The sequence below is a fragment of the Quercus suber genome, unplaced genomic scaffold (genome assembly GCF_002906115.3).
Source record: "Quercus suber isolate HL8 unplaced genomic scaffold, Cork oak 2.0 scaffold_357, whole genome shotgun sequence".
Taxonomy (NCBI): Eukaryota; Viridiplantae; Streptophyta; class Magnoliopsida; order Fagales; family Fagaceae; genus Quercus; species Quercus suber.
In genome coordinates, this window is record NW_027069809.1 from 491,416 (window position 1) to 561,145 (window position 69,730).

Here is a 69,730-nt window from a genome sequence, read left to right on the forward strand (position 1 = left end):
GTGCACTGTCTGGTCTTGAGGGCGCCCAGAACCAGGCCAAGGAGCATACGAGGCGCCTGGGCGAGGTGGAGGAGTAATTGCAAACCGCGAGGGATCTGATCGCTGATCTGCGGGCTAAGGTGGCAACGGCCGAGGGGGCCTAGAGGGAGGCCGAATTGGCCAGAGACCAGGCTCGGTGGGCTAAAGACGAGGTGGACCATGGCAGGGAGATGGCCCTGACTGCCAAGGAGGAGGCTGAGACCGCAGCCTACGCTGATGGGGTGGCTGCGGTAGAGGCCCTCTATAAAGCTCAAGTCCCGAGGGTATGTAGGCGATACTACTCCCAAGTCTAGGCTGAGGCCCTCAAACAAGCTGGGGTGGAGGCCACGTCCGACTTATGGAAGGCAGAGAGCGTGTATTACCCCCCCTACTATCCGCGAGGCCGCCCCTGATGGCGCTAAGGCTGGGGAAATTGTTGAAGAGGTGAGGGCCGCTGAACTGGGGGAGCATTCGAGCGAGGAGGTGCCTCAAGAGATAGTGGAGATCCCTTCCGATGATCCAACCCCCACCACCGAGGAAGCAGCTGTTCTCGCCGTACCTTTGCAGGCCGTTCCCTCAGGCCAGGGCTTGGAGGGGTCAAGGGTTGCCTCTGTCTAGCCTGAACAAAAGGAGTAGACTCCCCGGCGTCTCAGCTCGTCCTACTCTCACATTGTTTTATTTTATTTTGTTGTGCTTCTCCTCTATGTACTGTAGCTCTTGCCATGCAACTTTTACGGACTCATTATTGTAATGCGAATTTAGTTTCCCTTTCTATTTATTTCGATTGCTTACTTGCGTACACGCTGCCTGCTTTTCCTCTTTTTCTTTGATCGGCACGATTTTAGCCTGAATTGTATGTCGGCCAATTACGCCAGTAATGATGATAAGGAGAGAGAACGTATGCATGGGCAGCCCTCTTACGTCTTAAGGGCTAGGCGGGGCTTGGTCCTTTCCTAACTCGGGATATTTTGTAGTTAAGTCTCCCTGTAGGCCTGAGTCCGAGGACCATGCAATGTCCCTGTTCTGTCTAGCGCCCAGGTATAGTTGTATGATTAGTTTCCCTATAGACTTGAGTCCGAAGATCGTGCAATGCCTTGGTTCTATCTAGTATCCAGACATAGTGGAACGGTTAGTTTGCCCATAGGCTTGAGTTTGAGGACCATGCAGTGCCTTGGTTCTGTCTAACGCTTCCATTTCTCTGTAAGTATCTAGTTTCCTCATAGGTTTGAGTCCGAGGACCATGCAATACCTTGGTTCTGTCTAGTACCCAGGTATAGCTGAGCGGTTAGTTTCCCCATAGGCTTGAGTCCGAGGACCATGCAATGCCTTGGTTCTGTCTAACGCTTTCATTTCTCTGTAAGTATCTAGTTTCCCCATAGGTTTGAGTCCGAGGACCCAAGGATGACCCTGTCCTCGGGCGTCCGAGACCTCGGAAGAACACAGGACCACCCTACCAAAATGAGTCCGAGGACCATGCAATGCCTTGGTTCTGTCTAACGCTTTCATTTCTCTGTAAGTATCTAGTTTCCCCATAGGTTTGAGTCCGAGGACCATGCAATACCTTGGTTCTGTCTAGTACCTAGGTGTAGCTGAGCGGTTAGTTTCCCCATAGGCTTGAGTCCGAGGACCATGCAATGCCTTGGTTCTGTCTAACGCTTTCATTTCTCTGTAAGTATCTAGTTTCTCCATAGATTTGAGTCCGAGGACCATGCAATACCTTGGTTCTGTCTAGTACCCAGGTGTAGCTGAGCGATTAGTTTCCCTATAGGCTTGAGTCCGAGGACCATGCAATGCCTTGGTTCTGTCTAACGCTTTCATTTCTCTGTACGTATCTAGTTTCTCCATAGATTTGAGTCCGAGGACCATGCAATACCTTGGTTCTGTCTAGTACCCAAGTGTAGCTGAGCGGTTAGTTTCCCATAGGCTTGAGTCCGAGGACCATGCAATGCCTTGGTTCTGTCTAACGCTTTCATTTCTCTGTAAGTACCTAGTTTCCCTATAGGTTTGAGTCCAAGGACCATGCAATACCTTGGTTCTGTCTAGTACCCAGGTGTAGCTGAGTGGTTAGTTTCCCCATAGGCTTGAGTCCGAGGACCATGCAATGCCTTTGTTCTGTCTAACGCTTTCATTTCTCTGTAAGTATCTAGTTTCCCCATAGATTTGAGTCCGAGGACCATGCAATACCTTGGTTCTGTCTAGTATCCAGGTATAGCTGAGCGGTTAGTTTCTCCATAGGCCTGAGTCTGAGGACCATGCAGTGCCTTGGTTCTGTCTAATGCTTCTATTTCTCTGTATGAAGGGGTTTGTCCTCGGACTGCCTTATTGGAGACGATTCCTCCTTGGGTCGGACTATGATGTCACACGTGGCGTTGATCTCGCCTCCAGCTCGAGTCTCCATCTTTTTCCTTTACGAGGCGTCCCTTGGTCGTTCGCGCTTCGCGCTTGACGTTTCGGTGCGCGAGACGCGCCTTCATTAATGTCCTCGTGAATGAACATAAATCCAGCGGTCTACGATCCCTTTGGAATTTGGTAGCTTCGTGATTAGCACTGCTGATAATTCTCTTTTCGAATTCTGTGTGGATTAATTCTCACCAACCTTCATCCTTTATATAAGGCTTTCCGGGGGGATGGTTTCTCCATACTCCATGAACTTCCCAACACAAACAGAAACACGCCCTTTCAGCTCCCCAAACCCCTTTAATAACCCTGCCAGAATTGTGACCGGAGTTGGCAGATATGGGGCGGCTTTGGGCGGGTGTGAGGACATCCGTGCCAAGGGCCGTTGTAACCGCAGCCTCCACTGGGCTTCCGGCGCGGCAGAGTCTAGGCGTAACACTGACAGTGCCGTACGCGGTGGCCAGGAGGGATGTCGCTGAAGTACCTAATGTCTCTCCCCGGAGCGCAACCCTGACGGAGGAGACGCGCGAACTCATGTCATGGCTGGTGCCCGAGTGTTGCCGTCTCCAACGGCCAACGCTCGTGAGGATTGGAGAGAATCAAGGGAACATCACGAGGGAGGGTGTCCCGGTGCTCCTGCATCTGCTCCTCGCTTTGTTCAAGCTCCGCCGCACCGAGAAAGGAGTTGTTGGTGGCCTTGAAGCAAGCCAGCCTCAGCCCCCTTGCCTCACCCTATTGTCAAGCTCTCCCGTTCTTTTGATGCCAATAAGAGCACGGGTTGACACTTCCCTCTAGCTAGTTTTAGGACGGGTCCACCTGGGCCTCTGATTTTAGAACTAGCTTGTAGGAGTAGTTTTAAAACACGCCTGCCTGAGCTTCTGATTGTACATTGTAACCTGTTGTTTAACAAAGTAATGTGCAGTTTCTTTCCGTTTCTGTTGAATCTTCTGTTTCGAACTTTTATCTTTCTGCAATGTTTGTTTAGTAGTTCCCCTTTTTTTTTTTTTTTTTGAACCACCACCAATCTTCCGTAGAATGATTACTTAGAACAATCGCCTGTTGCGTCGGCCAGCGCACTAATCCTTCCCACAGATGACGCCAATTGTAGGGTCAGTTTTTGTAGCCCAAGCCCAAAGGATATGGGTTAAAGGCCCAACGAACCCAGAACAATGAATTTGTAGAGAGTGGATCGAAGGTTTAGGCGCTTGCCGGCGTACATGAAGCATGAACTACTTTCCTTTTATTGAAAAATACTAAGAACAATTTACAACTGGGGGATGCTCCTCGGCCCATGGCCGAGGAGATTTTTTCTTCCTCCCAAAAACTCCCCTCTCCCCTTTACACTTTGCTCCCCTTTCTTATATATCCCTCTCTTCCTCCTCCTGTTGATCATCTATTGGCCTCCCTTCTGACCGTCTGTCCCATCAGAGGTCATATCCGTACTCAGATGGCTCACCCTGATCGATGTTGCCCTGTCAAGGGGTTACATCCCCATTAATGCGGCCAGAAGGGTTAGGTGAGCGTATTCAATGCCGAGGTGATAGTTCGCCCAAGGCTTGCCCCTTCTTCGTACTTCTGTTGCCCACGCGTGGCACTGGACCCTCTCCTCCTCGGATATTCCAAGAGTCCTTTGGTAGGGTGGTCCTCGTGTTCTTCCGAGGTCTCGGACGCCCGAGGACAGGGTCATCCTTGGACCCATCATGCATCCTCGGCGTGGGCCATTTGGGCCTGGCTTGGAGTGGGCCAAGGCTACCCGATTTTCTGGCCCCACAATAATAATAATAATGTGAAGTCCAATTATCTCTAATTCAATGGGTATTAGTTAAAAAAAAAAAAGAAAAAAAAAAAGAGGGTATTAGTCATCTCTAACACATAACATAAAGTCCTACTTAAACCATGAACAATATACACATTCTTTGAGATTTGGATGAAATTTTAGAGACATATCTCTATTTTAGAAAATGACACTCCTCTTCTAAAGGTTTGTGATCCATATATAGCACAAATAGTGACTGAAAAATTTCCCCCTTCTTTCTCTCCTTTTTTTATTTCAGAATCAAATGCTTATTCAAAGTAAACTTTAGGTAATGATTATATAACAGTCTTTAAGGGCATACTGCTATTTTTGAAAATAAAAGCTAAGTTTTTAACATTTTCTCAAATGTTAAGATTTGTCATGTAATACCCATTGAATTAAACAGGAGATCACCTCCCAAAAAAAAAAAAAAAAAAGGTGAAGTCCAATTATCTATAATTCAATGGGTATTAGTCATCTCTAACACATAACATAAAGTCCTACTTAAACCATGAACAATATACACATTCTTTGATATTTGGATGAAATTTAAGAGATTTATCTCTATTTTAGAAAATGACACTCCTCTCCTAAAGGTTTGTGATCCATATATAGCACAAATAGGAACTGAAAAATTTTCCCCTTTCTTTCTCTCCTTTTTTATTTCGGAATCAAATGCTTATTCAAAATAAACTTTAGGTAATGATTAAATAAATCTTTAAGGGCATAGTGCTATTTTTGTCATGTAATACCCAGTGAATTAAACAGGTCTTGTCCAATTATCTCTAATAATAAGCTCATAATCAATTAGTCCACACTCCACACAGGAACTGGTTATCAATATGAGGAGGATAAGTTTTCCTTTTCCATTACGTGGGCCATAAAAACAAACAAGTTTGGTGGAAACCAAAAGCAAAAACACTAGGAACCGTTCTTTGAAATTCTGTGGTTGCTTTTGGATCACTTTATGTATTGATCATTCTCCAAAGTGTTTGATTGGGTTTTGAAATTCCTTACCAGCAGAAAAAAGAGAATAATTGGACCACGATCACATAGACATCTATAGGTAGATGCCCTCTTCACCTCTCTTATCTTCATGAACGTGTATTTTCATACTTATAAAAGTTATGAAGAATCAAAATTTTCCCTTTACCTCAAAAATTCATAACGTTCTGTCCAAACATAACAAAAGGGATTCTTAAAAAGAGAGAATTTTGCTTTTGGAGAGTGTGGCCAAATAGGTTTGTTGGGACTTGGGAATTGAGATCAGCCTATTCAATGAATTTTCTAGCTTATTCAAACTTTCTTGCTACATAATTTAGTGTTGGCCGGTGGGTTCAATATGTTATGAAAATCTAGGCAAAAATAAAAGTGTAAATAATATCATTTTTGAAAGACATTCAAACTAAAACACGTGCCCCATCATCTAATAATGTGTGGATTAATTTTGCAAGCAAGGTTTGATTATTGTGCACATTTTGCCTTGAATTCTTTGCTTTTGTACAAAGTTCTTTGGTCCTACCATACAGCGAATGCCACCTGTTATAGGTGATCTAAATTTTGAATTTAAATATAATAGGACTAATTGGTTTGTTTCACATACAATACATGTGAGCTTAATTCAATCCTCTAGGAAAATACAATGCCTATACTTGATGGGAAATATTGCCTGTTTTTTAGACAAACATGAATTAATCGTTTATCAATTATTCCAACACTTCAAATGGTGAATTAAAATAATTTAACTATTGGTTTAGCAAAAAATAAAATAAAATAAAAACAAACTTTTGCTTCCGCTCACACCTATCGCCGTTGGCAGTGCCTCTCATTAGCGTCACAACCATTGGTGGCCGCGGGTCCAGCTCTCCTATTCTTTATTTTCTTTCTCTTTTATTTTTTTTTCAATTTTTATTTGCCTTTTAGACAAGACCGAAACCCCTTTGACACTCATTTTGTTTCATTTTTTTTTTTTATTAGTTCGATGAATAACTTTTTGTTTTAGTTTTGATTAGCTTGATGAATGGGTTTTCTTGTTTGGATTTTTGGAATTAGCAATAACTATTATTATTGGCATTTTTAAAGCTGGTTTTTGGGTGGGCATTGAAGATGTTTGTTGAAATGCTTCATAGAGTTTTAGTTTATCTCTCTGTATTTTGCCTTTTTTTTTTTTTGGATTTTTATGCTAAAACTGTGATGCAATGTGTATGGAAATTAGATTTTATTTTATTTTATTATTAGCTTGATTAATGGGTTTTCATGTTGAGTGTAAAGCTTAATGGTTTTGTTTGAGTTTGAAAATTGGGAAATTGGATTTTCTGGTTTTGCTTCATCAGACGTGTGGTGCTTGAAAGTTCAAATAGTGTTGAAAACACTATGAACATTTAGACCCCCAAACAACAAAATACCAATTCAAGTTTTATATCAAATAATGTATGTGCGGAAAATGATATCAAGCTTATATCAGAATTGATAAACAATATAAACCAATTAAAATCACATCCACAACATAAATTAAATAGTAAAGATAAAGGGAAGAGAGATGCAAATACAAGGACAACACAACGATGTGTTATCGAAGAGGAAGCCGAAGCCCTCGGCGTAAAACCTCTCCGCCGCCCTCCAAGTGGTCAATAATCCACTAGAAAATGAAGTTGGGATACATGAACAGAAATAAACCTTCCAAGCCTAATCTACCTAGGTACCTAAGCCCTCCAAGTTTCTTGCTCCAACGAGGTTACGCCGAACTTTTGTCTTTTCTAGCTTGCCGTATTCCGCTATAAACCATAGCATCAACCAATAACCATTGGTCCCTTCCAAATTGCTTTCCTTAGCACCAAAAGACCTTCTCACAGATGTGGATACGGGGAGAAAAGGATTTGGTTAAGAACATCTCAAGGATGTATTAATAGAGAGGGTAAGAGTAGAGGAATTTGAAGAGTCTCTATGTAAAGATTGTGGATGAATCAATCTTGTTTTTCTCTAGGGTTTCTCTCTTAAAATTCTCTTTGGAAGTTCTCTACATTTTGTGGTTTAAGGGGTATTTATACTAGGGTGAGATAAGAATGCAAAGAGGTTTTTCAAAACAGAGCTAGTTGGCGGCTTGGCCTCATGGCTCAGCTAAGTCGTGAGTTCAAGCCGTGAGATAACAGAACGACCAGACTAGACTTTTTGTCCTATAGTGCTCCAGCTGGCGCGACTATTCATCTTTTCGCATTCTTCACTCGTGTGCTGCATTTGGCGGCTTGCCAGTCGCGAGTCACCCATGAGTCCTAACCGTGAAGCCCTGCATCCTTGCACAATCTTGAGTATTTCTTCACACTCTCTCACTCACTACCCTTACATAAATCCCACCTAAATACTGGGTTTCTAAGTGCTGAAATACAGGCAAATTAGCACGGAATAAAGCCAATAAGATGGTTGATCAAATTCAACCTTACAATCTCCCCCTTTGGCTATTTCGTGACAAAGTCCTACAACAAACTCTGGACTTAACGCGTGAGTTGGAAACAGTTGGAAAACTCACTCTCACCTAACTCTAGAATTTGTGAAGCTCTTGAACCATAAGACCAAAAAATCTCCTGAAACATAATAACACAACAAGTTCATTGCATGCAGAAAACTTGTAATGCATATGGAGCAAGCACAATGCGATCAAGCAAAAATGGGATAAATCAATAAAACATGGCTTAACCAAAACAGCAATCACTATATACTAGTGAAAGTTCAAATAGCGTTGAAAACACTATGAACGTTTAGACCCTCAAACAACAAATTACTAATTCAACCTTTATATCAAACAATGTATGTGCGAAAAATGATAACAAGCTTAAAATAGAATTGATAAACAATCTAAACCAATTAAAATCACATCCACAACAGAAAATAAATGGTAAAGATTAAGGGAAGAGAGATGCAAACACAAGGACAATAAAACGATGTGTTATCGAAGAGGAAACCGAAGCCTTCGGCGTAAAACCTCTCCGCCGCCCTTCAAGCGGTCAATAATCTACTAGAAAATGAAGTTGGGATACATGAATAGCAATAGACCCTCCAATCCTAATCTATCCAGGTACCTAAGCCCTCTAAACTTCTCGCTCTAACGAGGTTACGCCAAACCTTTGTCTTTTCTAGCTCGCCGGATTCTGCTATAAACCATAGCATCAACCAATAACCATTGGTCCCTTCCAGATTGCTTCCCTTAGCACCAATAGACCTTCTCACAGACGTGGGTGTGGTGAGAAAAGGATTTGGTCAAGAACCTCTCAAGGATGTATCAATGGAGAAGGTGAGAGTAGAGGAATTTGAAGAGTCTCTATGTGAAAATTGTGGTTAAATCAATCTTGTTCAAATAGCATTGAAAACATTATGAACGTTTAGACCCCCAAACAACAAATTACCAATTCAAACTTTATATCAAACAATGTATGTGTGAAAAATGATAACAAGCTTAAAACGGAATTGATAAACAATCTAAACCAATTGAAATCACATCCACAACAGAAAATAAATGGTAAAGATTAAGGGAAGAGAGATATAAACACAAGGACAACACAATGATGTGTTACCGAAGAGGAAATCGAAGCCCTTGGCATAAAACCTCTCCGTTGCCCTTCAAGCGGTCAATAATCCACTAGAAAATGAAGTCGGAATACATGAACAGCAATAGACCTTCAAAGCCTAATCTACCCAAGTACCTCATAGATTTAGTATCAACATTTCCAAAATGCCAAAGCCAATAGACCTATACACACAACAATTACCAAAAAAAAAAAAAAAAATCCATTTTCATTCAATCACAACAGATTCGACCATATTGCAAAGCCCCAATTTTCAAACTCAAGCAAAACCATCAAGCTTTAGACTTAAGGCTAATGTAAACATATCACCAATACAAGTAATACAAGTATATCTATACTAAAATACTAGTATACAATGCCAACTAATCAAATACAACATTATCTAATGCACAAACACATTTTACACTCAGGCTGCACTGGCACATGCACACCTCATTAGCTGCACATGCATGCCCCATCAGCAGTAGACACACCCCACACCAGCAACCCACGCACACCCTGCAGCACCTCACCATGTAGCAACACACATATGTCTCATTAGCACCACACACACTCCCCATCAGCGCCCCACACACACATACATGTGATGAAGCAAATCAGAAAACCCAATTTCCCAATTTTCAAACTCAAGCAAAACCATCAAGCTTTACACTCAACAAGAAAACCCATTAATCAAGCTAATATATTATAAAAAAAAAAAAAAAAAAATCTAATTTCCATACACATGGCATCAAGAATTCTTTGCTTTTGTACAAAGTTCTTTGGTCCTACCATACAGCGAATGCCACCTGTTATAGGTGATCTAAATTATGAATTTAAATATAATAGGACTAATTGGTTTGTTTCACATACAATACATGTGAGCTTAATTCAATCCTCTAGGAAAATACAATGCCTATACTTGATGGGAAATATTGCCTGTTTTTTAGACAAACATGAATTAATCGTTTATCAATTATTCCAACACTTCAAATGGTGAATTAAAATAATTTAACTATTGGTTTAGCAAAAAATAAAATAAAATAAAAACAAACTTTTGCTTCCGCTCACACCTATCGCCGTTGGCAGTGCCTCTCATTAGCGTCACAACCATTGGTGGCCGCGGGTCCAGCTCTCCTATTCTTTATTTTCTTTCTCTTTTATTTTTTTTTTTCAATTTTTATTTGCCTTTTAGACAAGACCGAAACCCCTTTGACACTCATTTTGTTTCATTTTTTTTTTTATTAGTTCGATGAATAACTTTTTGTTTTAGTTTTGATTATCTTGATGAATGGGTTTTCTTGTTTGGATTTTTGGAATTAGCAATAACTATTATTATTGGCATTTTTAAAGCTGGTTTTTGGGTGGGCATTGAAGATGTTTGTTGAAATGCTTCATAGAGTTTTAGTTTATCTCTCTGTATTTTGCCTTTTTTTTTTTTTGGATTTTTATGCTAAAACTGTGATGCAATGTGTATGGAAATTAGATTTTATTTTATTTTATTATTAGCTTGATTAATGGGTTTTCTTGTTGAGTGTAAAGCTTAATGGTTTTGCTTGAGTTTGAAAATTGGGAAATTGGATTTTCTGGTTTTGCTTCATCAGACGTGTGGTGCTTGAAAGTTCAAATAGTGTTGAAAACACTATGAACGTTTAGACCCCCAAACAACAAAATACCAATTCAAGTTTTATATCAAATAATGTATGTGTGGAAAATGATATCAAGCTTATATCAGAATTGATAAATAATATAAACCAATTAAAATAACATCCACAACATAAATTAAATAGTAAAGATAAAGGGAAGAGAGATGCAAACACAAGGACAACACAACGATGTGTTATCGAAGAGGAAGCCGAAGCCCTCGGCGTAAAACCTCTTCGCCGCCCTCCAAGCGGTCAATAATCCACTAGAAAATGAAGTTGAGATACATGAACATCAATAAACCTTCCAAGCCTAATCTACCTAGGTACCTAAACCCTCCAAGTTTCTTGCTCCAACGAGGTTACGCCGAACTTTTGTCTTTTCTAGCTTGCCGGATTCCGCTATAAACCATAGCATCAACCAATAACCATTGGTCCCTTCCAAACTGCTTTCCTTAGCACCAAAAGACCTTCTCACAGATGTGGATACGAGGAGAAAAGGATTTGGTTAAGAACATCTCAAGGATGTATTAATAGAGAGGGTACGAGTAGAGGAATTTGAAGAGTCTCTATGTAAAGATTGTGGATGAATCAATCTTGTTTTTCTCTAGGGTTTCTCTCTTAAAATTCTCTTTGGAAGTTCTCTACATTTTGTGGTTTAAGGGGTATTTATACTAGGGTGAGATAAGAATGCAAAGAGGTTTTTCAAAACAGAGCTAGTTGGCGGCTTGGCCTCATGGCTCAGCTAAGTCGTGAGTTCAAGCCGTGAGATAACAGAATGGCCAGACTAGACTTTTTGTCCTGTAGTGCTCCAGCTGGCGCGACTATTCATCTTTTCGCATGCTTCACTCGTGTGTTGCATTTGGCGGCTTGCCAGTCTCGAGTCACCCACGAGTTCTAACCGTGAAGCCCTGCATCCTTGCACAATCTTGAGTATTTCTTCACACTCTCTCACTCACTACCCTTACATAAATCCCACCTAAATACTGGGTTTCTAAGTGCTGAAATACAAGCAAATTAGCACGGAATAAAGCCAACAAGATGGTTGATCAAATTCAACCTTACAATCTCCCCCTTTGGCTATTTCATGACAAAGTCCTACAACAAACTCTGGACTTAACGCGTGAGTTGGAAACAGTTGGAAAACTCACTCTCACCTAACTCTAGAATTTGTGAAGCTCTTGAACCATAAGACCAAAAAATCTCCTGAAACATAATAACACAACAAGTTCATTGCATGCAGAAAACTTGTAATGCATATGGAGCAAGCACAATGCGATCAAGCAAAAAGGGGATAAATCAATAAAACATGGCTTAACCAAAACAGCAATCACTATATACTAGTGAAAGTTCAAATAGCGTTGAAAACACTATGAACATTTAGACCCCCAAACAACAAATTACTAATTCAAGCTTTATATCAAACAATGTATGTGCGAAAAATGATAACAAGCTTAAAATAGAATTGATAAACAATCTAAACCAATTAAAATCACATCCACAACAGAAAATAAATGGTAAAGATTAAGGGAAGAGTGATGCAAACACAAGGACAATAAAACGATGTGTTATCGAAGAGGAAACCGAAGCCTTCGGCGTAAAACCTCTCCGCCGCCCTTCAAGCGGTCAATAATCTACTAAAAAATGAAGTTGGGATACATGAATAGCAATAGACCCTCCAATCCTAATCTATCCAGGTACCTAAGCCCTCTAAACTTCTCGCTCTAACGAGGTTACGCCAAACCTTTGTCTTTTCTAGCTTGCCGGATTCTGCTATAAACCGTAGCATCAACCAATAACCATTGGTCCCTTCCAGACTGCTTCCCTTAGCACCAATAGACCTTCTCACAGATGTGGGTGTGGTGAGAAAAGGATTTGGTCAAGAACCTCTCAAGGATGTATCAATGGAGAAGGTGAGAGTAGAGGAATTTGAAGAGTCTCTATGTGAAAATTGTGGTTGAATCAATCTTGTTCAAATAGCATTGAAAATACTATGAACGTTTAGACCCCCAAACAACAAATTACCAATTCAAACTTTATATCAAACAATATATGTGTGAAAAATGATAATAAGCTTAAAACAGAATTGATAAACAATCTAAACCAATTAAAATCACATCCACAACAGAAAATAAATTGTAAAGATTAAGGGAAGAGAGATATAAACACAAGGACAACACAATGATGTGTTACCGAAGAGGAAATCGAAACCCTTGGCATAAAACCTCTCCGTTGCCCTCCAAGCGGTCAATAATCCACTAGAAAATGAAGTCGGAATACATGAACAGCAATAGACCTTCAAAGCCTAATCTACCCAGGTACCTCATAGATTTAGTATCAACATTTCCAAAATGCCAAAGCCAATAGACCTATACACACAACAATTACCAAAAAAAAAAAAAAAATCCATTTTCATTCAATCACAACAGATTCGACCATATTGCAAAGCCCCAATTTTCAAACTCAAGCAAAACCATCAAGCTTTACACTTAAGGCTAATGTAAACATATCACCAATACAAGTAATACAAGTATATCTATACTAAAATACTAGTATACAATGCCAGCTAATCAAATACAACATTATCTAATGCACAAACACATTTTACACTCAGGCTGCACTGGCACATGCACACCTCATTAGCTGCACATGCATGCCCCATTAGCAGTAGACACACCCCACACCAGCAGCCCACGCACACCCTGCAGCACCTCACCATGTAGCAACACACGTATGTCTCATTAGCACCACACACACTCCCCATCAGCGCCCCACACACACATACATGTGATGAAGCAAATCAGAAAACCTAATTTCCCAATTTTCAAACTCAAGCAAAACCATCAAGCTTTACACTCAACAAGAAAACCCATTAATCAAGCTAATATATTATAAAAAAAAAAAAAAAATCTAATTTCCATACACATGGCATCACAATTTTAGCATAAAAATCCAAAAAAGAAAAGAAAAGGCAGAATATAGAGAGATAAACTAAAACTCTATGAAGCATTTCAACAAACACCTTCATTGCCCACCCAAAAACTAGCTTTAAAATGCCAATAATAATAGTTATTGCTAATTCCAGAAATCCAAACAAGAAAACCCATTCATCAAGCTAATCAAAACTGAAACAAAATGTTATTCATCAGACTAATAAAAAAAATGAAACAAAATGAGTCTCAAAGGGGTTCCAGTCTTATCTAAAAGGCAAATAAAAATTGAAAAAAATAAAAGAGAAAGAAAATAAAAAATAAGAGAGTTGGACCTGTGGCCACCAGTGGTTATGACGCCAATGAGAGGCACCACCAATGACGATAGGTGTGAGTGGAAGTAGAAGCTTGGCCATGGCTAGGCTTGAGAGAAGGAGAAAACAGAGAAACCCAAATGAGAGAGAGAGAGAGAGAGAGAGAGAGAGAGAGAGAGAGAGACGAGGAGAATGCCATAGCGGCAAGCATCACCGGTGGTGGTAAGGGATTTGGTGGTTGCTAGCTATAGCCGTGGAGATTCAGCCATAGACAAAGGTTTGGTGGAAGAGAGAAATATTTTGAATTTTTTTGGATTTGATGAGAAGCTTAGGTAGGAAGCAATGAGGAGAGAGCAAATTGAATTGGCAAAGAGCTAAGTACATGAATTGCCAGCATGGATTGGTGAGGTGTCAAAGGCTTAAGCTATTAGATTGAACTTGTGGCTGAGAATTTAGGTATTGCACCCTATGCAATACCCTAGATATTGCAAGGGATATGAATCCCTAATTGATTTGTTTCACATACAATACATGTGAGCTTAATTCAATCCTCTAGGAAAATACAATGCCTATACTTTATGGGAAATATTGCCTTTTTTTTATATACAAATATGAATTAATCGTTTATCAATTATTCCTAACACTTCAAATGGTGAATTAAAATAATTTAACTATTGGTTTAGCAAAAAATAAAATAAGAATTGTGGGGGAAAAGGGCCCAAAATTTCATATATTGGGCATTGGGCTTTATCCAAAGGCACTATTACGTTCGAGGAAAGACAAATAAAGTGGAGAAATTCTAATTTAAAGTCTGACACGTAAATAAATAAATAAAGGGTGGTCCGAGTAGTAACCTATCCTCGGCAACGGGTGACACGCCTCAAGTTTGAGTTCCAGCTGTAAGAATAATCTCCATAGAATCTCTAGTGGTGGAGATATAACTTTGAGACACGCAAGAGTGAAGAAGACTAGGAAGTATCTAAAGGAAAGTTGCTGTCATTGCATTAAATGCCTTACAACTGCTTTTTTGGCTGCATTTATGTGGAGAAGACTCTTGAACAGTGTTTCCTTGGTCACCGCAACTCACAAAGGGGCTAGAGGAGGTGTCTGATGGGACATGCACTCAAGTGAAGGCTTAGATGACCAACAAGTGCATGATCAAGATGGACTGAAAGGAACTATATAGTGTAAAGAACCTTGCATGAGAGGGAGAGGAAAAAATAGGAAGAGACTAATGTAGCATGCATAACTGAGTTACTAACCATCTATATTGATTTATATCATTATCTGCCTCCTCGGATGACAGTTTCAATCATTTTTATATGTCTTACTTGCGTGTTCTTCTTTAAAATCCATACTAACCGTTATTAACCTTCACTAAAGCCTAATTCTTCATCTCACTCTCTAAAAATTTATTGTATTGGGCTTATTAGACCATCGACCAATTCTTATGGGCTTGGGCCGAAAATCGTGACCCTACAAGAATAAACTATTGTTCAACTTCTAAAAACTCCTATTGATACTTAACATGAGAGACCTGCTCTAATTTTATTGATAAATTATCACTAAATCCAAAAATTGAAGCTATTTTAAAAATGATGAATTTAATCGTGAGAGACATGCTCTAATTCTATTGATTCTTGTTTAACCCACTTGATATTAATGAAAAATGCTAAGCAAGAACGCACTTGAGATTAATAAAAAATGCTAAGGTTAGAATCATTGTGGGATGGAATGCCTTCTCTGATGAGTTAGTAAGTTGGTGCAAGTTTGGTGAGAAGTGTAAGACTTACATGCGTGTTATATATGTGATTGAACAATAAAAAAATATTTCAAACCCATTTTTCTCATTTTTGAGGTAAAAAGGGTTTGACTTGCGTCCAATGCACTGAAGCATTGAATATGACATGAACATGACATGTGTTCAAATATAATCATTTGTTGCTCTCGTGTGTTATTTTGTGTTGAACATGACAGATACGTTATGTGTCCAAAAATGATCAAGGGTCACTCTTGTGCGTTATTTAGTGCACTAAATTGGTACTTTGTCCATCTAAATATAGGCAGATTTGCATTGAGGTTTTGACTTTGCATTTCAAGCCTTGACAGGCCTAAGTTACTATTCAACCATAAAGATTGGGCATTAGCCCAAATGGCTAGAAAGCTGATTCACTAATAAGTAGGTAGTTTGGAATTCAAATTCAAAACCTGATTGAGGCCTTGCCATTTAACAAAGTTCAGAATTAGCAAATCAAGATCCTTGTAGCCAGCTCTGTAGAATTGACTCTTCCTACAGAATTATATCATTGAACAAAGAAATAAAAAGTGAGTTAGTCACAAGTTGCACCAAATGAGCCTAGCCTGTACCATCATGGGCTTATGAAGCCTCTACCAATGGACATTCCTACTAAAGAGCATTAAGCCATTAACAATGCAATGCTAGCCAAGAAAGATGGTCATCTATATTGGCCAAGTGCCCCCAACTTAGCTACCACACATCCAATCTTGGGACATCATCAGCGTTCAGTTCTACTATACTTCGTTTTTATATCACAGGTAGATCAGTAGACCCAAAAAACTGAATCACGTCAACCTTACCAAGGTCCTCTCTGAAGGGGTTAGGGTTGACTTTGTCAGTGGGATAGGGGCATAGACAGAATGTGAATTCTGGTTAGAGGGAGAATTAATGGAGATTGGACTAAACGAACTAATATATATATATATATATATATATAGAAACACACAAAGAAGGAGGAGACGGGGATGAAGCAATGTGGCGAATTGAGGGTGATGGTTGAAAAGTTTGAAAATGTTAGATTTTTTATTTTTTGAGAGAGAGAGAGATAATTACGTCATGCTGCTAACCTAACAGTTCGAGCCATTTTCTCTTCGACGTCAATCACTTTGTATATGGAGAGGTGTCAATTTAGTTGCAAGGTTCTTGACATATTTAAAAAGTTTTATGCCGAAAAGATGTTAAATTGGATAAGTTGTATTGGGCCGAGGTGGCACAAAAGTTTATGTAAACACATTTTAATGATATGTTTATTTCTTATTAGCCGGGACTACAAGGTTAGCTCCTAGATTACCTAAGTATTTCCCTTAAAATATAACCCAACATTTACGTTCATCATTCAATTGAGGAAATCCTAACCTAATTTGATATTTGCTACTGAAATTAAAATCACGCTATTTATCACATGTCAAAAATGCTTCTGAAAAGAAACAAAGAAAGCCAACACAAATCAAACAATAATCTCAAAATTATGGGACATCAGAGTTGACTAGTAACTACCGAAATCAACCATTAATTATTGAATTCAAATAACCTAAACCATGCATGCGCGTAACAAATTCAAAGAAGAGTATGTGGCACAAATATATGCGATGATTAAGAAATTGGATTCAATTTCCTTATGGGACAAAATGGCACTGCCCATAATTATATAGGATGATTGAGAAATTGGATTCAATTTCCTTATGGGACAAAATGGTACTGCTGAGCATTCACATTAATGAGTTAGAAAAAGTGGGAAGATATACACATTTTGGTCCAAAAAATATTGCCCATATTAGTGGGTGTATAGATGCGTAAATATACAATCTTGCTTGTGTAAATGATTTTTTTTTTCTCTCTCTTCCCATCTGCTATTGTCCACTGAATTTAGGATAATATATATATGTATGGGCTCAAATCACCAATAATTCACTTTTAGATGTGTTACAAGGTATAGTGTTAAGCAGTGCTGTGTACAACAATGGCTAGCAAGGAAAGGCTCTTCAGTCCAACTTTATTGCTTATAGTTATAATTATCATCTCATCCTTGTGGGGTTCGTCAGCGGCCTTAGACACGCTAAAGCAAGGCGATGTTCTTAATCCTTCCCAGTACCTCGTTTCTGCCAAACAGAGGTTCACCTTGGGATTCTTCAGCCCAACTTCTTATTATGGAGTCAACAAAAATAACAGTTACTTGGCAATTTGGTACACAAATTATACGGAAAGCAGAGTAGTATGGGTCGCCAACCGAAACAAACCTATTTCACATAATTCAAGCGCGTTTCTTACCCTTGACCATCTGGGAAAGTTGATGATCAATTCCAGTGGATTTGGAGGTGATCCTTTTGTAATATATTCTGGTGGTGAAACTGAAAACACTAGTGTTACTCTACTAGATACTGGCAATTTAGTAGTATCAGAAGTGAACTCCAATGGCTCTATTGGAAGGAGGTTGTGAGAAAGCTTTGATCATCCCGCTAACACGCTTCTGCCTGGGATGAAATTGGGTGTCAATCACAAAACTGGGAGTAATTGGTCTCTGATTTCATGGTTGGCACAAGATGATCCAGCATCAGGAGCCTTCCCACTCGAGTGGGAACCCAAGACAAGGAGATTAGTTATCAAGCGGCGAGGAGTACCTTATTGGAGTAGCGGTCTGCAGCTGAGCAGCTCGAAGAATGAATCCTTGTTTGAATATATTTACCCCACCAAAGGTCAGGATTACATTATCAATACGGATGCAGAAGGGCAGTATTTCACTTATTCTCTTGACACTGAATCTGTACCACCTTTAGACTCGTCGGATCGAGGAAGATCGGAATGGCAGTTACAATACTGGGGCCCAATAATGGATAGAAGTACTTCAATTATGAAGATGAATTTTTGTTATGGTTACGGTATGGAAGCCGAAGGATGCGAGAGATGGGACCAACCAAAGTGCAGATATTACAACCAAACGTTTGAGCAAAAATCTGGATTCTTTAAACATATTGGTCCTGATGGTCTACCACAAGATGAGGCGGCTGGCAGTGTTGATGATGACAATACAACCATTGGTCCTGCTGATTGTAGAGCTCGTTGCTGGAATAACTGTGACTGTCGGGGCTTTAATGGAGACGAAGGAACTGGATGCCAGTATTGGACAGGAAATGTAAAATTCGAGCCTGATGATGGAGTTTCTCGTTCAAGAATTTTAAAATATGTTCTAACAGATCCTCCAAAAGGTGAGAGGTCGAAATAATACTTTACGTGAAACTACAATTATCTTATCTTAGACTTCTTAGTTATATATATAATGTTTGTATTTTAATTTTAATTGCAATAGCACAGTGAGCTGACTTCATATAACCATGTTCGTGAAATATGTTCTAACACCATATTAGTCCAAACAAATTTTAATGCATCAATTAAAAAAATGGTTTATTAAAAGTAAATAAAATTTTACTTCACTTTCCCACACTTTCTCAACCAAACAGATTAGATCCACCACCTTTTATCAAAATTGCTAGTGCCCTCCACCCTGTAATGTCTCTCCCTCCTCTCCAACAACATTCACCCCATCGTCATCTTAGACTCCCTCCAAAACACCTCTTTCAAGGTCATCGATGTCCTCATTACCTTGGCCATCGCACTCAAGGTTTTCGAATATGACTCCCTTATCAAATCTACTAGTACCTCTCTAAGGTTTTAGACAGTACTGCACTCTCCTTGCTTCCTTCACTATTCATGTTGTCCGCTTCTCACCTCCTCTTCACCGCTGTCAACTTAAAAGAGTTTTTGGGAGTTGGAAAAACCAAAAGGTTTTAGGGAACCAGCTGAAAGGATCTGTGTTTATGAGAGAGAGAGAGAGAGAGAGAGAGAGGTTTTATTCCCCCAAATTCAATATAATTTTTTATTACATTAAAATTCAAATTGAATATTTTATTTGAAAATGAATTTTAAATTATAAAATGGTATCTGCATTTCAATTCCATCATTGATAGCAAATGGAAGTTAGTTTAAGTGAGTGTTTGGATTGGAATTATAATTTCTCGTTTGTGTTTTTGCCTTTTTTTTTTTTTTTTTTGGCGGTTGTTTTTTACTTTTCAACTTGTTGATCGTTCACTTTTCAACTTGTGCACTGTTCACAGTAAAATAAGTGATGGATTGCAATCCAGTGAATCCCATGCACTGTTTATGGGATCTACAAATCTCATTTTTTAACAACTTTTTCATTAAAAATGGGTCCCATGGTACTATTCACACATTTAGAAATTATTTTGCTACAACATTTTCAGTTTTCAGTTTTCAGCAAAATAAGTTGTATCCACACAAATCTTAAGAGTCAATTTCACAAATTTGGAAAACTCAAGTAGCAAAATAAAAAATTGAAACCTTAGTGGGTTAGTTTGCAAGTAATCCAAACTCTAGGGGAGTGTTTTTGCATTTTGGCCTTATGTTAATGTCAGCATATAATTATTACAGCTAGAAAGGAGGGGAAGTTAAAAAGTTCACTCTAACATGCATATGAACATCAAATTATTACTGACTGCTTAGTGTAAATTTTGAATTGTATTCCTTTGTTAGCCTTTACCACTTCATGCATATGAGTTAAAAGGGAAACTATGCCCAACTAGACGAAAACAATTTACCTTCAAAACGGTTTAGAGAAAAATAATATGGTAATTGGAAAGACCACTCATGTGTATTCTTAGTCTTTTCTTAAATATATATATATATATATTTAGTCACATGACATTTGTAATTTATGTGACTTGTTTGAATAATACACATAAATGATCTTAAGAATCATTACTTAGTGGGTTAGAGGAGATTCCTCCAAACTTATTAGTTTGGTGGAGAAACTTTGTCCTAAATCAACTAGCTTAAGGAAAGTCATATATTTTTTCCTTTGTTAGGTTTTAGATTATTGGCCAAATTCTTGTGTCAAAACAAAGTGTTGTGAGGATGGTAATGTATTCATGTTTGGTTTTTATTAAATTCAAGTCAAGAAGCATATTGAAAATTTCAAGCATTTAAAGATTTGTTTGAGCGAAAATATTCTCGCTTAAGCAAACTTTGAATAGAGTTTGGTAGACCTCCTCTCAATCAAAAACTTAAACAAATGTTTGCTTGACCTTTGCTTAGTTCTCGCTCGAATTAAATTTTTGTCATTCCACCTGTTTGAATTAAATTTCCCTATATAAAACAACCCTTTCTATATAGAGAGATAGACATTGCTAGAGCCAAATTTCCTTTAGCCAAAGAGGTCCAAATTCCTCTCCTTTGAGCGTTTCTCTCTTAGTGTTCAGAATTACATTTTGAGAGTTTCTTGCCTTGAGCTTGAACGGCTGAAACTGTTAATTCTTTGCAACCACAGAGTTAGTTCTTCAACAATTAGTCGTTGTTGTTGATTATTAGAATTCCAAGATATTGCAGACGAGGTTCGTTCATAGAGAAAGTTCATGTGGAAGAATTTGCAGACGAGGTTTTGTATGTATGTAGGTTGTTTACCCAAAAAAGAAACACTAAGTAGGTTATTATACCCATTGCTTCTAGTGACTTTTGTAATCAAATCTAGGAATCTTCTGTAACCCTTTGATCATTGTTTTTTTCCTTTCACATGTTCAAAGACTATAACTTTTGTCCAAACAAAGTGAGATTGTGAGAGGCGAATAGGCGTTACATAATACTTGATCTTTTACGATTATCATGAAAGGAAAATAAATATGGTTTTATTTGTACGTATAAACAGATGAAATAGGCAAATCGAATGATAAAGGGAATGAGAAATGGATTGTACCAGTTATCGTTACTGCTATACTTGTGCTTTTCTTGGGCACCTACAGCTTATGGAGGATATATCGACAACGAGGTATATAATCACAAATAATATTTTTATTTTTATTTATTGCATTGTGTTCAAAACTATATGCACAATTTTCTGAATGACTAGTATACTTTGATATTATATATATAACAAAACAGTTGACGTTGAAAGAAGGGAAGAGAAACACCTACTTGAGCTCACAACACCTGATAGATTATTAGATGCAGATGAGCTTGAAAAAGACGGAAATGCAAGACATAACATAAAAGTGTTCAGCTTTGCATGCATTGCAGCAGCTACAAATAACTTCTCGCCTGAAACTAAGCTTGGAGAAGGTGGTTTTGGACCAGTCTATAGGGTATGTTTCCAAAAAAAAAAAAAAAAAAAACATACAAATTAAGACTTGGAAAGCACACACGTCCATGATTACACATTATATGCAAAACACAAAGTTATATATTTAGTTACCAAATGCTGAATACGCAGCCATGACTATGATGTAGGCTGGGCCTCTCTTGATTGAGTACCAAAAGGGTGCAGTACTACCCGCTGCTTCATATGGCGTATGATAACGGTGACTATAAGGTACAAAAGGTACAGGTTCACCCTACAATATTAAATATGGCAGTACCACTCTCTTGTGTGAGTAAAAAGTGGATTAAATTGGAGACTTATAGGGAAAAATTATTAGCTTATTAGTATGCAAGTTTAGTGACATGCACCAAAAATTATACAATTTTTTCCACAACAATTGATATAATTTTTTCCACAACAATCAAGTTAATTAGCATATTATGATTAGTATACAATAAAAATAGAGAGGTGTTTATTACACACTTGTGTGTACTAACAAGTGTTTTGCAATCAAAAACATCAGTTCAACCTACAATTCGTCGATGTCAAGTGAACCCACGTTTTCAAATGCAAAACACTCTTACACACAAGCGTATAATAAGTTTTAGCTATAAAATAGTGTCTGTATTGAAATCATGTGGAAATAATGTACTACCAATAACAATTAATCACTTCAATAATATATTTTTTAGATTGTAAAATGTTTTTATATCTCTAATATTTTGGTTAGTATAAGATGGTTGGTTACCAATTCAGGGGCCCAATCAACTTCATGATTCCCAACTGTCCAAATCCAAGTCTGGTAAGCAGCACTTCTCTCTACGAACCTTCCCCAGGTATCCCACCTAACGTTGTCATGAAATGGGTAGTTATCTGCGTAGGAGAGATCTCCAAGGTACAACACTGTTTGTCCATTTAGAGGGTCCAATTGGTAATGAGCGAGTGTGCTGTTTGAATTGTATGTCTGACCAAGGTCCCCTACAAATGATATATTAATATTCTACATTGATCAGGTCTAAATATACATATAAAATTATTGAATATAAGTACATGACTGTTCAGATTACGCAGCTCAACTGTTACTTCCCTAGTATTTATAAATAAAATGCTCAGAGTTTATATTTCTCTATCTCCAACAATCAATTTTAAGAATAAATAAATCGCACTAAACTTACCTATGAGACCAAATGTGTAGGGGACATCAGGGCCTGGTGCAGGAGGAGTTACAAACCAGAAGGTCCTTGCATACTGCCCTTCACCAAGCTGATAGTAGTATTTGGTATTGAACTGTCCAAATAAATAGAACTAAATTAACAAATAGAATAACAGAATTTAGAATTGCAACAAGACTAATTCAGGATTAGGTGCATAAAACATGAACCAGGCAACAAATTATGTACCATCATACATATAAAACTATTACTAGATCTAAATAAGTAAAACAAAATTCCATTTCACCTGTAAGTTACTGATGTTGGCATGGTGAATGAAACCAGAAGTGTAGTTGTAGTATCTGTAGGCTCCAATCGTGGCCTCAGCCAATTGAATTTTTGTGCCATTTTCTTGAGTACTCCAGTAAAGAACTATATTGGAACCTGGAGCAGTAGGAGTGATCCATGACACAATTATTGCTGTTCCCACATGGTCTCCTTGTGTTATATGAACCTAAAATAGAGTACCACTTGTCAAACACTGAAATAAAATTTTAGAACTTCATATTTGTGAGAAAACAAGCAGGAGAATGATGAGAAAACACACTTGTTGAGGTGAGTTGATTCCTGGAGGAACATAAAAGGCCTCACTGTCAACAGGCATATCAGTGTTGTTGTAAGTTGGGAAAGCCGTCCGTGAATAATTGCTGGATGTTCCTCCATAAGACACTGCAGCATTCAAAATCAAACCCAAAACAACTGTAATAGCTAAAGAAGAAGAAGAAGAACCCAGCACACCCATCATGATCTTTCTATGTACACTCTATTGAACTCAACGCCCTTTTCATCTGGGTATATATACATATCAGGTCCAATTTTCCATTGGGGCAATGACGAATAAGCTGAGGTTATCTTTGGTAATGATAGAAGAGAACTAGCGAGTCTTTAACCAAAACAAGTATGTCTATCTCTAGTTCAAACTATAATATATTCAAGGAACCAATAATGCAAAAGTCAAACAGCTCCTTCGAGAACTCAAGTTAAAATCCAAAATTAAACTTGAATGTACGTAATCAACAAAGCTTGTTGGGGTGAACGATGTCACATATAGTACAAATTTTACTTAAATCTTGTTATATAGTAAAAATGTAGCAATCTAGGTTTTCTCCCATCAACATTAACCTTCTTATACTATTCTCTTCCTCTCTCGCATTAGCATCAATTCTATACTTTTATTATTTTAGAATTTTAACATGCGGGCCGCAAATGGTAAGAAAGAATGCGAGGGAAACTACAATTAGCTTTAAAATATATTAAATCAAATAACAACTGTATTTAATTCCTTCAAATTATTGATGCACGAACTTGTGGTGTGATTACATGCATATATAATATAAATTAATCTTTAATGAATAAAAAATAGGTGGAATATTTGAAGCTAAAAAAGAATATTCAGATTAAGGGTCAATATGTTGAATATGAAAAGGATTGTCTTACATAAGTAAAGAAAAAAAAACATATATAAAAAAAAGGAGATGCTCTTTGTTTTTCAAAACCAATTGTCACAAGGTGGCCTAAGGATGAATAGAAATCATTTAATTATGTTTTATTTTGGACAAATGGATCAGACGTGGATAGCCCTTCCCCAAGCTTAGATAAAGAAAATAGTAGTTATTTGAAGTGAATTGATTCGATTGCTTTTCTTTCTTTCGTTGTTTTTTGTTTTGGGTTGGGGGAGGGGTATATGTTAGTTGACTCAGGTTGCTTGTTATGTAATCTGTTCAAACCAGTTAACATCTAATCTTCTAACATTCAACTAATTAATCTACATTTGCACATTAATGTATATCTCGGACTATTGCCTATAGTATTTGAATCGATTTTATATATGCATTAATCTTTGTAAAGAAAACATGGACAGCGAGAAGGTTTCTCAAGGAAAAAAAAACACAAATATATAGGTTATATCATGAAAGAATTAGTTTAATCACAATTGAACAGGTTCATTATAGTTGTTTATAAAACTTAGAGAACCTAATATTTGCTTAATGTGAGACTCACCATACCTCCCACCCACCATAATGCAAGCTTAACTAATTTGATATCAATATAAGGCATCATGAGAGAAATATTTTTTATTAAGTAATTTGTAGTGAAAAGGTTGTATGTCTAGATGAGAAATAAGTCTTTGATTAATCATAAGGCCATTGGCCTTTTATCAGAAATTATCAATGATGATGCCGAAAATATCAACAGTGAGTTGCACAATGCTCATACCCTTGAAACGACACCTGCACAAAGAAAGGAGGACCTAACAGAGAGCACCGATGTGGTGCCGGCCAAATACCCTCCGAAGGTCAAGTTAGAACTTCTTTCAACTCTAGAGTGCTAGAGAGGGGTTAATTATGCGTACCTTGATTTGTGAGGGTATTGGGGCTTTTATAGTAGTAGGGGGTTGACCTTTCTTCCTTGGAGCAGAAGTCTTTTCCATATAGGAATCCTTATGAGCGCAGATTGCGGAGTCCTTTCCTTATAGGAATCTATCATCAAGCGTGGCGGCCAAGTAAAAGTTTTATTGGGACCGTCGGCCTTCTACCCGTCGGCTTGTCTTGTCCCCTACCTTGATAAAGGGCCGTCAGCATTTTTGAATATAACTGGCCCTTAAGCTTTTCCTAAATTTCCGTCAGCGTGTCTCCTTCCGTCAGCTTACCAGAGTCTCCAACGTCTGTCGTGACTGGCCCGTCAGCCAGAGCAGAAGGCTGACGGCTTGAGCTCATGGTACTTGCCATGATTCTCCCTTATCAGTTGCCCCCTACTCCATATCTCCGTCAGCTATAACTGACGGGTTATGGAGTTTTCATTCGTCAGTACCTGCTGCTTTGGCCAGGAGAGTAATTTAAAAGCTGACACCCAAGTATTAAATGCTAGGACACGTGGCGTGCTCGAGTTGGCTCCGCGTCTGGAGGAGGGCGTCGCTTCGTCTTCCGTGCATTTTCCTTATATATATGTATGGCCCACCTCTCTCATTTTCACTATTTTACTTTCACTGATTCTTGGAGAGCACATCCGTCGCTTATATTCCGTCAGCACTGCCAACATTTCGGTCGTCACTTCCTCAACCGTTACTCTTGCAAAACTTGTAAGTTTCATTTCTTTTCTTGCACACTTTCAATTATTTTCTTTAAAGCGAGGTCGTCATCCTAGGTGCTTAGTTTACACCCGTCACTTGTAGGTAGATGTCGAGTGACGCGTCGAGTGACCAGTCGTCGGTTTGCGAAGGAGCGGGCTACGAAGAGGTGTTTGGTTCAGGCTCAAGTAGTGAGTCTGAGAGTTCCTCCTGGTCGTCAGAGAGGGAGACGTCAGCCCATGTTCCCGTCGAGGAAGTAGGAAATCAGGGAAACGACAGCCAGGAGGAAGAAGTAGGCGAGGAGGGTGAAATTGGAATAGGAGAGGCAAATAGTGACGGGGAGGAAGGTGACGAGGAGTCTTGTGAAGGGACTTCAAGTCCTAGAGGCAGCCGTCCCTTCATCCTTCCCAAGGACTGGGCTGTGAATAAGTTCTTTCCAAAGATGACACTTAAAATTTTTAACGAATTACGCATCCGTTTCCAAATCCCCGACCATATTCCTATCCGTCTGCCTAGGGAGGGTGAGAAATGTTATACGGGAAGAACTGCAGATGTTGGCATGTATGATGCCATGTTTGCTGCCGGGTTGAGACTGCCTCTGACGGCTTTACACCGTCAGCTGGCTGATTTCCTCAGTATATCCGTCAGTCAGATTACTCCAAATTCGTGGAGAATCTTTATTAGTGCTGAGGTACTGTGGGGTCGTCTAAGTGGAGGCCACCGTCAGCTTTCCTTGGATGAATTTTTCTACTGCTATAGACCCCGTCACCTTTCGTCTTCAAAGGGGATGTATCATTTTGCCGTCAGGGAAAAGGAGTTGAGACTGGTGTCTGAGATGCCAGATTCCAACAAAGCCTGGAAGAGTAGGTTCTTTTTTGTGGAATGGACGAACTGGGTGTGCCGTCAGGAAGAGTGGGAAACGATACCTTTTGGTTGTTTTGACAATACTTGGGGGTTCGCTAGGGAGTCAGGTTTTAACCGTCAGCTTTTTATCCTTGTCAGTTTGCTACTTGTTTTAACTTATTTTTGAAATGGTACTCACGTAGCCACTTTGTTCTCTTTCAGCTTTTATTCGTCCATCAATAACCGACGAGCAAGAAGATTTTATCCGTCGGCTTTTGGCGATACCTATAGAGGAGCGATCGTGCCGGGACTTGATTACCCTCGACACTCTTCACACGTACTGCGGGGGCCCCGAACCGACGCTTGAAGCTCTCAGATTGGAAGAGTTTTCCCGTCACCGTAAGTTCCTTGACCTATTTGTTTACGTCACTCTTTGCACTTTTAGTCGTCAGCTTCCCTTATGTGTGAAATGGACGCAGCTAAGGAACGGATCAGGGCTGCCGCTGCCTGTCAGAGGGAGGAAAGGAAGGCGAAGGGGGAGGCGACGTCCACGTCTGCCCCCCAAACCGTCATTAAGGGTTCCCAGAAGAGGAAAACTGACGGGGTGGTCATTCGTCCGTCAAAAAAGCCAGCCGTCACCCCTGGGACGTCGCCCCCCAAGTCGGGCCGTGGAGCAGGGAAGGGTGTTATGACCTCTTCTGGTCCCGTCCTGTAGGGACCCCACAGCTTGCTGATGCATAAGGACTTTGCTGTTGAGTCTATTGAAGCCCTCATAAGACCGACAGATATAGATCCTTGCGCTCAGCTGGGGACGGAGGAACTGGGGTCGTCAGCTTTGTTCGATCTTTCGCGGGTAAGCCGTCAACTTTTTGACAGACGTTCTTAATCTTTCTTTTATGGTAACTGACGGTTGTATATTTTTCTAGGCCTTGGTTCGTGTGAAGGCGTTGCAAGACCGGTGCGTGGCCAAGGAGGGGGTCGTCACTCGTATTAGCAAGCATAATTCTAATATGTGAGACCAGCAGGCTCAGTATAAGGAGGCGGTGCGCACACTTAACCTCGAGCTGAAAGAGGTAAAGGAGAAATTGGAAGAGGCGAGCCGTCAGCAGGGCGAGCTAGAGGGGGAGCTAACGACCCTTCGTGGTCAGTTGGAGACGGCAGGGGCTGACGCCGTTGAGAAATTCAAAGCGTCAGACTCCTTCATCGATTCTTGTGGCGCTTATTATGGCATAGGATTCGATAACTGTCTCAAACAGGTCGCGTCAGCTTTCCCTGATCTGGACCTATCTGGGATTACCCTGGACGATGCTCAGCCCATGACGCCTGCTACTGATGCCGTCACTGCTGGTGCTGACGACTTGGTCGATTCCCCCCCACATGGAGGTAATGGAGTTGTCTTGGCCCAACCTGCTGCGAACCCTCTAACAACTGCCGAGACCCCTCCTGTGGTGCTGCTTGACGAAGAGGACCCTTCTGCTGTGTAGAGAATTCTTTTAAGTGACGAATTTTATTTTGTAGTTCATGTTTTTCCTTCTTTTTAATTTATGTAGCAAACAATTTTATTAAGTGCCTCTTGGGCCCCCATATGTAATACTTTGACAGCTTTTTTAAATGCCTTTTTGGGCTTCGATTTATTTATGACGCCGTCGCTTTTGATCATTGGTATGTAGTTACTTTTGCTTGGCTTGTTTAACTCGTGTGTTTCGATTTGAAAGCATGAAATCAGGTTGTGGGCCTTTTAGTTTAGTATACCGTCAGTTGTATAAACCATCGGTTTCGTCTGCTTAATAAATCCGTCAGTTTTTTGCTTTAATGATTGTAGAAGTTTTTTGGCAAAATCTTGTTATCTCATGACAAGGCCATCTACCTTATAGACTTGTCTATTTGTGGATTGATATATTCAGCCTTTTTAAGACCGTCAGTCTAATGGCTGACGTAATTGGCTTACGAACTCCGTCAGTCTTTACTTAGACCGTCAATTTTGTCGTTTTGCCCATCTTGTGGACTTGATTTTTTTTGTACCGTCGGTTTAATCACTTCTCCCTCAATTCTTTAATTTTGATTGTAAGTTTGAGTGCTGAGATGATTGTGATCTTGACCATGTTTAGTCTTTTAGACCGTCAGCTTGAGAGATGAAGTGACTGACTTGACCAGTTTCTTAGACCGTCAATTTGAGAGCTGAGGTGGTTGTCTTGACCAGTCTTTTAGACCGTCAGCTTGAGAGCAGAAATGACTGGATTTGACCAGTCTCTTAGACCGTCAGCTTGAGAGCTGAGATGACTGGATTTGACCAGTCTTTTAGACCGTCAGCTTGAGAGCTGAGATGGTTGTGGTCTTGACCAGTCTTTTAGACCGTCAGTTTTTTTGTTCCATCCATTTTATGGACTTATTTCTCAAATTGCCAGTTATTTGGCTCGTCCGTTTTGCAGACTTGGTCATTTTTAGACCGTCAGCTTTTTGATCCCGTCCACTTTGTGAATGGTCAATTTGTCAATCTTTAATGACCTCATATTTGTAAGTAGAGACTTCAGTAGTTCTAAGTAAATTCCTCTTATTGCCATGCATCTATATAAAAAGTAATTTGAAAACAAAATCTGCCCATTTCGGGCTTATTGTAGCAAATACTTAAGTAGGAAAAGAAAAACTGCCCTTTGGGCTTATTGTAGCAAATACTTAAAAAGGTAATCGATAGGTCTTGGCGTCACTCAAAAAAATTGTTGCTTTTTGTGTCGTCGCCCCTACTAGTAGTACTTCCGTAAGTGTTCAGCATTCCATGGATGTGGTAGCTTCCGTCCATCCAGTGTCTCTAGATGGTAGGTACCCTTCCTTTGCCATGTCGTAACTTGGTAGGGTCCTTCCCAATTTGGGCCGAGCTTTCCTTGGGTGGGGTCCCTTGCTACGCCTATAACCTTTCTTAGAACGAGGTCCCCTACCAGGAAGTCTCTGTGTTTGACCCGGGAGTTGTAATGCTTGGCCATGCGGTCCTGGTACCGTGCAAGCCTTTGCTCTGCTGCCATCCTAACTTCGTCCACCAGATCAAGTTGCAGACGTATGGCCTCATCATTCCTTTTTTCGTCGTGGTTGTGCACCCTGTAGCTTGTAAGGCCGACTTCAGCTGGGATGACTGCTTCGTTCCCGTACGTTAGTCGGAATGGTGTCTCTCCCGTTGGTGTCCTTGCTGTTGTCCTGTAGGCCCATAGTATGCTCGGCAACTCTTCAGCCCATATGCCCTTTGCCCCCTCAAGCCTGGTCTTGATAATTTTGAGCAAGGACCGGTTTGTAACTTCGACCTGTCCATTGGCTTGGGGTTGGGCGGGGGAGGAGTAGTGGTTCCGTACCCCTAGCTGCGAGCAGAAGTCCCTGAAGGAGTTGTTGTCGAATTGCTTCCCGTTGTCCGAGACTAAGATCCTTGGAATGCCAAACCTGCATATGATGCATCGCCAAACGAAGCTCCGTACGTTCTTTTCTGTAATGGTGGTCAAGGCATCAGCTTCCACCCACTTCGTAAAGTAGTCAATGCCGACAATTAAAAACTTCAGTTGCCGCATTGCCGTAAGGAACGGCCCCATGATGTCCAACCCCCACTGAGCGAATGGCCACGATGCCGTCATCGGGGTGAGTTCTTCGGGTGGTTGTCTGATGACGTTGCTGAATCTTTGGCATTTGTCGCAGGCCTTCACATAAGCCTCGGCATCCTTCTGCATTGTTGGCCAAAAGTACCCAGTTCGTACTAGCTTGTGCATTAGCGATCTTGATCCTGAGTGGTTTCCGCAGATTCCTTCGCGCATTTCTCTCATGACGTAATCTGCTTCTTCAGGACCTAGGCATCGTAGGTAGGGGCGGGAGAAACCTCTCTTATACAAAACATCTCTTATCAGCACGAACCTTGCTGCTTGAACCTTCAGTTTTCTTGCCGCCTCCTTATCATTCGGCAACACGCCGTTCTTCAGGAAGGAGGTTAACGGCGTGGTCCAGTCATTTTGGGGGTTGAGCTCCTGTACGTCGACAGCATTTATGAGTGGAGAGAGCTGCGTGAAGGAGAGTGTATTACCAACGGTGGCCATGTGTACGGCTGAGGCGGCTTTGGCCAAGCGGTCGGCTTGTTCGTTTTCTCCCCGGGGGATCTGTATAATTTTGACCTTCAGCTCGTTCATCCTCCTTCTTGCTTGGTCCAGATACTTCTTCATTCTTTCACCTTTGCACTCATATTCCCCACTTATCTGGTTGACTATGACTTGAGAGTCACAGTAAACGATCACTTTTTCGACTCCCGCTGCTTTTACGAGGTCAAGCCCTGCTATCAAAGCTTCGTACTCTGCCTCGTTATTGGTGATAGGGAATTCAAGGCAGACCATACACTCTACCGTATCTCCTTCAGGTGACTGTAGTACGACGCCAGCTCCGCCTGCCTGCCTGTTGGAGGATCCGTCTACATGTATGCTCTATTGCGGGGATTCTTCTGCCCCCCTGTCCTCACCATTCGTGAATTCTGCTATGAAATCTGCAACGACCTGCCCCTTAACAGCAGTCCGCGGGTGATATTGGATGTCAAATTCGCTTAATTCTATGGCCCAAAGTGCCAAGCGCCCGGCAGCTTCTGGGTTGCTCATTGCCCGTCGCAAAGGCTTGTCAGTTAAGACAATAATCGTGTGGGCTTGAAGTACGGCTTCAGTTTGCGTGCTGCCGTAACCAGAGCGAAAGCGAGTTTTTCCATGGGTGGATATCTTTTTTCAGCTCCTCGTAGCGCCCGGCTAGTGTAATACACAGGTTTCTGCACCTTTTCTTCTTCTCTAATCAAGGCGGCGCTGACGGCGGCTGGGGAGACAGCGAGATAGAGAAAGAGTTCTTCTCCTGGTTGCGAGGGACTCAGCAGTGGTGGGGAAGAGAGGTAAGGCCTTAACTCCTCAAACACTTGTTGGCATTCAATGGTCCACTCGAAAGACCTTTTTAGCGTGCGAAAGAAGGGTAAGCATTTGTCTGTTGCCCTGGAGACGAACCTGTTTAGCGCTGCTATCTTCCCGTTGAGGCTCTGTACTTTCTTCACATTCCTCGGGGGTGCCATCTCCATTATAGCCCGGATTTTGTCTGGATTGGCCTCGATGCCTCTCTCGGAAACCATGAATCCTAAGAATTTTCCTGCCGTCACCCCAAAGGCGCACTTCCTTGGATTAAGCTTCATGTTGTAAGAGCGAAGGGTGTCAAACGTTTCCCTGAGGTCTTCTAAATGATCTTCTTCCCTTCGACTTTTAACCAGAATATCATCTACATATACCTGGACGTTCCTTCCGATCTGCCGTGCGAACATCTTGTTCATAAGCCTTTGATATGTTGCGCCTGCATTTTTTAGACCGAACGGCATTACCTTGTAGCAGAATAGGCCTTGGCTGGTTACGAAGGAAGTTTTTTCTTGATCATCAGTGTGCATCTTGATTTGGTTGTAGCCGGAGAAAGCGTCCATGAAGCTTAACAGCTGGTGCTAAGCATTAGAGTCTACTAGAGTGTCGACTCTCGGGAGAGGGTAGCTGTCTTTGGGGCATGCCTTGTTTAGATTGGTGAAGTCTACACACATCCTCCATTTCCCGGAAGCTTTCTTGACCATTACTACGTTCGCTAGCCAGTCGGGGTAGTAGACTTCTCTAATGAAATTTGCCTCTCGCAGCTTACGGACTTTTTCGGCTATGGCTTGATCCCGTTCTGGGGCGAAGACCCGCTTCTTCTGCCGGATGGGCAGAAAGGATGGTGATACATTCAGCCTATGCACCATGACAGAAGGGTTTATTCCTGGCATGTCCTCGTGACTCCAGGCGAATACGTCCTGATTTTCTTTGAGGAATGTTGTAAGTGTTTGCCGGATTGTGGGACTCGCAAGGGTTCCAATCCTTGTTGTCTAACTAGGCATAGAGTCGTCCAGGGGTATCTCTTCAAGCTTCTCGACTGGCTCCGTTGCGCTCCGGTGCTCTTCTATGCTCATGGTTTGGAGGTGGTCATCCATTTCCATCATGGCTACGTAGCATTCGCGTGCGGCAATCTGATTTCCACGTAGTTCTCCGACTCCGTATTCCGTTGGGAACTTGATCATTAAATGATAAGTTGAAGTCGCCGCCCTCCATGCATTGAGGGTGGGTCGCCCTAGGATAGCATTATAGGCGGACGAATGATCAACCACGAGGAACGTTACGTCCTTTGTGATTTGCTGGGGGTAGTCGCCTACTGTCACAACCAACGTGACCGCGCCCAGCGAGAACACCTTTGCCCCTCCAAAACCGACAAGCGGGGCGTTCGTTGGAACCAGTCGTTCCCTGCTGATTTTCATCTACTAGTACGCCGGGTAGTACAAAATGTCCGCCGAGCTGCCATTGTCGACCAGCACCCGATGCAAGTTGTAGTCCCCAACCTGTAGGCTGACGACAAGCGCGTCGTCGTGCGGGTGGTGAAGGCGTTGCGCGTCTTCTTCCGAGAACTCGATAACGGGGCTTTCCCTTCGAGCTACATTTTGCACTGGACCCGTCAACTGGACATTTTGGACCATCCGGAGGTACGTCTTTCGGGCCCTTTTGGACGGCCTGGTAGACATCCCTCCTACAATCATTCGTATGTCACCAACGGGAGGTCTTGGACGGTCATTGTCTCGTCGGGGAGGGTGCTCAGGAGGTGCTGGATCCGTTCTTTCCTTGCTTACGAATTTCTGCAGTTTCCCTTACCTTATAAGGGCTTCGATTTGCTGCTTCAAGTCGTAACAGTCGGCTATGTCATGGTCGTGATCTCGATGAAAGCGGCAGTACTTGTCTCTGGAACGCCTGTTAGGATCCCCTTTCAGCTTTCCGGGAAAGGTCAGAGCCCCTTCGTCCTTAATTTGCATTAGGACTTGATCTATTGGGGCGGTCAGCGGGGTGAAGCTTGTGAATCTCGCTCCCGGAGGTTTAGGACGCCTTTCGTCTCTTCGGTCTCCCGTTCTGGGCCTCTTTCTCCCTTGGTCTGGTCGTGCATCTTCCTGCCTTTCCCTTTTTCTCGGCTTCTCTTCTCGGGCCTGCAATGCGTCCTTAGCATTCATATACTTAGTAGCCCTGTAAAGTACTTCCGACATGGTCTTCGAGTCGTTTTTGTATAGGGAGAACAAAAACTTGCCCTTCCGCAACCCATTTGTGAAGGCCGCTACAAGTATTTTGTCGTCGGCTTCGTCAACCGATAGCACTTCCTTATTGAAGCGTGTTATGTAAGATCGTAACGTCTCGTCTTCTCTCTGCTTGATACTCATCAGGCATGCCGTGGACTTTTTATACCTATGTCCCCCAATGAAGTGTGTAGTGAATTGGGCGTTTAGCTCCTTGAAGGTGCTGATAAAGTTGGGCGTCAGCCGGCTGAACCATATCCTTGCGGGGCCTTTGAGTGTTGTGGGGAAGGCCCTGCACATAATCTCATCTGCTACCCCCTGAAGATGCATCAGGGTTTTGAAAGTTTCCAGGTGATCCAGAGGATCCTTCACCCCGTCATAGCTATCTATATTCGGAATGCGGAACTTGTGGGGCAGGGGGAAGGAGTTCACGGCCACAGTGAAGGGTGAATCGGTACGATTGACCAGATCGTCAAGATCACTGAAGACTCACCCCTTGAGGGCGTTCATCATGACCTCCATCTGTTCCCTCATTGCCTGCATCTCGGCGGCAATATGTGGTGGAGTCGCATCCGTGAGGGATGGCATGTTCACATGCTGTCTCTCCAGCCTGCTTGGGGCGTGGCTGCCCTCAGGTCTTTCCTGATTCCTGTTTGGAGTGCTAGTTCCTTCCTGATCTTCTGGTCGGTCATTTAGCGCTGCATCCTTCTGGCGCAGCTGTTCCTCCAAGTCGAGGTTCTGTTTGGTGAGACGCTCCACGGCGGCACTGAGGGTCCGAACTTGTCTCTCGAGGGCAGTCGTGGGTTGTTCCTCTCCTTGTACGTCATTAGTAGTCGCCATTGAACGAGTGAGTACCATGCAACCCTTTAGTCCAGGAAACGATAGTATGGCTTAATTACGACGTCGTTGCGTTCCCCACAGACGGCGCCAACTGATGATACCGAAAATATCAACAATGAGTTGCACAATGCTCGTACCCTTGAAACGACACCTGCACAAAGAAAGGAGGACCTAACAGAGAGCACCGGTGTGGTGCCAGCCAAATACCCTCCGAAGGTCAAGTTAGAACTTCTTTCAACTCTAGAGTGCTAGAGAGGGGTTAATTATGCGTACCTTGATTTGTGAGGGTATTAGGGCTTTTATAGTAGTAGGGGGTTGACCTTTCTTCCTTGGAGCAGAAGTCTTTTCCATATAGGAATCCTTATGAGCGCAGATTGCGAAGTCCTTTCCTTATAGGAATCTATCATCAAGCGTGGCAGCCAAGTAAAAGTTTTATTGGGACCGTCGGCCTCCTACCCGTCGGCTTGTCTTGTCCCCTACCTTGATAAAAGGCCGTTAGCATTTCTGAATATAACTGGCCCTTAAGCTTTTCCTAAATTTCCGTCAGCGTGTCTCCTTCCGTCAGCTTACCAGAGTCTCTAACGTCTGTCGTGACTGGCCCGTCAGCCAGAGCAGAAGGCTGACGGCTTGAGCTCATGGTACTTGCCATGATTCTCCCTTATCAATCAACAATCTTCCCTCTCAATTTCAAGTGTTGTCTAGGACTTTGATAACTGTCGATATTCACCTAGTTTACATGCTTAACTTATGCTCTCCCTTCTCTTATTGTTATACGTGTCACAACCCATTTTGCCATTTGTACATAACTAACTCGTGATTGAATTTATGCCTCTAGTATTGCTTGTCTTAACATACGCATTCAAATACCCAAAAATTAGATACCTAAATTCAACACCAAATATGTTATCTTCCTTCAAAATCAATTCAATTTAATTTTATAACTCATTAATCAATGCAACCACGTAATTGAGTAATTTAAGATAGAGCACCTCTCCAAAGCCCAAACAACTTTGAACAATTCCAATAACACAATTTGTTCCACAACTTGTCAAGGTAACAAATTATAACATGTGAAAAATAAAAGCAGTATTGATAAGTATGCCTTGATGTCCAGGTGAAAATAATTATCCATAGCCAATCACACACAACATCATATTAATATGATAGATTGTTTAACTATTTTTTTGGATAAATATGATAGAGCTTATAATATCCATCTCACAATGATTGTTGTTATCATCCAATTAAGACACTAATTAATTTTTAGTATAGATAAGTTCGAACTCTAAATTTCTTATTCATCGAACTTGACTAGAATTTTTTTAGAATCAAGATTTTAATTGTTGATTTAAGTGGAATCCACTAGATTGTCTTACCCTTTTTTTTACAATGGAAAATTGTTTAACCTGATATTAGATAAACAAAATTCTTTTAAATATATATGAATCTAATTAATAATCCATTTAAAAAAAAAATTTGATTGTAAAGAGGTTTGACAATTTTTTTAATTTTTAATAAAAATAATTTCTAAAATAGTTTTATCTCTCTCTCTCTCTCTCTCTCTCTCGTAAACAAACAGGGAAAAAGAAAAGAAAAGCAAGTTCGTTCAAATTAGTTAGAGCCAGACGTGTACGTTGTCGCATAGTGTTCCCGTTTTCGCAATCAGAATTCCGAAAATACTCTCAAGACTCTAACGTCAACCCCTCTCTCTCTCTCTCTTTGGAGTTTGAACTTTGACCCTCACGCACTGACTCGGATCCTCTCCTCCGATTCACGAAAAATTCGGTGTACCGACCCGAACAATGACCCGATAATGATTTCGGATTCGCAGCAAGCTTCCTAGAATGGCGGAGCAGAGAATCGAAGAGAAGAAGATAAATAGCTCAGCAGAGGAAGAAGAAGACGAAGCCGAGAAGAGGAAGAAAGAAAAGGAAAATGTAGATCCAGAGCTCTTCAGCTGCTTGCTTCAGCCTGTGACTTCCGATTCCGATTCCGATTACATCTCCGTTCGCCGCTTCCTCCTCTTCGGCAAGGCCAATTCCGGTGTTCTTCGCCGTAAAGTAAGCTACTTCCACTTCATACATATATGTGTGTAATTAGGTTTTGTTAATTGGATCTGTGTTTGAATTATGGAAATTTTTATGACTCTGTGTATGGCATTGTTGGATTTGGTATAAAAAAAAAGATTTGATTGATTTCTAATCTTTGATTTTTGCATTGCATTTCCGATTGATCGCAAAGTTCATTACCTTTTGAGCTGCGGTATAGATTCGATTTTTGTTTTGGACTTGTACGGAAGTTAGCAAGATTTTTGAAAGTTTGTTCTAAATTGTGGAATATATGCATTGGATTTTTTGTTGAAGGATTGGAGATGCAACGGAAAAGGCTACGTGGCGTACCGGAATTTCATAAGGCGGCCCAGGAATTGGGAGACTTTGCAGTCACCAAGCCTCCAAGGCACTCCTGGAAACAGGTATCACTACTTGAATTTTCACATTGTGAAGTGAGAATTTTGCCCCTTTTTGTAAGAATAGGATTATGTTATGCTGTATAAGTATTATGCTTTGCTAGAATAAGAATCGTTTTCCACAATCGAGATTTAATATTTGTTTAGTGACAATGTTTCTAAGGAGGGATTTCTTGTATCTGATTATATCATATGTTGGATTTTGTAACCTGATCATTTCTGAAGTATCTGTTTCTATTAGTATCCCTAACTAAATAGGTATCATTTTTTTATGAAATTTTGAATGTCTCTAATGCTGACTAAATTCTCAACATTACTGTAACTAGGATTGTGGGGGGGGGGGGCGGTGGGAATCTCAACGAGAAAACAATCTAGAAGCTATCATGCATGCTCGCCCACAATGTAACTTAAAAAATAAAAATAAAAATTGTGTGAAAGCAAAGGTACTCAGTAATTACAGTCATTTCTTTGTTTGCATTGCCAACTGAAAGGAAGTTGTTATTTACCTGCATCACAAATGAGGAAAGAGTCAATAAAACCTTTAATGAAAAGTTAAGAAATTGAGATATACACCATAGTTATATACAAAGACAAGATAATACAAAGCCACCAAAGCTAAATATAAGAATATTGAAGCTGACATTTGTTAAAAAGAACAAAACAATTTTCAAAGGGGAATTCAAGCCTATAACAACTTAAATGAAAATTTTGATAGAATTGAAAACAAAACAGCTGAAAGCTTAGCACAGGTAATAATTCAAAAAAGGTTTCTGACAGCTTCATTTAGATCAGTCAGGCTAGCTTACGCAACAAAAAAAAAATCTTAAAAATTTAGGTCTAATAAGAAGGATCTTGAACATACAAAAACATTGTAATGGTTTGTAGCGAACAAAATTATTGACATTAGTGTATACTTACAGGGTGAAAACGTATACATAATTGTGAAGAAACTCCATATATTACTCGAATGCAAAGTCCTTTTGATATCTCCCATACTCTCACAGTTTTATCCATCGAGGATGATGCAATGTACTGATTGTTTGATGAGAAATCGAAATCTGAGAAAATGCTAGTATTTTAGAAAGATGTGATGCCAACGATGAGTGCAATACTTGTACCCAGTTTACTACATTGCATGTACACCTCCATTAGTCCTACATCAACAGTAATAATTCAAACCCAACATATAATTATGTACAGGATTATAGATTTTCCATGTTCACAAAAGGATTAGAATCCCATACCTCATATGAGTAAAACTTAGATACAGTTTCTTAAGTGTCTTAGGTTCTCCAATTAAATTTAACCATGTGGTTTCATTGACCAATGACCTACATGGCTGAATATAATTGTCCTCCAAAAAGATAATATCGTTTTTGTTGCAATGGTCAATACAAACATGTGGTTACAAACATGTGGTTGAATTCAATTGGTAAACCTAAAGTACAACACTAAAGGAATTGTACCAAAGTTTTTCCCACTTCATATTATGTTCTCCAACGTGTCATTAATATTATCTAATGACATCATGAAATAATCAATGGAATGTAATCTAGTAGGCCTTAATGATTAACACTTATGGACCAAATTTCAATATTCCATTCTTAACCATGGTAATTTAATCAGCTGTCGCGCATCTGCAAATAAAAACTCCTAACATTGGCAAGAACAAAAAAATTTAACTTTATTGCATGCTGCAAAAGGGATGGATATGTCTGCGTAAATGTGCAAAGGAAAGGTAATCCACAGGACCACAGATCATCTGTTCCTTTTACATGGGTGATAATCTTTGAAGGCACCAACAACAAAAGTATTTCTCTGTTATTTCCTTTGTTTTTGAGGTTTACATGGTGCACAGTTGTGGAGGATAGCCTTATTAGCCTATAGATCTCTCTCAGGTAAATGACCCGCACACCCTATAGGACACCCCTAACTCACCCACCATTCCATCCTTATGGAGAGGGCTCGTTTGGTAACGTTGTTCTAGTAACGTTGTTTGTATTTTTTGGAAATACGTGTGGGTAAAAAAGTGTGGAAATACGTGTAATGTTGTTTAAAAACTGAAAATTGTTGCTCAAAATCACATACCATACCAAACGGCCCAATGTGCCAATTTAGCCCAAAAGCCTTGAGAATACCCATAGGGCATTAAGTTTCAACTTCAATAATTTAAAGATTGCCACGACAAGTTTTGGCAGCTTGCAAAAGAGTACCCTACTACCCCAAGTTTTGCTTGGTGAAGAAAGGAAAGTGCTTAAGCCTAGCATTTCTATATTCAGTTAATTTTATCAATATCCTAGTTATATTGGTTCTCAAGTCTTTGTCTATCTATATTTTATCAGCCTGTAGACAAGCATATGCCACCGTACAATATAAGAAAAAGACCACAGAAACAATACCAGTCAGTCCAACCTGTGACATCTTTGGAGTGGCCTTTTAATTCCTTGAGGACAGAAGGTGGCTCTGACACTGTGCATACTGTCAAGGTTCCATCTGACGCCCCATATGCAAGCAGATCAGAACTCATGTGTCCAAACTTCAAAACCGTAACTGCACATTAAGCTAATCAGATTACTTTCTATTAAGCTCAACTATATGATGATAGGCACTGACACAACCAGTCTATGTTACTACTTGGGGGGGAAAAAACACCAAACAAATATTACCAGAGGCTTTGCACTGATCAAAGATGCAATGCATTCCTACAAAAGAATAGGCAGGTTCAGTCCCTCGTTGACGTGGGCGATCAGTATCGCTTGCATTTGAGCTAAAACTTGTTCTGCGACTTGAATCTAGATTGCCATTTTGCACATCCTATAAAAAGAAATATTGTATGCCATCTATTAGAATGACATAAAAGAAGAATAGGAAGGAAGATAGAATTCAGCTATTGCATTGTCTCAAGTGTTCCTCAAAGAACCTCCCAATTGTTTAGTTTGAGATTTTGTTATTATATAGCAGGTTTCTGTAACTGTTGTAAGCAGTTGTTACTGCCTTTCTTTGTAAAGACTTTCTTTTTTCGATTGAAGCAAAAAACCACTTTTATAATCAATCTAATTGTCGTAGATAATAACCTCCTCCCAAATCCCAATTAACAAAAAACCAGGTTCTAAGTATCAAAGACAATAACTGCAATGTTGCAGTAACATACTCTCAAGGTCTCATATCCTACAGTCAGAATCCAGTTCAGTGAGCTAAAAAATGTGCTCTCTCATAAAATACATATACATGAATTTATATTTCTTAAGAAAAAAAAGGTAGCTTTGTCTTATGACTCTTATCACTCACTTAAGACCTTCTAAGGAGGTAAACATACAAGTTTCAATTAGCATGTGCATAACCCATGTTGAATAAATATGTATTGACATGTCTCCATGGGTCAATATGATACAATAGATTAGTAAGATGACTAATCAGATCATAATTTCATTATCAAATATTTACAGATGCGTGTCCACATGCATTCCACTGTGGCTGGTTCTCTCCTAACATAGGTACAACTTATGCATCACTTCAACATACCATGCTGAGTAACACAATTTACTAGAGTCTATGACCCAGTTACTGATTTTTAACATTAAATTATCAATATAATGCTATTGAAGATAAGATAAATAAGTGTAGGATAAAGAATGACAATCCATAAAAGAAGTTACATAATCCAAACATACCCTGCTAGAACTCCAGCTCTCTGCCTCATACAAATGGGAAAGTGGACTTGAAGGTGGAATCCATCGCCCACTGATGCATCAACCAGTAAACCATCCTGATGTCAGAATTGTATGAAACATAAATTTAAAATAGCATACATCTTAGAAAGTTTCATAGACATAAAAGTGCTTCATAGTTTTGACTATCAGATAGATGACTTTATTGATAGGTAAATACAAGACAGGAGAGTAGTGTTTTAAAAAACAAATGAACTTGATAAAAGAACAGGAAAAAAAGAAGAAAGAGAAGAATCCACCAGTTCTAGTGGTCATACAACAGATGTAAGTTTGAATTCATCACAGGAGCTTGAACACTGTCTTCACAGTAACTCTCAGTGCAAGATAAAAAGAATTAAGGATTTTTTAAGAAAATAACTATAAAACTCAGACTATATTATTAGTTAGGCAATGTTTCAAACTAATTTGGTTTCTAACAAATCGAGTCTTTTGGACTCGATTTTGCTGTACAAAATTGTACTGGAAGTCGAGTGTCTCAAACTCGAGTTTGGAACTCGAGTTCTCTGGACTCGATTTGCAGTGAGCAAAATCGACTCCTCTGGACTCAATTTGTCTAGAAACCAAATTAGTTTGAAACGTTGCCTAACTAATAATATAGTATGAGTTTTATAGTTATTTTCTTAAAAAATCCAAGAATTAATCTCAACGGGCTTCTAGTTAATCCCCAAAATACCGTTCATCCTCTATCACACTAACAACTTGCCTCATACACCAAACCAAATACGATAATATATAGCCTTGGTACTATTGAAAAAACTGGTGTAAGAGAAGACCTGATTAAAAATGATACAGATAAAAAACACTCTTAGTGGGAGCAATAGTGCCCCTCCCCACCCCCCTTTTTTTTGGTTTGTTTCTAGGAGAGCAAAGTATGATGCATCAAAACATTGAAATATCTTGGATGTTAATGAATATACATCTTGACAAATTTCCAAATTAGGGATGCTTGTGAGCTAATATTACTGTAAGTTAATATTATCAAATGTTAAATAGTTTAACATGACACAGAATAGCAAATTCATCTTTTCATAGCCCTGCCATATCACATTCTGACCCGGCTATTATCACATCCTACTTTCGTATCCCATTTCCATATTGCTTCATAGTTCCTGTCTGACCGGTGGCATTTCTACACTGGTCCACCAGGTATTCAATTTCAGCACCGGGAGGATTATTAATAAAACATTCTTTGACAGTGAGGTTACCTCTATGGACCATGATCACACTGGTCAGCTCATCTTCTGTGGGGATGGACAGGTGTGCTCTTTTCTATACATCTTGTATCTTTTTGATCCATTGCACTCATGCGTTCTTCTTTTGACATTATTATTGGGACAATACATGCAGGGATGTATTTACTCAGTTAGTATGAACTCTCACACAGGAGCATTATCCCGTTCTCATCGCCATCGAAGTAATGGCAGGCGCAAATCTCCAGTCACAACTGTGCAGTACAGAAGTTTTTCCCTGCTTGCTCATGGCCCTGTGCTGCTGACATGTACTCAAGATGGAAGTTTGTCTTTTTTCAGGTCTGGTCATCTGATTTATGCCTTTCACTTTCAAAGCCACATTTGGTTATGGGTATTTCAATGAGATTCCCATATTGCGCTGACCCTCATTTGGGGCATGGGCATGGAGATCTCAGTCCAGTTGATATGGGAATAGTGTTAACCAGATTTTGAGGTAAAATCATACCAAAGGGTGGACATGGTATTCTGATTCCCATACCCATGGGGATGAAAATGAAAGCAGTTCTTTTATGTTTTGATTTCACCCAAATGAAGGAATCAGAATACTTAGTCTAAATGCACCCCAAAAATCGTCATTAGAATGAACAGGTTGGAATAATGGGAGGCATGGTACCTATCAAAATAATAATAATAATGGGAGGAATGGGTATCTCATCCCAAATGAATTCCTATAAACCAAAATGGGGCCTTAAGTACTTATTGTGAAGCACTGCTAATAAGGTTGGGATGTTGTTGCAGCGTTGCTTTGGAAATACAAGGTTATTTGACTCTTCGATGCTCGCTTAAGTTAACTCCACGAATACATAGCATTCGAGCTTCCTTCTGTCCCCTGCTTTCCCTTGAAAAGGGGGAATACATAGGTTCGTATGTCAAGATCTTACTAGTTTTTACTTTTATGGTTTGAAGGGCCTTCCCAAAATGCTGAGTTTCTAAATGTGTGACATCACTAAAGAGGAAATAATTTTTTGCTGCTGTCTCCTCAGGCATTATAAACTCTCTCTCTCTCTCTCTCTCTCTCTCTCTGGGGGATAGTGGGGTGTTTGGTTCTCTCAAATTTACATGCTTCTCGTCTGCGTCATGATTTGAATCTAGATTTTTTTCTCAACCTACTTCACCTAATGCCAACTGTGCTGGAACTTGATGGTACAATATCATAGACAGTGTCACTGAATTTTGAGGACAGCTTTATTTGACAACAGCTTCTAAACTTGTACTGAAATTAAATGCCTAGTCTTTATGAAACACATTTAAAAGTGACCATTCATGTAAAACGTTTGTACTACTGATTACATTTTAGCATGGTAAATTGAAGAGGGATTGAGAAATGTCATAAGTCATTTATGGAAGTTTGTTGGTATCATGACGTTGAAACTCCAAAGCTATTAAAGGGCGATAAGAAATCATGAAACTGAGATTTTCTTTAGATTTGGATGCTTAACTTCAATCAATATGTGTTTCGCATGATCATAGAGATGTGTTTGTTCTTTGCTGATGATTTGATTTTATTGTGACATGAAGTTTCTGGTAGTGAGGATTCAAATGTCTACTTCTACGATTTAACTCGGCCGAAGCATACATGTGTAAACAAGCTACAGGTCAATCTTATTTGCAATTAATTTTTAATGGCCAATTATAATTATCAATCAGCTTTCAATGCTTTCAACCTCACCCAACCTATTGTCGCTGCAGGGTCATCGTTTTCCAGTTATAGGTGTTGCTTGGAACCATGGAGAGAACTTATTGGCTTCATCTGATTTTTATGGCATTGTTATTGTATGGAAGAGATCAAAGACAACTTAAAATAAACACACATTATACAGGGATAGAAGTTTCAAAACACACACAAAAGGCTGGAGCAGAACAGAAGCTTTGTTTGATTATTTTTCTGCTTTTGTGAAATTTGTATTGTATTGTTAATTGTAGCAGTCAGAATAGGAAACCGAGTGCTAATCATTTAAACCCATTTGCATTGTTCAATTTCCCTATTGAATATAATCTTCTTTATTTTTGCTAAATATTGAATATAATCTGATACTAACGCTGTGTTTGTTTTGGCTTCAAATGGTTTCCGGAAATCATTTTCCGTAAAATAGGCTGTTTGGGTGCGCAAGGAAAATTAGGTCAAACGGAAAATCATTTCCGTTGACCGTAAATAAGCCTTCTAATTACGGAAAACCATTTCCGTTTTTTTTTACCTTCAATTCACTTCCGGAAAGAGAGAAAGAGAGAGAGAAAGAAGGACCAGACGCGCAACAGGGAGAAAGAGAGAGAGAAAGGACTCAGACGCGCACCCAGACCGCTGTCGTTGTCCCCTCCACGCGACGGTGAGAGAGACCGATCGCACCCCACCGAAGACCGATCCACCCAGATCGATCGCACCCCACCGAGATCGCATCACGCTCTTTGACATCGCCTGCGAACCCCGAGCTCCAGTTCGACGATCACACCGCGCCGCTCGATCTCGCCTCCGCTCGATCTCGTCGTTTCCCATGACCGATCTCATCGCCCATGACCGATCTCTCCCTTTCCATCCATTTTTGATCACTCTCTCGTCCTCGCTCTCTCAGTTTGACCGAATGTGGATTTGATCGAATGGAGTTGTTGTGATTTTTGTTTTTTGAAGTTTATACGTTGAAATTTCTATTATAAAATTTGTTTGGGAACTGAGAAAATGGGTAAGAAAATGTGAGAAAGTGTAGGAAAATAGCATTTTCAGTATGCAACCAAACACATGAAAATATTTTTTAGAAAATTTTTCATAATGCAGCCAAACACCCAGAAAATATTTTCCTTTCCCGAAAATACCATTTTCGGAAAATAGATATTTTCCGAAAAATATTTTACGACAATCAAACACAGCCTAAATATTTTATAGTCAGATTATCGTAGCAATTACTGTATGGTTTTCTTGCACAACTTTCTACTTAGATTAGTGTTTTGTGAAGGTAAAACTACACTATTTGTCCCTGAAGTTTACTTTGTATGCAAATTGGTCTTTCAAATTTTAATTGAGCGCAATTGGTCCTTTACGTTTTCAGAATGAGCAATATAAAGGTCTATTTGGATACCGCTTATTGCTGAAAACTTGTTGCTAAAAATACTATAACAAAATAATTTTTAAATATATGAATAGTGCTGTGGGACCCAGTTTTAAAGTTACATTTGCGATTTTTCATACTTGCGGGTCTCGTAGGGAAAAACACAAACGCCTGTTGCATTTGCTATCCAAACTCACACTAAGTTTGTTTGGCAAAAATTATTTTTGTCTAATTTACTTTACTATTTAACTTATTTTTGCTACCATTTATGAGCTCTACTGCACTATTTGATATTATTCATGGGTCCTACTGTACTATTTTAGCTAATTTTTACTTTTATCTACAGTATTTTCAACAAAAAATTTTCAATTTTAACAAAATAAGCAAATTTCAAACAAACCCCAAGTCTTTCTATTAACTTCCGTTAGTAGTGTTGCTTACGTGGCTAACGGAATAATAACCTATCATTTTCTCAATGATGTGGCATTTCTTTTTATTTAAAAATTACCAAAGGAAATTACATGTAAGAAAGGGAGAGAGTGATTGAACACAAGGTTTTTAGACCCGAACTGAACTGGGAGGTCGAACCTTGAAAACCAGGAATCGGGATGAAAACCGGGTTTTTAAACATAAAGAATCAGATTTTTTCTTAATTCCATGAACCCCTAAAACTGGAATTGGATTGCATGAACCGGTGGCAAAAACCGTGCAGTCTAACCCCTTAGCAATTTTTTTTTTTTTATTTTATAAAAAACAGCTTAACACAATTTTATTTTACTTAATTAAATTATCCATCTCTTACAAGGAATAAAAAAAATTATAATTAAAACCCTTCAAAGATATTCAACTTTACTTTAAAAATTAATCATAAATTTTAATATTTTCATGGTTATTATTTTATTTTATTAACTTTCTTATCTAATTATTAAATATATGCTTGAAAATCATTAAATTTCCCTCACATATATAGATATATTGTCAATTTTGCTAGTTTTACAAATTTAATATCTATATTTAGGCTTTAATTAATTATTAAATTAATTATGACGTCATCAGGGTTCGACTCTGGTTCGATTTCAGTTCGACCTCAAAAACTTTGAACATCTTCCTTTTACGGTTTAATGAACGATCCGGGTCTGAAAACCTTAATTGAACAAACTCAAGCCCTAGCTACTGCCGACGATGCCACTGCCCTTCGCTGGAGATGGTGGCCTATTTCTTCTTATACATCCACCGCTGTCATTGTTAATCTGCCAATCGTGGCATATTTCTTCTTTGATCTTTTTTTCTTATGCTTCCAAACGTCCAGTGGCTGCATCTCTGATAATATAGTAAGTGCTCTCTAAAATGTCTTTCACGCAATTTATTTCTTTTTTTTTTTTTTTTTTGGTTGATAAAATTCCCTTGAATTAGTTCACTGAGATGGAATACATACTGCCTGACAGCCTGACTATAAGCTTAAAGCCTTTGCCAGTAAGCGTCTCAAAAAGTATTTGATTTATCACGTTTAGGCTTAATCAAACCTTCTTCTCAAAAAAAAAGCTTAATCTAACCTCTTCTTCAGCATAGGGCAGAGGCATCGCCGGCGGCGACTAGGGCTTAGGTTTGTTCAATCTCTCTCTCCCCTTCTCTCTCTCTCTCATGGGTTTGTGAATCAAATTGCAAATGAGTTTTAATTTGGTACCGAGTTAGGACTAAGTATTAAGATTTGAATTGAAACAGATCAGATTGCTTGTAAATTCATTTGTAATTTTTTAATTAAAAAAATGACAGATCATTATTCTGTTAGCCATGTAAGCAACACTACTAACGGAAGTTAACAGTAGAACTTATATTACTTATTCTGAAAACTTAAGGGATCAATTGCACTCACTTGAAACTTGATGAACCAATTGCGCACACAATGTGAACTTGGGAGACCAACATTGTAGTTTCTCTTTTTGCAAATCCACGGTTGGATTACATGTTATTTAAGTGTTGATCATATGTTAATTTCACACCATTTATTGCTATCTTTTCCAACTCATTATTTCATCAATGTGTATTACATGAACAAGTCACATGACTCATTAAAAATATTATATAACTAAAACTATACATTGATAGCCTCTTTAGTCGCTACTTAATATATTAGTGTAAGATAATTCTAAACATATTTTGAACTAAACTTTTTCCTTTATAAAAAATTAAATGTTCATGGTGTTTGTCCCAAGGGTGGCTTTATTCCTACGGCTACTAAAGTCAGCTTCCACTACAATTTCAAAGAACATGCGACTGCAATCAGTTGTTAATATGATTCTATTGTCCTTCTAGGAAACGATTATCACTATAAAATAAAAATTAAACTACTTTAAAGTAATATCAATAATATGAAAGTGATTTCAAGGAAGATAATAATAATAATAATAAAAGTAAATTTTAGTTAACTACTGTGAGGTTTTGACTAATGTCAGATACATCCAAGACAATTGAAAAATAACCAAATTGGTCCTTAAATATAAACGGGTAACGCCATTTATACCTTCTACCTAAAATAAATTTATACTATAGTTTTTCATTTCTAAGACTGCAGCTTTTCATCATTTCTTGTTTTTCCTAATGCCAATAAGTGCTCTATAAACCAAAAAAAATGTTAACCCAGTTTTAGTCTAAGCAAAGAGACGCAGCATTCACTAATAAAAATATTTCAGATTAAGCAAAGAAAAAGAAGGCTTCTGTGAAAGTCTTGACGAAGAGGCACAAATTAGGTTTTTTTTTTTTTCCAAGTACAAAGTTCTTGATATTACAATATAGCTAAAATATCTAGTGATTGAAGCATTATTAATTACTTGAAAAATAGTTGATTTAGTTTTTGTTGATAATTTTAATATGTTCTAGTTTCTTTTGTAGGTTGCGGTTTTAACCTTACACTTAATGTCTATTATGAACTTAATGGAAATGAGAATTTAAATTTAACCTTGCTTTTTTATTTTTTATTTTTTATTTATTTATTTTTTACTTGTTACTTCTTAAGTTTGTGATAGAAGTATTTTTTGTTGTTTATGTTATCATAGGAATGTGGAAGTGGAACATCTTATGCATAACACTATTTAACCACTTGACATGGTTGTATTGTCTCTTTCTACTGTTAGACAAAGTCATGAATTATACTATCTATATGTACTTAATAAATTTGTGAAAGAAGTGTTTTTTGTTGTTTATATTTTCATCATAGAAATGTGAAAGTGGATTCTCTTATGCATAACATTATTTAACTTCTTGACATAGATGTGTTGTCACTTTCTACTGTTAGACAAAGTCATGAATTACTTTATTGGAAAGCCACTTTACTAGGGAGAGAAGAAAAAATAATGATTGGTTTTAAGAATAATCGCTGAAGTTGAAGATCAAATTGATATTAATTATGACATTGGTAGGAAGAACAACAATCCGTTGTAGTCTAGTTGGTTAGGATACTCGGCTCTCACCCGAGAGACCCGGGTTCAAGTCCCGGCAACGGAATATTTTTTATTTTTTAAATAAAACATACTATTTTCAACGGTTAAATGGCTGGGCTAGGTCCATCATGTATATGGGCCCAAAAAAGCCCTTGCATTTTTCTACTTCATTTTATGGATTGAATGGCCTTCCAAGTGGTCATTCACCTTTTCTTTTTTACTTTTTTTTTTTTTTTTAATCTCTTTTTCAGACAAAGAGATGAAATGGAAACCTATACTGTTCGAGTATTGTATTGATGCCATTTCCACCATTATCTTTCCAAAAGTGGAAAAAAGGATCCTTTTCCTCTCCTATCCAACTGAGTAATAGCCCAGCTGTAGTGCACACATAATGCACAGTGCACATATTTTTGTGCTTCCCTAGAGGTTGCTGATGATTGTTACTTATTCTAATTCCCTTGGAAAAATGATGAATTTATATTGGCGATCCCGTAGGGTTTTAAGGCTATGAATAAAAATGGAATTGAATATGAATAAGTGACAAGACATGAGTATTGTCACTGGTATATTCTAGCAATTACGATACATGTTATACTAGTGGATTTTCTCACCCTTGGGAAAATTGATGAATTTATATATTGGGAATTCCCTTAAGGTGTATTTGTTTGGAAGTGAAATATGGTGGATGGAAAATTTTAGAGAGAAAATGAGAATAAAAACTTTTTTAGAGTGTGTTTAGTTGAATGGGGAGGAAGGAAAATAAGTGGTGGGGCGTAGGTGTTTTCTTCCAAGATCCACTAAAAAGTTTTCTTCCCAAAATAGAAAGAAAACTGAAAGGAGAAAATGGAGTTGCTTAATGGATTTTGTCCAATTCATTTCCCTTCTTTTTTTCTTCTCTTTTTTTGTGCATTCGTGGACAGTTGCCTCTTCCTTTTTTCTTTTTCTTTTTTCATTTCATTTCGTGGATGTTGCCTTTTTTTTTTTCTTTTCTTTTTCTTTTTTTCTTTTTTTTTTCTTTTTTTTGATTTCCTGGGCTATAGGTGTGATAGTTGTTTTTTTTTTTTTTTCTTCTTTTTTTTTTTTTTTGTTTAACTAGACATGACTTTTTTTTTTACATGATTTTCATTTTTTAATAAATTGGGTGATTACTTTTTTTTTGTCACTTTTTGGTTTTAATTGGCCATCATTTTTTAACAAGAGTGTATGAGTAAATTTATACAAACTCACTTTTTTCATCCCTCTACTTTTCCACTCCCAACCAAACAAAAATTAGAGAAATTCAATCTTTTTTATGCTTTCACTTTTTTATTCTCTTATCATTTTCTATCTTCCAATTTTTTCACTTCCAACCAAACAAACCCTAAGTTTTTTAAGGTTGTGGTTAAGAATAAATGACAGCACATGAGTGATGTCATTAATATATTATAACAACTAGGGACACATGGGGATAAGAATAAATGACAACACATGAGTGATGTCATTAATATATTCTAACAAGTTAGGACACATGTCATACCAATTGACTTCCTTAAAGAGAGTCGGTGGTTAGTTAAGAGAAACAAAGGTCGTTGAATGAGGTGGGAAAAAAAAAAAAGTTGAAAGGGAAATGATGTATTAGTTCTGTTGCAGCTGGTACATTCAACTTGCAGCTGTGTTTTGTCTTAGTTCTGTTGTTCGCAGCCCTTTTTAATGAAGAAATTTTCATAATAGTCTCAAGCATTAGATGGTTTTTTTTTTTTTTTTTTTTTTTCATATTTTATGAATTATCCTAAAAATAAAGTATAATAAAGGACTACGTATTCTTCAAAAACACTCGCAGGAATATGCCAATTAGTGGCTTTGGATGTCCTATTCTGTTACAAATCTTCTTGCCCAATAGTGCTTCTCATGGACTCCCACGCATCAGAGAGAGAGAGAGAGAGAGAGAGGAAAGAAAACAAAAGGAGAGATTGATCAGAGGTTCTAAATTAACATTTCATACATTTGCAGGTTTGACCACCTTAAGGTCCAAGACAATATATGCCACAGTAGATACATGAAAAAACCCGTATCTATTGCTCTTAAATTAAGTTGTGAATACCCTTGACTATACACGTTCCTAAGCACAAGAAACTTGAGAGAGAGGGAGAGAGAGATTATGTTACATGATTAAGGACAACCAAACATATCCTCGACCTTCTAAGTAAAAGGTGGAATCATCCTCTAACCAAATAGATACGACCACAGTTTTTTTTTTTTTTTTTTTTTTGATAAGATGACCATAGGTTTTTTTAAACCCTCTCACCCGCAAATACTGTGGTGCAGATACAGCCTCCGTATTTGCTTGAAGCTACACATTGACTACAAGAGAAAGAAGCTCCAGTTCCTTCTTTATAATTCTACCATATGTTTATACACACTGTCACCTCCGACGCCGTTTTGTTTCCACCTGAAAATATCATAATCACACATCAATATTGATGACATGTTCCCCTACAGGACAATAATATTGTTACTCAACACTAGCTTCCAACTACTTAAAAACATGACATGTTTGAAGTATTTCATTTTGGATATATACATCCTTCCTCTCACAACATGAGGATCCTACACAGTTGTGAGGTTCGCACACTGATTAAAGAGGGAGGATGCAAACATCTGATATATGAGCTCTTTTTTGTAGGAGGGGTGGGGGGGATTTATATTCCCAACAGGCAAACACCATCATGTTTAACTGCCATTAACATTCATTGAGGAACCTCCCCTTAAATTCTGAGCTTTATATTCATATAGAATAACCCAAAATTAAAGAAGGTAATAATTACCCTTGAATTGAAGCATCCTTCATACCCTGCCTATCTACAATATTCCTCAGTGTTAGTTACATGTCTTCAAAAAAATAATTTGTGTAGAACCATTGAAATCAATAGATAGATGAACATATTCAATAACATCTCATCTTGGAGATGCACATTTTCAGCCATAAAGCTTACAACAGAATGAAAATAAAAATGCTGTCAAAACTTAGTGAACTTCAATGAATGGGAATACCTTTGTATCCAAGTGTCTCGAAGCGGTATGAGAATTCTGCAACTTCTTCTGACCTTCAGAGGAACAATTTTCACAGTAGAAATGATCAAGTCTTTTTGCTTCCTCCGCAGACATGTTGATACACGCAGGATGAAACCTGAATTAAAAACAGTATGCTGAAGATCATATATGTTCTTAAAAAAGGAAGAAGAAAGATGATAGAAAATAGATGTAAATGTAAATCCTCCCAGGCTTATGCAAATAACCCTAAGCCTCAAACATGGAAGCTCTTCAAAGGCGATAGCAACAAACCTAATAGCATAAGGCATGCCTATAATGCTCAACTCAACATTGCATTTCCGAAAATTAAAATTAAGACCTCTTTTCATTTGAAGAATTTATTTGACAATCCATTTAATCTCAACGGATAAAAGTAATGCATGCGTACTTCACAAAAATATTCTCCTCCTAAATATCAATGGGGGATAATTGATTAATTTCTACAATACTTTGTTAGAGGAAATGTGAATAGATATATGGAGTTATTCATGGCTTTATAGCATAGCAACATGGTAATTGACTACTAACACTTTGTAATCTTCCTATTGAACATCTTTCACAATTAATTTTTAACCAATAAATGAATTATTATTAACCCCATCAAAATTGCATGTGACCCACATAGAAAACCCTAAATTGGCAAACGGAGAATCACATGAAAGAAGCCAAAAAAAATTTATTTGTTATACTTAAATATATAAGTATAGTATAAAACTTAAGTTAAAAACAAAACAAAAAATATATATTTCAAAACAGAACCTTTTTTGACAAGTAATAAATTTTATTAAAAGGGTGCAAATATGCGTCTGAAAATATTTTGTACTATAAAAGGCATAATAACATTATACCTCCTTTCTTTTTTAAACATGTGAAAAGTTTCAATTATATAACATCAAAAGAATTCAACTTACCAATCACTACAGCCTTCACACTGAACCATTAGGTCATCAGGGTTGTAAGGCATCTCACACTTGCAATACCTGCACAATATATAAACTAATAAACTAAAAGAACTCAAAACCAAATAAAGATTTTGAATCAACAACTATAAAACTCAGAAAACTCATGTTGCAAATATCAGCTTATTCTTTCAAGACACAGCTCTATCATAGTGAAGATTAAAGCATGAAATTCGCTAAATAAGTAACAGTTTAAAGAGTACATACTCAATCCCAATTAATCAATACATAGCAGTTTATGATGGAGATAAAACACCCTAAGTCACATGAATTTGGGTACGAACGTGGGGACTGCAGGTACAAGTCCAAGTGTTGGGCTCAACAATTTTCCAAAACAATTCCCTCTGGTAGCCATAACTTACCCATGGCATGTCATGTCAGTAAGGGTACAACAAGGAAGAGAAGGACCCAGTAGATACAATTTATCAAACTCAGCTAGCAAGTAGCATAGATATAACAGAATACGCAAAAAGTAATTCAGCAAAAGCAACTGCAATCTTGAAATTTACATTTCATTATTTGAAAGGAGAGGAGGGTAAATTTTTTTTTTTTTTTTTTGATAAGTAAGAAAGTAGGGGAAAATTTTTCATGGGGATCATTAGCTGAAAGAAGAAAAATAAATAATTTAAATTTTTTTAAATAATAAAAAAGTACCAACTAAAAGCAGATCAAGTAAAGAATTTTTTTGCTTTTTAAAAAAAAAAACAGGAATAACAAGTAATTTACATACACCAACTGAAAATAATTAAATTTCCAGTTCACTAAACCACCAAATTCACATGAAACTAGCATTTTTAGTGGGAAGTACTATATGCACCACTAATATTTTCAACATCATGCACCGTTTAGAGATGCCAAGAGACAACTACGAGTAATTTTATGCATTCAAAAGTTGATTATTGAAATAATAATTTCCTTTAGTCAATGGTACATAAAATCAGTCTTTAACCTACCTAAGTAACCTAACATATCAAACACAAATGTGTTTCTTACTCGGTTGCCCTGGGACCATCCTCTAGTAAGATAATGAAATTAGCATATGGACATAACAGGAAAGGTGGAATTTTTTGGACATATCTTAGCCTTGGGATCTTAAAAGTGAAGAATCTACTCAAAAGAAAACAAAACATCCCTCGTTGGAGTTTCAAGTGTAAGGTAGATGGAGGACAAAAATCAATTAAATTGATACTCTTGGTCCCTACTACTCCAGGTCTTCTACTGTTCTACATCTGCTAAATAACAGAGACAGACACGGTGCACGTTTCATATTGTTCCCACAGCCCCACTATCAAAACTTTCTAACCCAACTTCATTTTGCTTCCTCAGATTTTTTTTTTTTTTTTTTGATAAGTAAGAAAGTAGGGGAAAATTTTTCATGGGGATCATTAGCTGAAAGAAGAAAAATAAATAATTTAAATTTTTTTAAATAATAAAAAAGTACCAACTAAAAGCAGATCAAGTAAAGAATTTTTTTGCTTTTTAAAAAAAAAAACAGGAATAACAAGTAATTTACATACACCAACTGAAAATAATTAAATTTCCAGTTCACTAAACCACCAAATTCACATGAAACTAGCATTTTTAGTGGGAAGTACTATATGCACCACTAATATTTTTCAACATCATGCACCGTTTAGAGATGCCAAGAGACAACTACGAGTAATTTTATGCATTCAAAAGTTGATTATTGAAATAATAATTTCCTTTAGTCAATGGTACATAAAATCAGTCTTTAACCTACCTAAGTAACCTAACATATCAAACACAAATGTGTTTCTTACTCGGTTGCCCTGGGACCATCCTCTAGTAAGATAATGAAATTAGCATATGGACATAACAGGAAAGGTGGAATTTTTTGGACATATCTTAGCCTTGGGATCTTAAAAGTGAAGAATCTACTCAAAAGAAAACAAAACATCCCTCGTTGGAGTTTCAAGTGTAAGGTAGATGGAGGACAAAAATCAATTAAATTGATACTCTTGGTCCCTACTACTCCAGGTCTTCTACTGTTCTACATCTGCTAAATAACAGAGACAGACACGGTGCACGTTTCATATTGTTCCCACAGCCCCACTATCAAAACTTTCTAACCCAACTTCATTTTGCTTCCTCAGCCAAAGGCAGATAATGTAGATTAGATTTAATTAAACACAATCCAAGTAATCCAATAGTTTAAGCCATACCGCCATTTGGCTTCCAAGAAAAAAATTGACTAAAAGAAACACAATACAGATATTTAGACCCAAATTCAACCACGGTGATGTTGTTGTTCCTAATTTCATTAAAAATACATCAGAAATTAAACTCCAATCAAATACTTGCATTCACTTAAATTCAAATTTGCCCCAAACAAGAGAATAGATAATCGATTTGCATACCTTTTTTTTTTTTTTTTTTTTCTTTTAGAACCTAGTCAATCTTTCTAAAGAATAGCTTGTAAAACCTATAGGCAACTGACCCCACCCGCTAGAACGAGTTGCCAGGTAATCCAGGGGCATTCACCCGGGACGCGGTAACGAGTTTATGCTCACGCCCAGGAGCATGATTCTAGATTTGCATGCTTATTCAACTCATTTCTAACTGTTCAATTCAATTGGTTAACCACTTTTATCCCAATTCACTTAACAAACAAACAAAAAAAAATAAACAAACAAACAAAACAACAAATTAGAGAGTTAATTAACAAAATATTAGCCATTCACTTAAAAAAACACACACACAAACAAACAAAAACAAGAGCAAAAAAAAGTTAATTAGCAAGATACACAGCTAAAAGCAAAGCAAACACAAACAGTAACAACAAAAATTCAAAAAAGCAATTGTTTTTTAAGAAATTCGAAAAGGCTTACATACACGGCGACACGGTCAGGATTGAAAGCACCAGTAGAAGAATTGTACTCGAAACGACAGAAGAAGTCGTCGTTTCCAACGGCGTCAAGCTTCGTGTAGCTCTTGAAGCTGTGCACCGTGCACTTCCCTTCAATCGTGTCGGCGCTCTGCAAATCGTAGTGGTCCGATAGAAACACCTCCTTCGATCCGTGGAACTGTCTCCGGCCGCCGATCGACTCCTCCGGCCGGTAATACCACCTCACGTGAACCTTCACGTTGGTGCCGCGACCGTCCGCTTCGATCCGCTCGATCTTCGCCACGTACGACGGCTTCGCCGGATCCGACGGCCGCATCAGCACGCAGTCTCCGGCTGTAAAAACCAAAAAACAAAAAATTTAAATTTTTTTTTTTTTTTTGGTTTTAAAGATGTGTTTGTTTCTCGGGAAAATTTTGTTACCTTTGACGGTTTTGTTGATGTGCTTGACTGTGTAAGAGTCAAGGGTTCGCCTCGGAGCTTTTGGTTTTGCCATTGGAGTGCTTTTTGTTTGTCTGAGAGCGAGAGAGAGAGAGAGAGAGAGAGAAAAGATATTGAGAGAATTTTGAGCGAGAAAAACCAGGAAAAATAATAATTAATTATAAATAACGATTTTTTGTACTATTTTATTTCTTTTTAGGAGGGGTTTGATTCAGTGCTTCGCAGAGTACAAAGTGGGCTGGTTAGTGTGAGTCTGTGACACTATTCATTTTATTCTCCCTGTTCTTTGCTTAAGGACGAATAAAGAAAAATTGTAAATGATGGTGGTTACATGTGAAAAAAGAAAAATAATTAAAAAAATTGAGAAAATTGATATTTTAATTAAATATAATTTAATATGAGGTATTTTAAAAAGTAAGTAGGTAAAATAGGGGGAAAAAAGTTCTTTTCAAGGGGTGACTCTAGTTGGAGTCCAAAGGCTCAAATGAACCTCTAATTGGCCCCAAAAAATAATTTTTTAATTTTTTTTTTTTGTTTTGACCCCCTAAAATAAAATTTTGAATACCTTGATTTTAGATTTTATTTAAGCGCAGCTAAAATTAGTTTGAATACAATCCTTTTAACAATATCTTGGCTTTTTTAAACACAAAAAAAATCTAATGACAAACCAATATTATCTAAAATATGAAGAAAAAAAATTAGAAAAGTGTTACGTATACAATATTTTTACAATAAATTATAGGTTGTTAGTTATTATTGGTTATAATTTGAATTTATCATTAAAATTACTTTTTTGTCTCACTAATAACAACCTCCCACTTAGAATTTGTTATGAAAATGTTATGGAGATAGCATTTTTCAAAAAATTAATAAGCCTAGCAAAAGAAAAAAAAAATTGTTAATCTTAAACTTAGGAAAAACTCATTTAGATCATAAAAAATTTAAAATAAATCAATTAAATAGAAAATTAATGGATGAACGATTGTTTGACTGTACACATTAAAAGAGACATAAATCGTAAGATTGATAATGAAGATATCATGCAACAATATCAAAATATGAAATATCATAAAAGATAATTGTAAAATTTTATGTATTTAATTTTTTTTTTTTTGTGATATAAATATATCTAAGTTCTCTTTTGTTTTACATTTTGTATAATTTATGTTTATTACCAAACCCTAGAAAAAAAATATTCTAATCACCACTGATTTTTAGGTTAAAATAAACAACAATTTTTACTCGAATTTATGCAAATGTCGGGTTCTTAATTCTTAATACATGGATCGAGAAAGGTGGGGTAGGGGTGGTAAATTAAAGGGGAAGATAGGGAGGATTTGGTTGGAGAGTCAAGAAGGGGGCGGTGAGAAGCCACGTCAGTGTCGATGTGGATTTTGGGTTTATCTAACGAGATCATATGTATTGAATGGTATCGTAATTCTGAAAAGGAAAATCTAGAGCACCATAGAATCTGTACAAGTGCAACTAGGATGTTGGGATGGGATCCTGTGTGAAGAAGCAGCATGTTTATTTTTGCTAGATTCTTGTACGAACTTGCCCTTGTATTTCAATCCTACCATTTATGCTTCTTTGCTTTCTTTTCTTTTTCTTTTTTTTTTAGGTTTGGCATTTATTAATAGACAATTTTATGAAACTCTTGATATTACATTTTATAGAAAATATAAAAAATTGTCAAAAAAATCAATTGTTTTTTTCTTTTCACATCAATTTTTTAAATATATATATATTTCATAAATCAATACTCTTAGAGTATTTATTAACTTTTCCATTTTTTTTTTAATCTAAGAATAATCAACCTATTATGTTTTGTATGATATGAAGAGCTACCTACCCTTAGTGGATGGGGGTGCCCTTTATCCCAAGAGCGAGGGGGCAAACTGAAACAGAATCCCCTTCGACTTCCTTTAAGAGTTCATAAGAGAATGAAATGGAATTGAATGATCATAGGAGAATGGAATGGAATGTATTTAAGCAAGAGAAATGAATGGAATGAAATGAAATGAAATTAAATAAACTTGATTGGATGTTTTTAAATAAATGAATGAAAATTAATAGAATATAAGTAATCTTGTTCGGGAGTAACATAAAGATAATGGAATGGAATTGAATCATTTTATGACATTATTACTATTAGACCCCTATTTTAAAATAAATGATTAAATATATAGGATTATTTTGGTAGTTTTAGTAAAAAATTCATTAAATCTAATTTCATTTCCTCACACTCCTCCCAATTTCAGAAGAAATGAAAATTTGAGGTTTTAAGGGAATAGAAATGAATGAGTTCCCTCCTATCTATTCCATTCTCTCCCACTTAAACTTCCAAATAAGTGAATAAACTTTTTATTTCCTCCATTAAAACTCCCAAACAAGGAAAATGAAGAATATTCTAAATTTTTTTCTTTTCATTCATTTCCATTCCATTTCATTCACTCCTCCCAAACGAAGGCTTATGAACAAATCAATAAAGCCACATCTCCTACCTAGTTGATTCTACCTTCGGTTCAACTACTTCAATGTCCTACTCTTTTTTTTTTTTAGAAAGTTCAATGTCCTACTTGGTTACAAGCTCATACTACTAAGGCTGCGTTTGTTTTGAGTGAAAATTACTTTCGGAAATGCTTTTCTGTAAATGCGGGTGTTTGGTTACGCATGGAAAATAGCATTTTCGGAAATTCATTTCAGTTGACCCAATGTCAAGAGTGAAATTCTTTTCCCCTTTTATTTTCACTTCAAATGCCATTTTTCGAAAAACACAGAGAGAGAGAGAGAGCACGAAGAGAGAGAGAGAGAGAGAGAGAGAGAGAGAGAGAGAGAGAGAGAGAGAGAGAGCGAGAGAGAGAGCGAGAGCACGAGCCGCGAGCTCGAATCGCCACTCCAAACCCAGAGCAACCGCCGGCAACCTTCGACCCACAAACTGACGAACCCATCGCCTTCGACCTTCAACCCAGACCCATTGCCTTCGACCCAGACCCATCGCCTCCTCGATCCCGTCGATCCATAAACCTCGACCTCGTCGTCGACCCAAACCCAGACCCAGACCCATTGCCTCCTCGATCTCGCCTTTCCATGAACCTCAATCTCGTCGTTGACCCAGACCCAAACCTAGACCCATCGCTCTCTCTTCCTCGATCTCTCAATTTTATTTTTTAAAAATTTGACTGTTGTTGTTGTTGTGGTGGTGTGGTGGTGATGTTTTGGTGGTTGTGGCTTTTGACTGCCGGAATTTGCTACCAGAATTTGTTGTTGAATTGGCTGCGTGTTGAAATTTTTTGTAATAAATTTTTTTGGGATGCTGAGAAAATAGCTGAGAAAATGTGAAAAATTTGTAGGAAAATAGCATTTTCAGAATAGAACCAAACACATGAAAATATTTTCCACAAAAATTTTCATAATACAACCAAACACTTGAAAATATTTTCCTTTTCCGGAAAATAACATTTCCGAAAAATATCTATTTTCCGAAAAATATTTTACGGGAACCAGGGGTGTCAATTTGGGTTAGCGTGTCGAGTTCGTGTCATGTCAAGGTAGGGGGTATTCGACTAAATGACTCAACCCTAACCCGACCCATTTAATAATCGTGTCATGATCGTTCAACCCTAACCTAACTTGTTAATAAGTCGGGTTGACCTGACTCAACCCATTTGACACGCTTAATAAACAAGTCATGTTGGGTTGACACGAATGTAACACAACCCATTTTAACATACATAATATTAGATATAACATCCATCTAGAAATAATTTTTTTTACATCCCAAAAAGCAATGCATACACTTCAAGTTTTCAACCCACATTCAAAATAATATAGTTCAACAAAAATATAAAATTCATCTAGAAATAAGTTCTTTACACTCTAAAAGAAGTGCATACACTTCAACCCAAATTCAAAATAACAAAGTTAAAAAAAATAATAATAATAACATAGTTCAACAAAAATATAATATCCTTAAAACTCGCCAAATGCTAAGTATCAATATTGAAAAGAGCAAACAGTAGAATAATCTTGACTATGAACACAATTATCATCCATTGATTCTTTGTTGATGTCCAAATTCATAACTTTTTCCACAAGCTAATCCAATTTCATTTGTGTAAGTTCTAAACCAAAAATAAATAAATAAATTATCAGTAGTTCTAGGGTCTGTAAAGTTTCAATTTCCAATTATATGCCTTGTAAATAATTGTAAATTTAAAATATATATTGGATATAAAAGGTATTTGACAAATCTGATGTATAATAAATATTTATTTGTTATACGAGTTAAATGGGTTGTGTTAAGTGGGTCATTTCGGGTTGACACAAATAAATTGGCGTGTCAAACGTGTATATTGCGGGTTATATGGGTTGACCCGCTTATGACACGTTTCTTATCGTGTTGTTTTCGGGTCGACCCGTTTATGATCCAAACTCATTAAGGCCCGACCCTAACCCTAAAAAACCTGTGTCGGGTTTGGGTCGTGTTCATAGGTTGGGTTGAACATTTACACCCCTAACGGGAACCAAACATAGCCTAAGTTCAACATTAACCTATTATATGACCATTAAAAAGATCGTTCATGTGTAATTTTACTCTCATAATGTTTTTAATGAGTCAAACGACTTATCTAAATAATAGTATAATACACATAAATAATAATAATCTTAAAAATCACCTTATAAATGGTTGCCACGTCTTCCATGCATCCAACCTTTTTTTCATGATAGGAATGAACTAGCTCTAGATGGGAATATCAATCTAATAAGGAATGACTAATTTGGCAGATTTGTGAATCATCTTTCTTTTCTGTTTCTTTTTTATAATCAGTGAATAGATGTGTGAATAGATTCATAGATTCTTTTTGACAAAACTTTGAAAAGGATAGGAGCTATAGTGAAAAGAATAACAGCCATAATAATTGTGACGTGTAAATTTTGGTTTTTAGAGTGGGAGACAATGTAATATGGTAGAGACATATACAGAGAATGATTTTCCGACAGCAAACTTTTTATTATAGTGAACGAGAAGAGATTAGAGAATAGTTGAGGTACATCGTGGCTCTCGTGAGTTTGTGTCAGCGTAAGCGTATCCAGTGGGGTTCATTCTTGACTTTATATGCACCTGAACTTTTTAGTTTTGACTTTAAGGTAGACTCAACTTTTTCTTTCTTTTCTTTTCTTTTTTTTGTTTTGTTCTTTAGGAAAAACAATAGTAGATTAATAATAAAAAATAGATAATGTTAACACATAAGTGCCCATTAACACATTAAAAAAAAAAAAAAAGAAGCTAAAAATAACAATTTAACTTTTTAGTACTACTATATGCAAAAAGTATGCAACATGGTGGTGTAGGTAAAAATTTTACCTACTCATCTAAAAAGAAAATAATATTTTTTATTCTCACCTTTCATTAAAATAATATTTTTTTCTTTCTTTTTTCTTATTTCTTTTTTTCCTGCCATGAAAAAAAGAACTAAGGGAGAGAAAGTGAAAGAATTCTTACAAAATGAAGACTATAGACTCACTTGTTTCTACTCTCTAAAAGTTTTGTTACGTAGGCTTGTAAACTGAAGGAAAGAGAAAGAAGAATGGTGCAAACTGGGAAGAAGAAAACAAATAACTGAAGAAGAAGAATGAAAAAGGAGAGAAGAAGTATATTATATTATTATGGAGTGGAGATTTTTTTAAGGTTTGGACAGTGAAGCATTATATTTTAAAAGTGGGATGAGATGAGACATGAGAGTGATAGTTGGCAGGTGAATTAAGAGAAAAATAAAAGAAAAGAAAAAGAATTTTTTAAAAAAAAAATTTGTTGAGTTAATATTTTATATAATAAATGTTACCTTTACAATGTTTTACAATAATTTCATAATAAGTTTAGTTGCTAAGTTATTAGAAATTGTTTTAGGCCGGAAAAAAAATGTATATGTATATATATAATTTGGGATTAAAAAAAATTATTGTTACATTAGACGATTATTTACAATTATGTGGCGGTGGCGGTGGCAGTGGCGATGGCGATTGCAGAGTCGGGGGCAGGGGCTGTTATGGTTGCGGTGGTTGTGATTGTTGTTTATTGTAATGAATATATTATTTTATTGTGTTGTTTATATTATTTTATTATATTAAAAACTAAAATAAAACCACTGATGTTAGATGTTTTGTAAAGTAAGAGGGTAAAATAGATAAAGTAGTTTTTTGCAGTGTCAAATAGCTAAAATTATAGCTCCACCAATGTGGATGCTCTTATGGGGTTTATTTAATAAAAAATTAGTATAAATTGATAAGGTGACTGAAAATATTACTAAAATAATAAGTGAAATTCAAAAAATTAGTTTTATTGTCTCTACACCCTATAAAAGTGGTCAAAAATCTGACATAAAATGAAATGATTTGACATAAAGCTATATCTTATATTTCAGCTTATTGATTTCTCATGTGATTTGGCATAAAGCAAAATGATTTGTCATGTGACCTAATGTTTGTTTAGGAAAACTTATAATTCAGTTTATTGCTTATTTTTACTATTACTTGTGGGTTCCAAGTGAGTCACCTACCTATTTTATTTAATTTTTGCTTATTTTTCATACTATTGGCGGGTCTCACATGAATAATTTAGCCCAAAAAAATTAACAAAAAGTTAGATAAGTTGTTCACAAACCAACAATTAATGTCAGTTCTTGTAAGGAAATAATCCATGGTTCTTTTTAATAAAAAAAATAATTAACAGTTAACAATCTAATTAAGAGCCTTGTAATCCAACTTGTTAACACTTTATGATGTTTCCAATTGAAACATCAGGATTAAATTCTGTGTCTCCCGATTATCGAATTTTATAAAAAAAATAATAATAATAATAATAATCTAAAAGCTGAAGTGTAGCATTTATTGTTACTACGCTCTCGTTAAGCCACATCAGCGGCCACATCATCTATCTATTTTCCATTTCTCTCCATTTTATCTCCCCACTACTCTCAACCTTAGGCTCCGCTTGGGAGTTCATAAGGGAATATAATAGAATGGAATGAGATGATTGTAAGGGAATGGAAAGGAATAGAATGGAATGTAATGTATTTAAGTGAGGGAAATGAATGGAAAAGAATGGAATGGAATGAAATTTAGTAATCTTGATTGGATGTTTTAAAATAAAGGAATAGAAATGAATGAAAATAAATGGAATGTAAGAAATCCTGTTTGGGAGCAACATGGAGGGAATGAAATGGAATCATTTTATGAAAATATTACTATTAGACCCCTATTTTAAAATAAACGGTTGAATATATAGGGGTATTTTGGAAGTTTTAGTAAAAAAATCATTAAATCTAATTTCATTCCCTCCCATTCCTCTCAATTTTTGGGGGAATGAAAATTTGAGATTTTAAGGGAATAGAGAGGAATAAGTGTTCCCTCTTACTCATTCCATTCTCTCCCACTTAAACTCCCAAACAAGGGAATGAACTTTCCATTCCCTCCATTAAAACTCCCAAACAATAGAAGGAAAGAATATTCTAAAATTATTTTTTTTATTCCTTTCCATTCCATTCCATTCCCTCCTCCCAAGTGGAGCCTTAATGTTACTCCTCATCTATCTCTTCCTCTTCCTTTTATAATGACTATTCTTGTCCCCATTCTATTACTATAAATATGACATTTTCTTTCCCATTCTATACATATTTCCTCACATGAAAAAGGTTTATTACTCTCTCTCTCTCTCTCTCTCTCTCTCTCTCTCTCTCTCTCTCGTTTTATTTTTGTGTAAATTTTTTTTTTTTTGTATCTCTACTTTAAATTGATGTATTTGTGACTTCTTTAGAATTTTTTTTTTTGGGTTGCAATTTGGTTTTGTCTTATTAAGTTATTATTTTTTTTTCCTTTTCTATGATTGTTAAATGTTATTTTATTGCATATAAATATAGTTTACAAGAATATAATGTTATTCTATTATATATCATGGCTTAGATAATTTGGTGTTTGACTTATGACTATTTTTTTTTTGATGCTTTTTTTTTCTCATTTTATTTCTCTCTCTCTCTCTCTCTCTCTCTCTCTCTCTCTCTCTCTCTCTATATATATATATATATATATATCTTTATTCTTTTTTTTTTATGAATCATTGCATTTTTGTACATAATACTATTTTGGGTTAATATGATTTGGTACTGTGTTTCATTTTTTAAGTTTTCCGTCACAAGTCTTCTCTCTCCTCTTTTAGATTTTGTTTGATATATATATATATATTTGGACATAATACTTAGTTATTTTGGAAGTGAGATTTTGAATTTATATCAAAATACAATGTTGGATATGTATTTGAATGTGTCTATCAACTATTAAAATTAAACCACCCAAGATGAATATGTATAGCCAATATTTCAATTTTAACTTTTCATTGGTTTATTATTTAGTTATAACATCAAAATTAAAGTAAATGAATATGTAAAGTTAAAACTGCCTAAGATGAATTTGTAAAACCAATATAATTATATATTTAATATTTTCCAAAAATTAAAAGTAAAAAATAAAAATAATAATAATAATAATAATGTGGTCAATGATGTAACAGATGAGAAGGCTCAACAGGAGCATCATAACAAAAATGCGATATGAAAATCTAGTTAAAGGCAATTAAATCTTAATAAATAAAAGTTTATGTAGTCAAAAAAATAATTTTAATTATGTTCTCTTTATGTTTTTATACAGATTATTTTCTTTCATTTCGGTAGATGAAGTGTTCAATTTTAGACATAAAGTCTACTTTTTTCCTACATATTATTTTAAATATTAAATTTATAATATGGTATAGTCTCTTAGGAATGTCTAAGAAATATGCAGTTTCTATCTCATGTATCTATATTAGTAAACAAAACTCAATCAATAGTTCGAAGCTACTCCTACGATAAGAAAAATTATAAATATAATAATCTCATTTTAAGAGAATAAAAATTTTGAATAATATATTTGAAACTCAAACAGTTTAGTTGTACAGGAAAAACAAATTAGGAAAATATAAAACACAATAACATAATTTATCAAAATATGGACCGCCTAAAAAATGAATAATATCAATCAAATAAATCCAAATAATAAAATGATGATATATTCTTTGAGATAGATAAATGAAAAATTATTTTAGAAATTATTTTCCACAAAATTTATAAAACAAAATATATATTATACCATAACTAAAATAAAATTATTTATTCCCATGCATCGCTTGGATCTGCCACTAGTAATAATAATAATAATAAAAGCAATCTAACTAGACTTTTTACCGTAATTCTACAAAATTTTTGCTACATGTAAGTAGGTGAGATTAAATCCAGAAAACGAACTCCACGTTTAGGGATTAAGTGTCATTATTTATATATATAAAATAAAAGGGATTAAGTGTCATTAATTGGCAACTATATTATTAGCATTAAGTGCATGAATGTGTATAATATATCAATGTAATATCAATTCTGGATGTAAGCTGATTCACATTATTCTTGATTTTGGTTCTTGCTTCTTTGAGCAAGCATGCATAAAATTAATGCAGACCTGGTGTGAAAAATTTTTGAAAGTTATTTTACATGGATAAGAATTTATGTTTTGATTTACAAGATTGGATTGAGTGTTCAAATTCCTATTTTGACTTGATTTGGGTTTTCTTGTAGTGGAAGGTAGGTCTATTTCTTAATAAGGAAGTAATTTGTTATTTCTTGTCCACTAAGAATTGTATTCATAGTATTGAAGTCATATGCGTAGATACTACAAAGAGTTTGGTGACTTTGGCTCAAGAGTTCTTCCCATATAATGAGAAGACTCTTAAAACAAGATGAATGGATTTTTTCGAACAAAAGTTTTGGTATATTTTTTGGAGTTGAAAGATACTACCGCATGTGTGATTTAGTGAGTTTGTTTATTGCGCGTGTTAGAGTTATTGAGTGTATTAGGACTTTGGGATTGTGAATCTGTGTTTGTGAATTGCGAGGTTTATGAGTGTTATTTTTGAAATTATGTGAGATTGTAAGGTTTAATTGAGAGTGATTGTAATCCATATCGTTGACAGTGAATTTTAGTTAATGTTGTTGATGCATGTAGACTTGGAGTTAGCTGAATATTATTGTTTTTTGTGAAGGATTTTAGTTAATGTTGTATGGAGTTAGCCGATAAATATTGTTATCGAGTGTGAATGTTTTAATTTTCGTTTGAATAAATGCGCCTCCGCTAACACCAAATCACAACATTAATTGCCTTCTTGATTCATTGCCTCGTTGGTCCGTCATTGCTTCTAACACCAAATCACAACACTAATTGTCTTCTTGATTCGTTGCCTTGTTGGTCCGTCATTGCTTCCTTGGTCCTTGACCTCTTGTATAATTCCACAAAAGGGTAATGAGGACCCCATTGATGTCCATTAGCAACACACAAAAGGACAATTCATTATGCATATTATCTGTTATTTCAACCCCACATTTGAATTTGGTTCACTAATAAGGATACCTCATCAATGGTCAAGAAAAAGAACAGTATGCTACTTTTATGAAATTTCTTTTTTATCATGATGGGAATCTGTCATATGCATCAACTAAGGGTCAATTACTGAGGTGCTTTGGGCATAGTGATTGAGAAGCTTCTTCTTTTATGAAAAACGTGTCACATTTTGTTTGGTTTGGCTTAATGTTAATCACTTTTAACTGTGCTGTTTATTTTTCACTTCCTTGCCCTCTCTTGGTTAACTTTTACAACTGAATGGAAGCACCTACAATTTCGGAAACCATACCTAGAACTTAACTTACATTTGCAATACATATGAATGTGATATTCCATAAATGATAAATCTAACTATTACTTTCCCACCATCTTATTCTTTTAATCATTTGCGGCTACTTCAAACTATGCTAATGCACTTTGAAATGAATAAAATTGTTCCAATGTTGGTATGATGTTAGAATTCCTTTTCTTCTTCTCAAAACCTTGAATTGGTTCTGGCTATTGTTGTATTTGTAGGGGCACATACAGCTTCCACTGATAATTTTTTTGTTACATTTGGACATGGGTCTGCACCAATGCTACTGTTTGATATGGTCACCAAGCATTCCTGCTGACCTATGCATTCCTGAAAAGGAGGACCAAATATGTAAATTTGGAATTGAACATAAGTCTTTACAGGGTTTTAAATGGTTAAAATTAACATTTTAACATTTGGTAAATGTGTACTGAAGAAATTAAAGAGCAGTATGAGAACCTTCTCTAGGACAGCATGAGAGCTTGGGGCATGACAGGTTCCATGCTGGAAACTCCCACAAGTCCCAGATGGAGTTCCAAAACTTGCAAAATTAATTGCAGAAATGGACTGTCCGGGTGCACAATGTAGGCTAGTCTCAGGCATGTCTAGCGCTTCTGATTTTCCATCACTGTCAACATGCCAATTCTCAATGCTTGGATGATACTCAGAGACCTCAGCACAGACAATTGAGGTCTCTGAGTTACTTGTAACTGATCTTTTCACAAGAGAAATTCTAGATACATCCCCACCAATTTCCTCGAAAACTACCAATAAGTTTTTAGTTTGCTTCAACCATGAACGAGGAATATGGTACCTAAAAACGTATAGTGTCAGATGGAACTGAGCTAGCAATGTACAATCATTTAATCTTAAGTTTGATGTCATTCAGGGATGAGACAATTGAGAAAGTCTGTACCATTGTTGAGTTGGATGGCCACAACCAAATTGGCACTTTATTATAGGCCGGAATGTACCAGAATAACTGCATCCATTGCAGTTGCCATTAGCATAGACATTCCAAAATCTTCCTATGCTCTTCCCATTGATCCACACTTGACCCTTCCCCATGCCAGTCATGTCCAAAGCCAAGGGCTCGTCTCCTTCTGGTGCATCAAAACTGGTCTGCAGGTTCAAAGTGACATGTTAATTTATACTTATAGATTTTGAATATATTTTGAGAGCACCCTCAACCCCATCAAACAGTGTAAAGAAGAAAATAAAACAATTGTGTCAAAGAGTTCTTTCATGTTCCCAACCTTATACCATGTCAGTGGCTGTTGTTTATGTGCCATTAAGGACCCTTGCATCCAACCAACTGATGAGAAAGAGTTTGGAGAACCTAATTTCATGGATTCTCCTCGAAGCCCAACCTGTATAAAGGGAAAATTATTAGATACTCCTATAAGGCAGAAACTTGTGAAATAATTGATAAGTCATCAAAATATGCTGTTGTGAGATTCTTAGACCTTGTATGACCATTTCTGCCAGGACAAATCCCTTTCTCCATGGTCTAGCCCATGTATGACAACTGGTCCTATGATTCCTGTGCTCCTCGTCTCAAAGTGTGGACCATTGTTCTTCAACAACAACAATCAAAAAAGAGATCAATTGAATTGACAAGGAAAACGGTTAACCGCAGAATGGGAATTCATTGTTGCCACAGAATCTAAATAAGTAAAATTACATAGCATTAGAATTTTTAAAAAAATTGCTGAAATTACAATCCTGAAGTTTTTCAATCAAAATGTTAGCTTTCCAACTTATGATGAGCTGCTAGGACAAATTAGGCCAAGTAGTATGGCACCATCTTAAGCTTGACGCCATCTTTCCAGAGTTCCAGATACTGTCAATCAGAGTCTAATAAAAGTGGGGATTGGAATACTTACAGGCAATCCAACAGCTATACTAAGCAGTGAAATTATGTTTGCTCCAGCTTTCAAATCAACATTTCCTGTATAAGTAAATCTCAATTTCTTCCGAGTCCCAAAGGCCGATCCTATCATTAGATCAAGTAAAAATCTTTAGTAACTGTTAACATATAATAAAAGTTGAACCCTCTCTCTCTTCTCTCTTCCTTTTTTTTTTTAATCCATTGAATAACATGGTCCAGTCCATTTATATACTCTTTCTGAAAACAAGAAGTTCAATGATTCACCTGAATGACGCCCATTGATGAACAGATGCATAGCATGACCAGCTGACTGCACAGTGATAGTTGGATGCTGGCCTCGATGAAGAAATGATTCTGATGGACTAATATCAACACTGGAGACATACATTATTTGCTGGTAAAATATTCATCACATGAAAATATCAACATTATTAAGATGAAAAAGAAATATAAGGAAGATTCAATTTCACCTCGTTGTGTACCAGAGATAGTCACTAGCATCTCTGGTGAGGTTCAACTGGTCCAAGAGACCAAAGACGGTGATTGTTGAATCATCATTAGCTGAGGATATGTCTTCATTAAATGTATCCCAAGAAAGAAACCTAACATTAGTAGGTAACATTTTCACTTGGGATGTCTGAACTCTAACCTGCAATACCAGCATGAATGATAAACAAAATAGGATTGAACTTAGAAGACTGAAGAATATATTTCTCCCTGTATTAAACTCAAACAGGCAGCCACTTGTTTGCATTGAAAAATTGTATTAGCAAAAGCAGTGTGCATCAAGATTGTTTGATAAGTCGTGTTTCATCATGATGGTAATGATAACATATTTTCAATCTAAGTGCTTGACACAAACAAGATGAATAATGATTTAATCATTCCAATAGCCAATCCACTTACTTTGGCAGTATTGAAGACTTCATTTTTGCAATCAGGAAGGACGCTTATGGACCAAGGTGGCAAGTTGTAGTGCTTGTTATTGAAAGTCACCTTTGCACCAGACTTTGGATTGTAATTTGAGAGAAAAGCTGCACAATCTCCTGACTTGGTAGAGAACACATGTGCCTGAATAATGTTAATACTGAGTCAATCTGAATTATAGACGGGGAAAAACATCAATATGGCAACCATCTTATAACCAG

At 37.3% G+C, this 69,730-nt stretch overlaps 7 protein-coding genes and 1 non-coding gene across 10 annotated transcripts in view; 3 read left to right on the forward strand and 5 right to left on the reverse strand.

The window, feature by feature from the left end:
• The first annotated feature begins 17,231 nt into the window (after positions 1-17,231).
• On the forward strand, positions 17,232-21,639 carry LOC112024649 (G-type lectin S-receptor-like serine/threonine-protein kinase CES101). The gene is made up of 3 exons (XM_065760198.1): positions 17,232-18,654; positions 21,165-21,284; positions 21,398-21,639. The coding sequence occupies exons 1-3, from the start codon at positions 17,928-17,930 to the stop codon at positions 21,637-21,639; spliced, it is 1,089 nt and encodes a 362-aa protein (XP_065616270.1). The 5' UTR covers positions 17,232-17,927.
• Positions 21,640-21,665: 26 nt separating this feature from the next.
• On the reverse strand, positions 21,666-23,700 carry LOC111987572 (purple acid phosphatase 2). Its single transcript, XM_065760209.1, has 5 exons — positions 23,352-23,700; positions 23,052-23,258; positions 22,769-22,880; positions 22,342-22,571; positions 21,666-21,846 (listed from the first exon to the last, which is right to left on the reverse strand). Exons 1-5 carry the CDS (start codon positions 23,547-23,549, stop codon positions 21,700-21,702), a joined length of 894 nt encoding a protein of 297 aa, XP_065616281.1. The 5' UTR covers positions 23,550-23,700; the 3' UTR covers positions 21,666-21,699.
• A 9,330-nt stretch (positions 23,701-33,030) lies between these two features.
• On the reverse strand, positions 33,031-34,665 carry LOC136061843 (uncharacterized). Its single transcript, XM_065760199.1, has 3 exons — positions 34,319-34,665; positions 33,416-33,994; positions 33,031-33,277 (listed from the first exon to the last, which is right to left on the reverse strand). Exons 1-3 carry the CDS (start codon positions 34,663-34,665, stop codon positions 33,031-33,033), a joined length of 1,173 nt encoding a protein of 390 aa, XP_065616271.1.
• Positions 34,666-36,250: 1,585 nt separating this feature from the next.
• On the forward strand, positions 36,251-44,125 carry LOC112009841 (uncharacterized). The gene is made up of 7 exons (XM_065760200.1): positions 36,251-36,725; positions 37,029-37,138; positions 41,919-42,117; positions 42,208-42,389; positions 42,849-42,970; positions 43,629-43,705; positions 43,800-44,125. The coding sequence occupies exons 1-7, from the start codon at positions 36,510-36,512 to the stop codon at positions 43,908-43,910; spliced, it is 1,017 nt and encodes a 338-aa protein (XP_065616272.1). The 5' UTR covers positions 36,251-36,509; the 3' UTR covers positions 43,911-44,125.
• Positions 37,522-40,932, reverse strand: LOC136061846 (uncharacterized). Of its 2 annotated transcripts, none has more exons than XM_065760207.1 (5): positions 40,804-40,932; positions 39,799-39,946; positions 39,545-39,682; positions 38,051-38,190; positions 37,522-37,638 (listed from the first exon to the last, which is right to left on the reverse strand). In XM_065760207.1, the coding sequence occupies exons 2-5, from the start codon at positions 39,830-39,832 to the stop codon at positions 37,540-37,542; spliced, it is 411 nt and encodes a 136-aa protein (XP_065616279.1). In that variant the 5' UTR covers positions 39,833-39,946; positions 40,804-40,932; the 3' UTR covers positions 37,522-37,539. The 2 variants fall into 2 exon arrangements, 1 of the variants encoding a protein (XP_065616279.1); XR_010623705.1 differs by having other exon boundaries at positions 37,540-37,638; positions 39,532-39,682.
• A 4,451-nt stretch (positions 44,126-48,576) lies between the features above and the next one.
• Positions 48,577-48,649, forward strand: TRNAE-CUC (transfer RNA glutamic acid (anticodon CUC)). The gene has a single exon. It is a non-coding gene; the product is annotated as a tRNA-Glu (tRNA).
• Positions 48,650-50,541: 1,892 nt separating this feature from the next.
• LOC112009820 (chromatin remodeling protein SHL-like) lies at positions 50,542-56,056 on the reverse strand. 2 transcript variants are annotated; one of them, XM_065760205.1, is made up of 6 exons: positions 55,900-56,056; positions 55,467-55,812; positions 52,566-52,634; positions 51,616-51,751; positions 51,390-51,423; positions 50,542-51,013 (listed from the first exon to the last, which is right to left on the reverse strand). In XM_065760205.1, the coding sequence occupies exons 1-5, from the start codon at positions 55,970-55,972 to the stop codon at positions 51,409-51,411; spliced, it is 639 nt and encodes a 212-aa protein (XP_065616277.1). In that variant the 5' UTR covers positions 55,973-56,056; the 3' UTR covers positions 50,542-51,013; positions 51,390-51,408. The 2 variants fall into 2 exon arrangements, with proteins under 2 accessions (XP_065616277.1, XP_065616278.1); XM_065760206.1 differs by lacking the exon at positions 51,390-51,423 and having other exon boundaries at positions 55,900-56,053.
• Positions 56,057-66,670: 10,614 nt separating this feature from the next.
• LOC111994796 (beta-galactosidase 3) overlaps positions 66,671-69,730 on the reverse strand; it is a 6,394-nt gene continuing 3,334 nt past the window's right edge. The window contains exons 11-19 of the mRNA XM_065760204.1: positions 69,489-69,653; positions 69,053-69,231; positions 68,847-68,956; positions 68,578-68,687; positions 68,158-68,268; positions 67,948-68,061; positions 67,608-67,813; positions 67,151-67,505; positions 66,671-67,021 (exon numbers count right to left, since the gene is read on the reverse strand). Coding sequence (XP_065616276.1) covers positions 66,872-67,021; positions 67,151-67,505; positions 67,608-67,813; positions 67,948-68,061; positions 68,158-68,268; positions 68,578-68,687; positions 68,847-68,956; positions 69,053-69,231; positions 69,489-69,653 — 1,500 coding nt within the window. The 3' untranslated portion in view covers positions 66,671-66,871. The remainder of the gene's footprint in view (positions 67,022-67,150; positions 67,506-67,607; positions 67,814-67,947; positions 68,062-68,157; positions 68,269-68,577; positions 68,688-68,846; positions 68,957-69,052; positions 69,232-69,488; positions 69,654-69,730) is intronic.

What these genes read in the sequence shown, in the direction of transcription:
- LOC112024649 (XM_065760198.1), top strand. Translation starts at nt 17,928, where the DNA reads ATGAAATTGGGTGTCAATCACAAAACTGGGAGTAATTGGTCTCTGATT. An exon ending in TCTAACAGATCCTCCAAAAG is followed by an intron (nt 18,655 to 21,164) that starts GTGAGAGGTCGA and finishes ACGTATAAACAG; the next exon opens with ATGAAATAGGCAAATCGAAT. An exon ending in GAGGATATATCGACAACGAG is followed by an intron (nt 21,285 to 21,397) that starts GTATATAATCAC and finishes ATAACAAAACAG; the next exon opens with TTGACGTTGAAAGAAGGGAA.
- LOC111987572 (XM_065760209.1), bottom strand. Translation starts at nt 23,549, where the DNA reads ATGATGGGTGTGCTGGGTTCTTCTTCTTCTTCTTTAGCTATTACAGTT. An exon ending in CCAACATCAGTAACTTACAG is followed by an intron (nt 22,881 to 23,051) that starts GTGAAATGGAAT and finishes TTATTTGGACAG; the next exon opens with TTCAATACCAAATACTACTA. An exon ending in CTACACATTTGGTCTCATAG is followed by an intron (nt 22,572 to 22,768) that starts GTAAGTTTAGTG and finishes TATCATTTGTAG; the next exon opens with GGGACCTTGGTCAGACATAC.
- LOC136061843 (XM_065760199.1), bottom strand. Translation starts at nt 34,665, where the DNA reads ATGGCGACTACTAATGACGTACAAGGAGAGGAACAACCCACGACTGCC. An exon ending in ATGATGAACGCCCTCAAGGG is followed by an intron (nt 33,995 to 34,318) that starts GTGAGTCTTCAG and finishes TGGGGGACATAG; the next exon opens with GTATAAAAAGTCCACGGCAT. An exon ending in CAAATCGAAGCCCTTATAAG is followed by an intron (nt 33,278 to 33,415) that starts GTAAGGGAAACT and finishes GATGTCTACCAG; the next exon opens with GCCGTCCAAAAGGGCCCGAA.
- LOC112009841 (XM_065760200.1), top strand. Translation starts at nt 36,510, where the DNA reads ATGGCGGAGCAGAGAATCGAAGAGAAGAAGATAAATAGCTCAGCAGAG. An exon ending in CAAGGCACTCCTGGAAACAG is followed by an intron (nt 37,139 to 41,918) that starts GTATCACTACTT and finishes ATTCTGACCCGG; the next exon opens with CTATTATCACATCCTACTTT. An exon ending in TCTTCTGTGGGGATGGACAG is followed by an intron (nt 42,118 to 42,207) that starts GTGTGCTCTTTT and finishes CAATACATGCAG; the next exon opens with GGATGTATTTACTCAGTTAG.
- LOC136061846 (XM_065760207.1), bottom strand. Translation starts at nt 39,832, where the DNA reads ATGCATTGCATCTTTGATCAGTGCAAAGCCTCTG. An exon ending in TGATCAGTGCAAAGCCTCTG is followed by an intron (nt 39,683 to 39,798) that starts GTAATATTTGTT and finishes CTTAATGTGCAG; the next exon opens with TTACGGTTTTGAAGTTTGGA. An exon ending in TATGTATACGTTTTCACCCT is followed by an intron (nt 37,639 to 38,050) that starts GTAAGTATACAC and finishes TTTGTGATGCAG; the next exon opens with GTAAATAACAACTTCCTTTC.
- LOC112009820 (XM_065760206.1), bottom strand. Translation starts at nt 55,972, where the DNA reads ATGGCAAAACCAAAAGCTCCGAGGCGAACCCTTGACTCTTACACAGTC. An exon ending in CATCAACAAAACCGTCAAAG is followed by an intron (nt 55,813 to 55,899) that starts GTAACAAAATTT and finishes TGGTTTTTACAG; the next exon opens with CCGGAGACTGCGTGCTGATG. An exon ending in CGAGACACTTGGATACAAAG is followed by an intron (nt 51,014 to 51,615) that starts GTATTCCCATTC and finishes TGATATTTTCAG; the next exon opens with GTGGAAACAAAACGGCGTCG.